General features: G+C 45.9%; 1 protein-coding gene across 1 annotated transcript; it reads right to left on the bottom strand.

The window, feature by feature from the left end:
• Positions 1 to 23,015: 23,015 nt before the first annotated feature.
• Positions 23,016 to 30,214, bottom strand: LOC119456663 (uncharacterized). The gene is made up of 6 exons (XM_037718489.2): positions 29,650 to 30,214; positions 28,141 to 28,304; positions 27,277 to 27,406; positions 25,825 to 25,968; positions 24,109 to 24,419; positions 23,016 to 23,439 (listed from the first exon to the last, which is right to left on the bottom strand). Exons 1-6 carry the CDS (start codon positions 29,806 to 29,808, stop codon positions 23,016 to 23,018), a joined length of 1,332 nt encoding a protein of 443 aa, XP_037574417.2. The 5' UTR covers positions 29,809 to 30,214.
• Positions 30,215 to 63,259: the final 33,045 nt, after the last annotated feature.

The following is a 63,259-nucleotide window of genomic DNA, read 5'->3' as shown; positions in this document are numbered from 1 at the left end:
GTTTCGGCCGTTGTGATTCATGCAATCTGGCTGGTAATGTATAGGATTCTACATACCAGGTGTGCTATGCAGGATGCGCCGAGTTTGGCGAAACTCGGGATCTTCATGAACTATGGCGACGCCCCAAGATGAAAGAACTAATCGTAGCAAAACGAAGTCTGTCCGGCGGCGCGCCTCCAGTTTCATTGGTTTATCTAGATTTAGTCTGGGTGGCTTTGATCGTTTGTCCGTTGCCATAAGGGCAGTCGACAAAGTGGGGCTCACGCGATGATATCGTCGGTGCATGGTCGTGCCTTCTCTCACTTGTTTGACGTTTCACCGAGTGCATTACAGGCAGAAGTAAGTTATAAAATTAAAGAACTTAGTACGATAATATTGTCCGTGCCTCAAAACGTGCCGGAGTCGAGGGGATGTGAAAGGACTGCTGGAGCCGATGGCGCGGGCTGCTATGATGGCGTACTGTCTTCGGCCATGGAGGCGGGAGAAACGTGGCGTCCGCTCCGAAGATCGAGGGCCGGATGGAATAGAGCCCGTAACCGCCGCCAAAAAGCGGTTGTGGGGAGCATTTACGCTACAGTAAATAACGAGCACTTGGCTAGTCAAGACTGCACAGAGCGCACAGGGTTCAGTCGGTTTTCAGTCCCACAGGAGAGCCGCTGACCGAGCCCCACTACAACGTCTTTGTCTTCGCCATTGCGCGTGACAATATTAGTCACATTAACGTGGGTTATAAGCATTTTAAAGTTTACAAGATGTACACTGAATTTGCTATAGACTAATTTGTAGTTTAATAACGTTTCGAGTTACACCACGAAGGAACGCCCCTCTCCTTTTCTTTCCTCTGGATTGGATTAGCGCGGGTCGCTAGGTGCTTGCGCTCTCATTTCCGAGCACAGATTGGCGTGCGGTTGGTTTTTGCACTGGGTTTTCAACAGACGGCTCGTTTCTCCTTCGCTTTCCTCTGGATTGTATTGGTGCGGCTCGCTACGTGCTTGCGCTCCCTTTTCCGAGCACAGATTGGTGCGCGCCTGGTTTTCGCACTGGGCTTTCAACAGATCACTCGTTGCTCGCGCCTAAGTAAGGCTGCGAGACGAAGCGATCGCCGGCTAGCGCCGAAGTGGTTAGCCGCGCGCTTACCGTGTAAGCACTCCAGAATGCCGGAAAGCACTTATACAAGGGTAAGAAAACTACTTTTTATTTTCTTTTACTTTGAGATGCCCCTTCATATTGGGTAGCCCCTAGCGATCCGTGGCTTCTAACAAACACAAGAGAGGATCTTGGGAGCGGATGTAGCCGTTGACTGCCACCGCATCCATGTCAGGTGGGACTCCAGCAGCGGAGCAGTTACCCTGTACCCACCGCTGACGAGGTGGCGCTTCACTTTTTGACAATAACTTTCTATTTCATGCGTGTAAGTGCCAGTGATGGGGTCCACAAAGTTCGCGCTATGGTTGACTGTTTCCCAACGCAGATTGAGGCTCGCCCCGTTAGCATCCACTAAATTTGGGATACAGTTGCATGCTGTCCAATCTTCGCTGAGAATAATGGTCCTCAGTTGAACATTGGCTCCAATAATGGGGCGTAGCGTCGCCGCGTCTTGTGGGTCAACCTTGAAAAGTAGCAGCACCCCTGTCGTCGCACACACATGCCGCAGACCCATGTTCTATGATCTTTAACACCACCGTAATTTTGGCGGCTCGGCGGAACGTTGTCGCCCGTCACCAGGCGGCCTCGATTGTGCTTCCGCTTGCCGCTTAGAAGGCACTTGTCAATTTGCACTATCTTTGTGGGGCCGCCGAGTAGAGGTCGCGCGAGCAGTTCGTCCCTCGCGACTTCGTGGGGCTAGTTCCTCCAGTCGGCGAGGGCGTGCTCCGACAGAGGAAACAAGTCTCCGGTCATCTCCTTCATAAACCATATGTCTACGCTTTTGCTGAGGCAGAAGGTCAGCCAAATCACTTGCCGCCTGGAGAGGTGGACGTTCCGACTGCCGAGGCGATCCGTGTTGGCGCAGTAACTTCCTTCGCCTCTCTAACCACGCAGTGCAGCTGTAGACCGTGTAAGTGCGAAAACTGATTACGGCACCTGTTGCACCGGAAGGCAGCCCGGCGTCATTCTGAGTCTTCTTGTATAATGTGACCACTTCGCCTTCGCAGGTTGGTTGGTCCAGTTTGAACCCCAGGTGCTTGCAAGTACCCCAGTACTCCGATGACGCCGCCAGACCTGGCCTCGGACTGGGGCGCGGTGGACGAACAGCGCTTGAAGCCGGAGAAAGCCGAAGCGATCGCAGGAACTCTTCCTCCGCAGCCTAGTCACACCAATCTGCGCTCGGAATCATAATTTCACCACCACGCTGTATCCGCAGACGGGGGCCTTCGCCTAACTCGTCACACAGCCAGCGCACGGACGTTTTGGAGAGGCAAAAATGACGCTGAAACTCTACGTATGCCAAGTAGGTGAATGGGTCCAGACGGTCATATTGACGCTTGCTGCCGTTGGATGCCATGACACACACAGCTGCTGCCGCCGCCATGTTCCCGAGTTCACTCGAGGGGGGTTCATGATGTACGAGTTCGGCACGAGTTCGTCTGTCAATCAATACCATAGGTCACACCCCGCGCAATAATGCACCTCTTGTGCGCACACCCACCACGGTTGGGCCACGCCCAACTTATTTTTCGGCAACAGTGACGCGGTGATGATCTGAGAGGCATCAACAATCTTGTTTGCCGAAATAAGACACGCACAACGCGCTGTCATCGGCGGTGTACTGAGCAACACTATCAAAAGCAAAACGTCGACCTTCCCAGGCTTATGCATATATCTTCTTGGGCTGTGATGGCCCTACAACACGGTTCATTGCCTGGGTTGTGGCGACGTAGCGCACAGCAAATAATTATCTGCACGTCACTGTAGCTGCTTGCAAGGCGTCGATGCGCCGTGGCGGACGACGATGCTGAGCAGTGCGTAGTGTTTTCCAACGACAACGTATCGCAGCTATCGTTTGAGATAGCTGCTCTGTCATCAGTGATGTATCACATGCAGCCGCAGTGTCGCAAACACGGTCGACGTCGAGAATCGCTCGCTTTTGCAGACCCAGTTTGATGACATTTCTTCACCACAAGCACGACACACTAAACAGTTGCAACACCTTCCAGCGCTCGAAGTATATATTTCATCACTGCATACAGGAGCCCTCACCCGCCAAAGTTCGATTGCTGCGCTGTCCATGTGCGATCACTGTTAGCTCAGCAGCAGAGGCAATTCGCAAGCACATTGGTGTGCACAACACTCAAGTTCTTCGTACATACGCACGAAGGCACATTCCCCTAGCAACGATGACAAGCGATGAATTGTGTCGCTGCCTACGCAGATAAACAGGTACATTTGCACTGTGCTGTGTCACTATGGACCATAAAACACCATACAGCCATTTTGCAGGGACAGCTGTTACTCCCGTCTCTATGGCTTGAGTGTCGTTTCAGTTGGTAAAGTGGCGGTCTTATCCGCCTCAGTGAAGCACCTGCAGTGAACAGCCATGCCGCTGACCTGCGTTTCTATTCCCCTAATAGAAAGGGAACGGACAGACTATCGCCATGACTGACTCTATCGAGACTAGCACTGCAGTGCCCTTGGCAACTGCTCACCGTATGAGCTACCACGTGCGTGCGACCCTCAAGAATGCGTCCGCTTGTAAGCTTTCGCCTCACTGTGGCCACTCGCGGAAAAAAAGTGCACTATTTAATCATTCGCTCGATCTCCGTTTGTCATCAGAAATTTATAGAATTCAAAACGAAACACCGATATTTCATAAAATGAAATGTTTGTCATTTTATTGGTTGAATTTTAACGTATTCGAGTGAGGGAAAGTTCCGGAGCGAATGGGGGCTGTTCTCGAAAAGAAGTTGGCGCTTCTTTTGTTTGAGCAAAGTTGACCGAAAGCGCATCCACCACTACAAAAAGCAAGTTGTACCAGCCGGGTGACCGGAATTTCACCGGATAAAGCATTGCCGTTCTCACAAGCTTACGGTGAGAGATCGTCCGAGCGATCAGAGTAGGAGCACATCGCCCTGAAAAAAACATGCAGAGCCAGTGCACATATTTCAATACATGTGAGGTGAAACCTAAGAAAGCGGTTCACTAAATGCTTTAGAACTAAGGGCAATGAGTACATTTTTTTTACTTTCATTCTGTTGAAAGTATAATCTCAAAGAATATTTATGCTTATTCGCCACAAATGTCACAACTGTATTATCATGCACTTTCCTTTCGCACATCATCTTTCGCAAGCTAAGCCGAAACGCAAAGACCAAATCAGGCGGATGCACAGTGTGAGACGTATGCGCAGCCATGGGACACATTCTGCGACGATTACTTTCGGCGATATTATCGTATCGGCCGTCAGGCGCGCATTCCTTGGTTGGTGAAGAAAACCGCGTGAGCTGATTGATTGGTTGAGCAATACGTCACGCGAAGGCGATAGTATCGTCAAAGTAATCGTCCCAGAATACGTCCGCAAGTGACAAGGACGAAGGCAGCTATGATGGATGTTGAGGAAAGAATGGTGATGACGGGTGCATGCAGAGACATGGACGACACGTATCCAGTAACATTTAAGGATTCCATATTTCTTATGTCACAGTAGAACATGCGAATTCTGGAGGATTTCCCAAGAACGGGCATGGTTCTGATGGCGTATACTGAATGGCTAAATAATAACAAAAAAGATTTATTCAAAGAATGCGTGAAATATAATTCGCCATTCTATTAACATATCCGTGTGCTCTGAACAGACATAAATGGTAAAGTTATTATGTAGAAAGAGAAGCGAGACATGCCTATTCTGGAGAATAGGCCAAGAGCTTACACCAATGTAACATACTGAATGGCTAAATCACAGCAAATAAAGTAAATTGAGGAAGCCTCTAAATATCATTCACCATTGCAATATAAGATCGCTGTGCATTATATGTTGCCTGTGAGCCGATACTGTATGTTCAGGTTTCATTTCGAGAGGCAATATAATAACAATAGAGCAATTAAGAATTGCTCAGCATAAAAGAATTTTTATAAGCCATTTTGCTGGTAGTTTCTCATATATATATATATATATATATATATATATATATATATATTGTCACGGTACAACGCCGAGAGAGGACAGGCAGACGTTCTTCAAGAACAGCAGGACGACCTGTTTAAGCAAAACGGAACGGCGACACGTCTTCTTCGTCGTTAGCCAAAATCCCACTGACCCACTAGACGGAGTCCGTTAATGTTCCCATCGTCCTTGTCGTCTACCTAGAGCACACGCGTCATTTGTCCCTCCTTAGAAGAGCATCGTCCCGATGCTATACCAGAAATGCCACTTGCGGAAGTGAGGGTCTCTCGCAAAGTCATTCGCTCACATACGGCTTCATGCGTACAACATGCACAAGTTCAGGACGGTGCGGGCGGCGCCTCGTACAGTTAGGGCTATCGGGGACGACCTCGTAGGTGACATCACTGAGTCGCCGCAATACCCGATATGGGCCGAAGTATCGCCTTAACAGCTTTTCGGAGAGGCCTCGTTTCCGTATGGGTGTCCAAACCCACACTCTGTCGCCGACTTCATAGCTTACGGTTCTACGGTGGGCATCATAGCGGCCTGCGTCGTAGTCTTGCTGCTGGCAGATCCGCACACGCGCGAGCTGCCGAGCCTCTTCGGCACGTTGCGTGAAGACATCGGCGTCCGTTTCGGTGTCGTCAAATTCGTGTGGAAGCATTGCATCCAACATCGTTCGTACATCTCGGCCATGAACAAGGGTGAACGGAGTCATGCGCGTCGTCTCTTGTTTCGCCGTGTTGTACGCAAACGTGATATAAGGGAGGATGTCATCCCAATTTTTATGTTCGACATCCACGTACATTGAAAGCATGTCTTCAATTGTTTTGTTAAGGCGCTCTGTCAGTCCGTTGGTTTGTGGATGGTAGGCGGTCGACTTCCGATGAGCTGTTCCACTTAGCAGCAAGACGTGATCTAAAAGTGCAGCCGTGAATGCGGTTCCTCTGTCGGTAATTACGACGCTTGGGGCTCCGTGTCGCAACACAACATTTTCAATGAAAAAGCGCGCCACCTCGGCCGCTGTGCCTTTCTGGATGGCCTTTGTTTCAGCGTAACGTGTCAGATAGTCGGTTGCGACGAGAACAAAGCGATTCCCTGCAGTGGAAGTAGGAAGCGGGCCCAAGATATCCATTCCAATTTGATCAAATGGTGTTCGAGGAACCTGGACAGGTTGTAGGAGGCCGGCTGGTTTCGTCGGAGGTGACTTGCGCCTCTGGCAGTCAAGACAAGAGCGAACGTGATGTTTCACGGCCGTGGTAAGTCTCGGCCAGTAGTAGCTTTGCCGCACTCTGCCCAATGTTCGCGTGTAGCCTAAGTGACCAGAAGTCATCTCGTTGTGACAGGCTTGAAGTACTTCCGAACGAAGAGCTGCAGGAATGACGAGCAGGTAGGGGGACCCGGTAGAAGAAAAGTTTCTTTTGTAAAGGACTTTGGCCCGTAAACAAAACGACGACAGTCCTCTGGCGAAAACCCTAGGTGCTTTCGCAGACCTTCCTTCTAAGTAGTTGATGAGTGCAAGCAACTCAGGGTCGTCCCGTTGTTGTTGAGCGATGGCGGCTGTGTCCAGAACACAAAGAAATGCTGTATCGTCTTCTTCGAGTGGAGAAGCCGACTCTATCGGCGATCGAGACAGGCAGTCAGCATCCGTATGTCGCTTCCCCGACTTGTACATGACCGTCATGTCAAACTCTTGCAGCCTTAGGCTCCAACGTGCCAATCGTCCGGACGGATCTTTAAGGTTCGTCAACCAACACAGTGAATGGTGGTCGCTGATAACTTTGAAAGGGCGGCCGTACAAATATGGGCGAAATTTCATAACCGCCCATACCACCGCGAGGCATTCTTTCTCAGTTGTGGAATAATTAGCCTCTGTGCGTGAGAGTGTTCGGCTTGCGTAGGCAATCACTCTTTCCATGTCCTCCTGCCGCTGTACAAGAACAGCTCCCAAGCCAACATTGCTGGCATCCGTGTGGAGCAATGTAGGAGCGGTCTCATCAAAGTGGGCAAGCACTGGAGGTGTCTGGAGACGTTGCCGCAAGATGTTAAATGCACCTTGCTCTTCATCACCCCATACAAAAGGAGCATCGTCTCTCGTGAGGCGGGTTAACGGCGACGCAATGCGAGCAAAGTCTGCAATAAACCGCCGGTAATAAGCGCAGAGGCCGAGGAACCGCCGGACAGCCTTTTTGTCGGATGGTACGGGAAACTGTGCGACGGCGGTAATTTTTGCAGGATCTGGGCGGACACCGGCGTGGCTGACGACGTGACCAAGAAACTGTAGTTCCGCAAAGCCAAAGTGGCACTTCTCCGGTTTCAGCGTGAGGCCGGCGGATCTTATGGACTGCAGAACTGCTTCAAGCCGTTCGAGGTGTTCTTTAAACGTTGCGGAAAACACGATGACGTCGTCGAGGTACACTAAGCAGGTTTTCCACTTCAGACCGGAAAGCACAGTATCCATGAGGCGTTGGAACGTAGCAGGCGCAGAGCACAAGCCGAAAGGCAAAACCTTAAATTCGTACAGGCCGTCTGGGGTCACAAAAGCAGTTTTTTCACGGTCTCTGGGGTCTACTTCGATTTGCCAATAGCCGCTTTTTAAGTCCATGGAAGAGAAGTAACGTGCGTGTCGAAGCCTGTCGAGGGAATCGTCGATACGGGGTAGCGGGTACACGTCTTTCTTCGTCACTTGATTTAGTTTTCGGTATTCCACACAGAAACGCAAGCTGCCGTCTTTTTTCTTGACTAGAACTACAGGCGATGCCCAGGGACTCGTTGATAGTTGGATCACGTCGTCTTCAAGCATTTTTGTCACCTGTTGTTGTATGGCTTCACGTTCTCTGGGTGCCACACGATAAGGATTTTGGTGAATGGGTCTCGCCGTATCCTCTGTAATTATTCGGTGCTTTGTTAGAGGCGTCCGACCAACTCTTGAAGTCGACGCAAAGCAGTCGACGAACTGGGCCAATAGTGTAAGAAGCTGTTCTCGTTCGTGCGGCGGCAAAACAGTGCTGACGTCAAGTGCGGGAGCTGGGTCTTGTGTAGGCGCTTCTTCGAGTAGCGAACAGCAGCCGCGAACATCCGCAACACCGTCAAAATAAGCCACAGCCGTGCCTTTTGGAAGGTGCCGTCTCTCTGTGCTAAAATTTGTTAGCAAGAGGTTCGTGCGCCCGTCGGTGACATTGACAATTCCTCGTGCGACCGAGATACCGTGACTAAACAACAAAACGGTTATTTGATCGGCAATTCCTTCGCAATGAAACGGTACGTCACAGGCCACCGAAACAAGAATACATGACCGAGGTGGGATTACGACGTCATCTTCTGTTAGACGAAAGGCATTGTGTTGCGGCGATAAGTAATGGATTAAACCAGGGCTCTTATAAAACGTCACCATGCGGTCTGGAATGTTAATTACGGCACCGTATTCCCTTAGGAAATCCATTCCAAGAATCAAAGCTTTACAGCTTTACAGGAAGAACGATGAAAGAGGCCACGAAAGAAGAATCTCCAATATTAATTCTTGCAGTACATCTTCCAGTAGGCATCAGGAATTGGCCGCCTGCCGTCCTTATGTGAGGTCCCGTCCATGGCGTCTTCACTTTCTTCAGGCGGAGGGCGAGTTCCTGACTTATTATAGAGAAGTCAGCACCAGTGTCGACTAATGCTGTCACTGGCTGCCCATCCACAAAAACATCAAGGTCGGCACTCACAATTTCTTCGGGGCCGGTGGTTATCGGCTGCTCGGCGTTCGGCAGCGGGCGATTTGGGGGCTTTTTATTGTCTTGCGGCGGGCCTGCAACCTTACCCCCAGAGGTCGCCGCCTTCAGTTTCCCCGGCGGGGGCTGGGCGACCTTCGGCCTTGAAAGTTAGCAAAAGTACGTCCAGCAGGCATTTGGCGTGGAGGGGTAGGAGAGCGCGACCGATGGCCGAAATCAGTCCGATCATTCGGCACGGATTCGTCATTCGGGTGCGCTATGGGAGGTCCCTGAGAAGCAGCGTCGTCGCGGCGTAGCAGGGAGTCGCCATCTGCACGTCGACCATCAGACCACGGACGAAGAGGTCGAAAGGATGTGTCGCGATGCCAGCAATGGCGCGAAATATGGCCGGCGCCCCCGCAGTTAAAACAGAGAGGGCGGTTATCGGCGGTGCGCCACGCGTCGGATCTCCGAAATTGTGGCCGTCTCGAAGGGTCGTTTTGCGGTGTGGTCCAAGGCGCGGCGAATGACGGCTGGCGGTAGGACTGCATCGGCATCACGGGTGCGCGCCGCAATGCCTCCTCTTGCGGCGGCGACCAAGGAGCGGCTCTCGGAGGCTGGTTGTACGGGGGTGTGGTTGTAACGGGTGGGGAACATCGGACAGCGGCGGCGTAACTCATGGGACGCTGGTGGTCGGGAAGATCGGCGGCCGGTAACGCCTGCCTGATTTCGTCGCGTACCACTTCGGCGATTGACGCGACGGGGCTATCCAGTGTCGATGTCAGGATCCGGTGAACTTCTTCTCTGACGATCTCTTATCATTTCACGCAAGGAGCTCTGATACTGTGGAGTCAATGCGGCGGCATTGATTGCGGTGCTGGTGGACAGACGATCGTACTGCCTGCATCGTTGATGAAGGGCCCGCTCAATAGCCGTAGCCTCCTTGATAAAATCAGCGACGGTGACGGGTGGATTGCGCACAAGCCCCGCGAACAACTGCTCTTTTACACCTCGCATGAGGTAGCGTAACTTCCTATCCTCGGTCATGTTCGGGTCGGCTCTACGAAAGAGACGGGCCATGTCTTCGGCGAACATTGTGACCGACTCATTGGGTTGTTGCACCCGTAGCTCCATCAACTGTTGGGCGCGGTCGCGTCGGTCAGCACTTGCAAACGTATCGGTGATTTTCTGCCGAAAGTCATGCCATGTCGATAGGCTAGCTTCGCGGTTCTCATACCAAGTACGGCCACTGTCGTCAAGCGCGAAATAGACGTGGGAGAGCTTTTGCTGCTCAGTCCACTGGTTAATCTGGGCGACGCGCTCGTACTTGTCGAGCCAGTCTTCAATGTCTTCGAACGCTGCACCGCGATAGCGATCGGGAACCAGCGGATGAAGAACAGTTACCTGTTGTTGACTGGGAGACTGGCTGCATTGGGGTGCTTGCGGTGGGCTCGTTTCGGCCATTGCCAGATGTGTGGAGCTCCTGGAAAGATGTGGTTGAAGAGGGGAGAACTCCAGGGCGAGGCCTAGCAGTCGACGACTGAAGCGGTGCACGGGGGTCGTAACTGGTGACAATGCGTCCGGGCTAGATGAACGACTCCCAGAAGGAGTCCGTAGCATCAGGCGTGGTCAATATACCCAGCACCTCCACCACTGTCACGGTACAACGCCGAGAGAGGACAGGCAGACGTTCTTCAAGAACAGCAGGACGACCTGTTTAAGCAAAACGGAACGGCGACACGTCTTCTTCGTCGTTAGCCAAAATTCCACTGACCCACTAGACGGAGTCCGTTAATGTTCCCATCGTCGTTGTCGTCTACCTAGAGCACACGCGTCAATATATATATATATACATATGAATCTATACGTGTATATTTATATATACGTAACGTATCCACGCATATATCCGCCGAGATTGCGACTGACAATGCGGGACACGGGACCCAGCACCTAGCTGCCAGGCAGCCACGTGAAACCTCTGAGATTTGGCTAAAAAGCTTCACCGTGAAATCAGCGGAATGCTCCTCGAATGTCACAGGTTGTGTCGCTGTATATGGGCTGCGTAGCGCATCGTCCATGGCCACGATGTGCACCGGTTTGACACGGTAATGCCACTAAACTTCATGAAGGCCGCTTATGTCGACCGTGACGCGTTTGTCACTTCGGTGCGACTGTCTGAATGGTTGAAGTTGAAGAGGCTAATGAGATTCATCGTACCATGCAAAATGGTGTGAGCAAGGGACAATATCCAAGCAGGTATGCACGGCGCGTGGGACAAGATGACCGTAGTGTGAAGGCGCAAACGTGTTTGTGGCATATTTACTTATTTTATTTTTGTATTTACAAATACTGCTGTTATTATGCAAGGCATAGCAGGAGTAGGTACGAATAAAGAATAAAGCTGTAATACAGGACACAACAAAGATAGATGTGCGATGTTTAACTGTAACCATGGCTGGGTAATAGATTAGTAAAACTATCAAATGGTAGGTTACTCAAACAACCATCTAATTTATTTCATGGTTTATTGGTTAAGCAAAAAAATAAAACAATATATGTAACAGCCAAAGTAGGACCTAAATGGCACAATATTTAGCGGATACATAAGTATAGTTTGCCGGATATAAGGGCTACAAAACTCATAAATGGTAAATGACCAACGTTGAGTGCGCTATATTGTGTAGCAAAGAAATCTGCTCAAAATCCCATTGGCACTTTAAGGAAGAAAGTCTTCAGCTGGAAGTTTTCACTGTCGGTGAAGAGACATGGTCATTCCTTTGGCAAACTAGTGTAATCACAATTTTTGCATTGATTAAACTTTATCAGTGTCCTGTGAAAAATTGGATGACCACACAACATAGACATATTCAAACACAAAGTGCACCAGGGATCTGTATGCCCAGATCTTGCACAAGATGGTGATATTCTTTATTGCAGTCTTTAGATAGCGAAGCACGTTCTTTTGTGCTTGCGCATATTGGATTTGGTGCACGTGGACATGAAAATGCAGAGTTATTGGCATATTTATTTCGAAATAGTTGAACTCTTTGCTGTGTTCCGTACTCGAAGGGCAAATGTCCCTTGTTGTTGGCGAACGTTATCACTACTGTCCTCTTGATATTATTTTACACGTGCTGTCGGCCCCTCCACTCAAATAAAATAGAAAATAGATTGTCCGACATACTTTTATCATGAGTCCTGGCAATGTTAGTGCATAAGGGACAATGGTAGGCATACAAAGGAATTTTGACGCGGCTGTAGGTAACTATTTTAACATATCGCGTAATCATTGTGCAAACTCCCGCTGCCTGGGTAAGCATCGTCTGCGTTCCACGTCCGGTACGCCTTAAAGCCGTTTTACATGGTGCGATTTTGCAGTGCGATTTTCGCACCGGAAGTGCGATTTCCGTCGCATGCGACGAAAATCGCAGTCGCAGGGCCGATTCTGCGATTTTCGGCTGCGACCAACTGGTTTTTCGCAGCGTCGCAACGTCGCAGCAATCTTTGCGATTTTCCGTCGAAATGGCGCCGACAGGTATTTCGCGACAGGTATTTGGAAAATGGCGGCGGTCGCTCAAGCGGCTCAACGCAACGTTTGTAGATACTTTTTTTGTCTATAAATATCGGCTCAACAAGCCTCGAACAGTGCAACTAATTGTGTGGACCCTTGGATTGCGCAATCGGTACGTAACATCAGCACCGACACGCGAACAGTGCAGATAAAAACTCGTAGGACAGATTCGGTTCTCTGATTTCTATGCGTTTGTTGACACGCAACGTTGCTAATCTGGCGACGCTGTTCTTTGCGTTGGCTTCGGGTGCTGATAGTTCGTACTTTTGCTTGATTTTCCGTTATTCACACGCGCTGCGAGTTGGTAAATACTACGAGGTGTCCGTCACGGGAAGCGTGCATGCATGGCCTTCGGATGTCGTCCTAATTTTCTGGTTCTGGAGACAACTCGCGACATACGAAAATGCCACAGTTATATCGTGGTATGCTTTTACGGACGTAAAATTTTAAAGAATATGCAACTACGAACAAATGCTACGGTCAATAGGTCACGCTATACGCGCGACCGTTTAGTTGCAGTAGGTTGGTTTGGGCTTTCATGCGCATTTCCCCAATTAATTATTTCATTTCAAAGTTCTGTTACTTCCGCTGCTAGACGCGTCTGCTTATCAAGCTTGCAAAGCGAAGGTGCAAACTATATATCGTAATGACTGTTCTACAATAGCATATTTAACGCTTTGACTGGGAATAAACAGTATTGCCAATTTGTTTTCGAGGCAATATTTAAACAGTTTTATTCCCTCATTTTTCTGATGCATCATTTTTCTCCTGAATAAAAAAACCCAATAAACCTTCAGTGTGTTGCAGACTTTGTATCCTTACTGCATCTGTATTAACCCTCGCATTAAAAGGTAATTGCACATTTCGCTTACTTCAGTGCATCGAATTACTTTTGTTTATGCTGGTTGTAACATATCACAGTACTCTAAGAAACTACTTAGCCATAAACACCCTTGCCTTTTCTTGCTTCTCTGTCTCTACTTCCTGTAAAACACATGCAATAGTGCGAAAAGCCGGCAGACATCTGGTTTTTATAAGTAGAAGATAACACATTAAACAAAATCAGATCAAAATTATGCAGTGAAGTCAGCCGGTTGCATTCTTTCGTGTGAATGATAGTATCTTTTCAAGTGTGGGTGGGTCTTGCATGTCCACAGCTCATAAAGTGTGCAGACTCATCGCGAGGCGTAGGTATTGCCCATCAAGATGGAGGCAATGTTGCTAATGAGTCTGCCCTTACATGTATTACTGCATAAACTCTTATAACCATATCCCATCATTACTCAGTCGAGCTTGCTCAGAGTCATATTCACCAAAATTCTACTTATCCGAGCTTGCTCTGACTCATATTCACCAAAATTATACTCGGCCGAGCTTGATCTGACTAATATTCACAAAGATTTTACTCAGGCATGCTTGCACCGAGTCATATTCACCAAATATCTACTTAGCCAAGCTTGCTCTGACTTATATTCATCAAAATTCTACTCAGGTAAGCTTACACTGAGTCATACTAACCAAAACTCTACCTGCCGAGCTTGCTTTGACTCATATTCACTAAAATTATACTCGGATGAGCTTTCCCTGACTACCACATAACAATATTCACTAAAATTTTACTCAACTGAGCTTGCTCCTTACTCGTATTCACCAAAATGCTACTAAGTCAGGCTCAAACGAACTCAGACTCATGGTTAGTTCAAAGTCTTAGTGAGCCGACGTTTGAGTGAGTTCACCGGGCTATGTATACATTACATTATGTGACCTGTGCGGTGAATAAGCAAACATTGCCTATGAGTACGTGTTGCATCGGGTGAAATAAGGACAACTGTAAACACTGCAGTTAGTTTTCTAGAGTTTAACTCACCGTTGCATGAAAGGTTCGCCTTATGTCGATTCAAGCAAGTGCATTGGATCTGCATCATATTTTTTGCCAATCCTGCAGGCTGTCCTGGCCATAACTGGGTACATTTGTACATTTCAACACAAAGTTGAATAAATGACTGTAGTGCAATATATTAAAAAAAAGATGCTTGCATCACTCCACGTATAACAATCAGAACATGATACAAACACATGCACATAAGATGCACACAAATGATAAATACATAAACAGATGGAATCAGCTAGCCACCATCTATTGAAAAAAAAAGAAACAGCACAAAACTACGTATAACCATTCCCCTTGCCAGGTACATGGGCTATAGGTGCAGCCTAGCAGTTACCTCGAGTAGCAGCTATGGACGCTTTTGCATTCGCAGCTCGCCACTAAATCACTCAAGTGTGTTCAGTGTGCACTTGTACTTAGGCACACTTTTTATTGTCTATATCTCAAAAATTTAATGTGGCTCCTCAAAATTTGGCAATGTTTGGATTCTGACGCTTGTAAAGGTAAATATTTTTATTCCATTTTCGTTCAAGGTGAAGGCTCATACAAAAGATTAGAGGTATTGTCAGTGCCCCTCACTTTCTCTGAGAACATGAGTAGTCTGTTATTGAGATTCTAGCAGCTTTTCAACAGCAATAAAGGGAATCAGCTTCCCCTGTTTTTTGAGCATTGGGTTAATGGAGGCAATTCAGGGAGGCATAAAGTTTTGCTAATACAATCGGTTCGGGAATACCAGATTAGACTGTACCTTGACACTTTCTTTGCACTTTCTTATTTTGGTCAAATAACGTAGTTTGAAATGGCTCCAGTTAGCATGCTCTAACATTAAGTACATGACAAGCTTAACAGACTGGGATGCTGGCTTTCATTTCCAGGAAAGGAACCATAGTACCTGCTCCAGTTGCGTATGTTTTGGTTATCTGGGGTTTGCAGCATCTTTTAAGATAATGTGCTCAAGCAGACAGAAGCACATGTATCCTATTAGCGGATAGTTTCGATAGCTCCTTACTTTACACTTGCCACTATGAATACAAATTTTAGCGCTCGATTTTGTTATTAAACAAACAAACGTACTCCTAACAACGTATTTTATTGTTAGCCGTGGGGCTACGCGGCTGCGCTACGTACTGCAGCATATTAATTTAAGCTTCTTGATGCAGATTCAGAGCACACTAACAGCGCAAGAAACATGACGAGAAAATAGACGACGCCCATGTCTGTCAGAATGATACGATACTACGTACACAAGTGACTGCAGCTCCTAAAAAAATGTGGTGTCGGCTTTTACGCCTTTCCAAATATTCAGAGTGCACTTCTATGAATAATTACAGCCCACGCGCCGAGACGGACGAACCAGGCTGGTGCTAAGATAAACGTTCACAACACAAATTCCATTGCACGTTCAGTAATTACACACAGATCATTTGCGGCTTCCTTCAGGGGCAGACGTGAGCTTTTAGGTTGGTGCTTGCTGCTAAGTTTGGTGCAAGAATATTGCTAGGAGCAGGAACCGCTTATGCGCAATCACGAGCAATACACACACATCCGTTTTTCAGAAGCTGAGGTTAAGCACGGGTAGCGCGAGGGTCTCTGCGTTGACATGACGACTTCGCTGCAGCCGAATTCCGAATACTGTATATGCGATGATAACAGATATAGTGGCTTGTTGAAAGGTCCTGTTGTAGTTTGTTTAACCGCAGGAAGAACGACACACGCATAAAACACACACGAGACAGCACACAACGCTGAACGACCACTTGCGAAGAGCTGTTTACGTCCGTCATTTCTCCTCGTATGGAACTTCACAAACCGCTGTTGCGCACTCCAAAACAAACTAAACTTTGAAGCGTTTTAAATTACAAAACGCACATATTACTTGGTCCTAATAAAGAGAGGTCAATTATATTATAACTTCCATGTCTTTTTCATTACATTAAACGAATTTATGCGGCGTGTGCGACAAAATCTGGCAGCAAGCAACTCTGGCTGATAAATGAAGATACCGTACTCACGGCGTGCACTTCTACGTCAGCGGTGTCTACAACATCCGTGCCCCGACTGCTTGGTGCTCGAGACAGCATATCCGCGAGCACGAGCTGTTTTCCTGGAACGAATTGCAGGTCGAAATCATATCTGAGCAATCGCATAAAAAAACGCTGTAGTCTGGGTGGCATGTCACCGATCGCTTTCTTACAGATAGCAATCAAAGGGTGATGGTCGGTCTCAATGATGACCTTTCGACCGTAAACAAAGTGGTCGAATTTTTCGCAGCCGTATGTAATGGCCAGTGTCTCTTTTTCTATTTGTGAATAGCGCCTTTCCGCTTCCGAGAGTGTTCTTGATCCATACGCGACTGGTTTCCATGTGCCATTGTAGTTCTGCAAGAGTGCGGCGCCTACGCCACTGCGTGACGCGTCACACGAGACCTTCGTTTCTCTTGCTGGATCGAACACCGACAGCAACGGTTGGCTACTTAAACTGTGGCATATCTGACGCCATTCTTCCGCGTGGTTCGGCGTCCATTCAAACACCGCGTCTTTCTTGATTATGCTTCGCAAAAGCTTCGTCCTTTCTGCCAGTGTTGGAATAAACTTGCCAAAATAATTTACAACACCGAGCATTCTCTGCGCTGCTTGTTTGTCACGTGGCTCGGGAATCTGCAGCATAGACTGAATGAGGGCAGGACTCGGCTTGATGCCTTCTGCAGAAATTACGTCCCCTAGAAAGTCTATTTCGTTGACTCCAACAACGCATTTGTCAGGGTTGAATGTTAGCCCTGCTTTTTCTGCAGTCTTTAGCACCAACCTCAGTCGTTCGTCATGCTCTTGCCTTGATGAGCCCCACACTAATATGTCATCGACATATACTTTCGTACCTGGTAGAGTCTGAAAAAGTCGTTTAGGGCCTTTTGAAAGACTTCCGATGCCGATGATATGCCGAAAGGCAATCGGAGAAAACGGTAGCGACCGAAAGGCGTCGCGAAGGTGCATATTCGGGAAGTTTCGTCATGCAGCGGAATCTGGTAGAACCCTGAATTGGCATCTAGGCGCGTGAACACTTTAGCTCCTGTGAGTTCGGATTCAATGTCCTCTCGTCTCGGCATTGCGAAATGTTCACGTTTAATGGCCTCGTTTATCTTACGTGGGTCCATGCACACGCGTAGTTTACCGTTTTTCTTGCGCACAATGACAAGAGGGCTCACCCATTCAGTAGGATCCGTCACTTTCGTGATTATGCCTTCTCGCTCCATGCGCTCCAGCTCGTCTCGAAGCTGCTCCTTCAAAGCCAGTGGTACTCGACGCGCCGGCTGGACGACTGGGACAGCTCCGTCGCGCAGGACCATGTGATAGTGGCGCTGGATACAGCCTATGCCAGAAAAAAGGTGGCGAAATTCGTTCACAACTTTTTTCTGAACTGTTTTGCGATACGCTGTGTACTTGCCGAGATACTAGCCCCAGGGTCTCGCACGCCTGCAGACCGATAATTGCTTGGCCTCGTTTGCGCACAATGAAAAAATCTTGAGTGGAAGTGCGATCGTGCAGCGTCACTTCTTGCCTTACGGTTCCCAAATGCTTGATTTCGCTTCCACCGTAGGATCGCAACACCGCACTGCTTGGCTTCAATTGTGGCTTCGGGTCCATCCTTGCGTACAGCGCTATTGGTAGCAGATTAGCCTGCGACCCAGTATCTATTTTAAAGTCAACGAGTTTTCCTCCAACCTTCGCTTTCACCGTCCAGTCTAATCGGCTGGTTTTATTCCCGATAGCGAGAATTTCGAAATCATCTTCGCTACCCTGCAACTCGCCTACTTGCGGCTTTGCTTTGCAACATGCAGCGAAGTGGTTTTTTTCCTTGGCATGCACGACATGTTCGTCCGTACGCTGGACATTTTCGTGGCGCGTGCGCCCTTCCACACTTTCGACATTTATAGCTTTTGCGCTGCTTTACGTCCGCCGTAACACTTGTCTTGTGCATTGCGTCGACTTGCTTTAGTTCTCGCGTCCAAATTGCCTGGTTGGCTGCTGCTACTTCAACTGCCTTGCATAGCTCCTCTGCCTTTTGCAGCGTTAACTGGTTGTTAGAAAGAAGCTTCTCTCGAGTATTAGCGTCGTTTGTGCCAAAAACAATTTGGTCTCTGATCATTGACTCTGCTAGCCCACCGAAGTTACACGCTCGTGCCTTCGTCTTCAGATCTCTTAAGAAGTGTTCGAAAGGCTCACCTGGCTCTTGCATTCGGCTACGGAACAGGTAGCGCTGATGAACCTCATTTACTTGTGAAGCGAAGTATTCGTCGAACTTCTTGATTACTGCGTCGTAATCATCCTTTGACTCGTCTTCCGTGAAGCTGAAGGTGTTGTATACCTCGATGGCTTCTTCTCCAGCGACGCTCAGTAGCAACGCAGTTTTCGTCGATGCTTCTCGTTTCTTACTCGCTGGTTCCGTTGCAGTCAGGAATAGTTGAAACCGTTGCTTGAACAGCTCCCAGTGCTTGCTTATGTCGCCTTCCAACCGCAGCGGCTTCGGTGGCTTTATGAAATCCATGCTGGCAGCTTTCATTCGATGACTGCTATCCTTCAGACGAGCGGATGTGGGCACGGGCTAGACGCTTCTGACACCATGTATCAGCATGACACCATGTTCCGGGTTGCCAAGGCAGGAGTGCCCAGGATTTATTGAGCCGTTCTTTTATACATTGAAATGGGGCAACGCCCCTCAGATAATCCTGCTACGATATACAGAGAAGTTGGGCTACGCCCCCTCAGCTTATCAACCGTAGCACACGTGTCAGACGCGATACGATACAGGGAATATAGGCGGCTGGACCAAGGGTAGTGTTGGTGTAGGTGGAAATAGATGGCAGGTATTGGTTTCATGTGGGCTCCACTTTGTTTTTTGGTTGTGTGGGCCAAGGGTGGCAAAAGTTCGGGTAAGTTCAAGCACTTTGCAAGTTGGCGCCGTAGTCAAATTGGCCAACTAGACGAGATTGGCTTTCTAATTCTCGAATTTTGTTTCGAAGACGGACGCAGAAAGGACTTGACAGTTAAAGTGCCAGTAAGCGGCCGTGAAGTTACCTTCCATGTAGACACACATTTCCAGGTCAGATTCATACCATTTTCCACGCACTGTAAACTTCAAGCTCCTAAAGCATTGCCACCTGCCAGCTCCATGCTACGAGCATATAATGGGGGTTTACTTATAAATTAAGGAACAAGCTCACAGAAAGTGTCTATAGGAGCTGCCGAGTTAAGTGTTAAGGATGGACGCCAAGCCACCCTAGGGCACGGTGCCAATGAAGTGCTTAAACAAGTGCAGCACAATGTAGACGCAGTGAACCCCTCGACGGAGTATGAACTTCTACAAAATTTCAAGCATGTCCGCTGAGGTTTCGGGCGCTTGAAGGTACCGTACAGCATGGTCCTGGAACGATGTGCTGTTCCAGTTGTTCCCCCCGCTCATTAGGATCCGCTGGTACAGCAGGAACCAGTCGAGAGATAACCTGAGCGAATGACATCAGCGTTAATAATCATCAATAAAAATGAGCCCACAGACTGGGTAATTGCACTCCTGTAGTGGCAGAAAGAAACAACTGCACTGTTAGAGTTTGCATGGACCCTAGAAAAATTTACAAGTATGTAAATATCACAGGCCAATCAAAAATGTCTCTATGACCGCCTACACCGGGAGGTGAACTTCCCTCCAAGATCGCTTGTCTTGCTGTGGTTCCCGTGACGTTGCGTTGGCCTATGTGAAAAACTCCTCTCCCGTTATGCTGGCCCTTACCGCGTCATACGCAAAGTCACTAATGCAACCTATTAGATCGTTCCATAAATCCTAAGCCAGCCTCTGCAACAATCGCGAGTGACATGGTCCATGTCTCGCGGTATAAACCGTACCACTATCGGCCCGGGTCCTAATAGCACCGGAACGGTGCTTTTGCTGTCGGCGGGTAATGTCACGATCGGCGATCCTGTGCTCGGTGCTTGGACGATGACAACGACCACGGTGTGCCTATCTGGACCGGTATTTGGTAGCGATGCCTTTCCGGGGTTATAGACTTTTTGCGCTTATCGTGCTTTCTCAGTGGTCAGAGCGACGATCCACTCGTGCTATCAATGGGATCAGCCGGCTTTGAGCCGTGGATCATACGACTAGTATAGAATAAGTCATAAGGCGTCGCTACAAAATACCGGCCCTGGTGTTCACGCGCTCGTCTTACCATTGTTGTATCGTTGTACGCCTTGCCTTGTAAATATATCCATTGTGTGGTGAAAGACGACGAAGATGGAAGCTACATATGTGAAAAGACGCGGCAAATAAGAGAGCACGAGGGTTGGTGGCAGAAAAAAAAAGAAGACACAAGCGAACGGGCAGCTGCTGCCACGAGGGCCGATCGAACGAGGGCCGAGGAAGCTTCGTGGAAGCAGTCCCGAGAGGGCTACCTGGGTGTATCGCTGGGCAGCCTCGTGAAGGGTCGCAGGCCACCGAACCGAGGCCCTTCCCGTGTCCCGTGCCTGGCCAGTTCCTGAGATTTGGCAGTTCCTGTGCTCTCCGGAGTCTGGTGCATTCGCAGTTCTAGCGTGAGAATCCGGAGCCACCAACCAAGCGGCTGTCGCCGCGTCACCGCCACTGCCTACCCAAGCCGCCTCCGACGCATTCGGCGTGTAAACGAAGGTTACGACCACACGTGAGCCACCATTGGGGGGCCGTATACCGCGACGCCCGGACTTTGCGTGTTAGTGGGCCAGTGACTGAAACTTTGCAGTCTGCCGCATCGTAAGACTAGATACGCTATCAGATAATATGTGTTAGATCATCTTACTTGTGTCTGTGTAAAAGAATAGTGTGAATTATATGCCTGTCTGTGCAACCCGTCCCAATATCGCCTACGAGTCTTTCCTCACCGCACCGCACGTCAACAAACGTGACGTTCCACGTTATTCTTTTACATTACCTGGCGTCCGCGACAGGACTAAACTCTCGTAATACCTTTGAGAGTCTCAATTTGTTCGCGTGTGGTGGTTGAGGATGGACGCCGAAAAACTGATAGGTCTCGGTAAAGAGTTGGGACTCACAGGCAAGGCACTCCAGCAGTAGATGGATCAGGAGCGTAGCAGAGAAATAGAACGCCGTTTACAAGAGCGTGAGGCTGCCAAAGAGGACCATGCACGAGAGTTGGAGCGGCAAGCTGGAGAATGCAAGTTGTTGGAACTACAGCTGCGCGTGCAAGAATTGCAACAGCCGAGTCAAGCAGTCACAGCCGACTCAAGTGATCGGGAAGCGAGTAATCAAGGCTTCCGAAGCCCGCATAAGTTGATTCCAGCGTTCAATGAAGCTCGGGATGAGCTTGACGCATACATTCATAGGTTCGAGCGAGTGGCCAGAGTGTGGCCTAGCGAAAAGTGAGCCCTATCTTTGAGTTTGTGCTTAACAGGGGAGGCACTCACTGTCGTCGGGCGCATGTCCGCTGAAGACGTGACTGATTTTGCTAAGCTTAAGGCAACATTACTCCAGAGGTTTCGATTCACGACGAGGGCTATCGAATCAATTTTTGAGAGGCCAAGCCCGGCAATGGCGAAACAGGTCGCCAATTTGCAAACAGGTTGCTTGGGTATTTTGATCACTGGCAATACTTGGACAAAACTGAAAAGACGTATGACGCCTTGAGAAACAAGGCTGTCTCCTCACAATTCTTGCGACGATGTGATCAGAAGCTTGCCATCTTTCGGAAGGACGAAGGTAGCAAAGGTCTGGACAGTTTAGCAGAAACAGCGGATCACTATCTCGAAGCGCAAGGCCTGACAAATCTGGCTAGAGGTCGAGAAGAAAAGGTGTATGTGAAGAGTGGAAGGCAAGCTAATGAGCCATCAAGCGGTCAAGCGAAGCCCTTTTGCTTCATATGCAACAAGCGAGGACACAAGCCGTCAGACTGCTGGTCTAGGACTAGCGGATCTAAAGCTGCGACCGGCTGGAAAGGGAAGAAGCCTGGGCATGGATCGGAAGGCTTTACCAAAAACCCGAAGGACCGCAACGAGGCTTCGTGTTCTCTTTCTGAACGCGGCCAACCAACCGAAGAAGATGGGCGGCAAGAAGAGAGCACACATGCTGTAAACACCGAAGACCGCAGTTCTGAAAAGATTGGTTCAGGTGCGGAAAGCACCTGAACCACGCTGGGCAGTGTTCCTTCTGAAGCAACATCATCAAGAGGGGGGAAAAGAAAAAAGAAAGATGACGGTCAATTAATATTGGAGCAATTGGGCAATGTTACATGTGCAATGAAAACATGCAAACCGCAGGACGACCTCGAAATGTTTTGTTTCTCTCTGCTCAAAGACATGAGAGAGGTCCCTGAGGACAGGCGTCTCACCATGAAAATTAAAATAATGCAAGTAGTGGAGGAATTTAAAAAAATAGTGTTTTAAAAAAATAGCATATACCAGTTCGTTAATGTACAATTTTGACTTATGCTATATTTTGTGTTTTGTTTGAATTTCATTCTTATAATTTTTTCCATTTTATGTTGTAACTGTGCATTTATTGTTTGCATTTGTCTATGTGAAGTTTTGTCGTCCATAAGTTAAATAAATTATTGTTTTCCACCGAGTACTGAAGCAATGTTTCAGCATTAAAACAAATAGTAACAACATGTATAGAAAAATATGAATGCTGCTTACTGTATTGTGGTGAAAGCAGTAAACGTATATATATATATATATATATATATGTATATATATATGCCTGCCATTGTTGCTTGCATGACTTACATCACTGGAGTGGAAGTAGCTGTATGTCATGGAGCTGCTTCACGGCTGCTTCCTTTGACACACCAGGTTGGTTCCACTGCCAGGGGACCTCACCAGCACTGCTACAGAAGTACGCCATCAGAAGATTTCTGGCATCCACAGCTCTAGCTTCAAAGTTTCTGGCACGTGTGGTGCGAAGTGGAAAGTAGCCCTGCTCCGAGCCATCCCTTGGCATGCCTTGCCGCCAGTGCCCCGGCACAACATTCCCAAAACTGTCCTCCCTGTCTGTGAAATGATGCACGTCTGGATTAAGGATGGACAGGAAGTTGTGCAAGATGCAAGCTGCTTTGACGACAAAGTCAACATTCTCAGGCTGCAAAGGCATGGTTCGGAGGAGTATGCGCCACCGGGCTGCCGTGATGCCAAAGGCATTTTCCACGCACCTCCTGGAAAAAAAAGGAAAATCATTGATTTTTATTCAGGCTGATGCAATGCAATACCTTCCTTTAAACAAAAGAAAAGTGCGGAAGGGTTGGAAGCTCTTGCTGGTGCATACTTAGGGACAGCATAATACTTTGGGATACAATAAAAAAGGTAAGCCAATACGAATGCTTGTTCCTGTGTGGTCATGTCTCATGTTTTTTTTTTCTTTCTTTTCTCTGTTCCCAAGTATTCAACAAAAGTCATTGATGTGAAGCGTGAAAGGTTAGCTAGCAACGAATGGTTATTCCATGAGCTGTCACACTAAGCATCAGCTATTATACATATTAAGCTCGTTACATATTTGTTCTATGTGTATACTGCCACTGTACATTACGGCCTTGTACCAATAGAATACTAGCTTCCATGTTTAATTTTGTGGTACGCAGCTGTATTTGTGTAAACATTGCATGTCATACAATACGACACTTACTAGTGAAATGATCTCATCTGCGAACTCGTGACACAAAGTTGAATGAAAACTTTTTGTGCAATTTTAATAGATGTCTACTTTTCATGGGTTTGCAGTACCAAAGTTCACAGAATATTTTGGTGAAATGGTCATATTTTGTATGCATTTCTGTTTCATTTTAGAATTTAACCATGCTTACTGCAAATCAGTAATTTTATCGTACCGTGCTCGGCTCAGTCGGTAGTTGAACACCCTTCGTGCATCATTCAGCTGCTTTGCTGGAAATGGACGCATAAAATCGCTGCGCAGCTGGAATGCCTCGTCCCCAATGAAGGTGAAAGGTGCAACAGTGGCCGTTGTTCCAGGAAGTCGAGCAAAAGCAGGCACAGAGAGGCGCTCCTGTCGAAGGGCTTTTCCAAATGTGGAGTTCTGGAAGACACCACCATCGCTATGTCGGCCTTCTGCTCCAACATCTATCATGATGTACTTGTAGTTGCTGTCAACAACAGCCATCAACACCACAGAAAAGGTGCCCTGAAAATTGGTGTTCAAGAATTACAGCAGAGGCACAAGTATGCCTAACATGATGAAAGGGGGACAGGCAGCTATTAATAAGCAAAGTGAAAGAGCATATTTGTAAATGTCAGGTGCATCCGCTACGTGGGTTTAAGTACCAAGGTTACATGCGACGAGGATAACAGGGGCAGCAGTTATGTCGCAGCCTTGTGAGCTCTGGCAACATGCATTGCCTGTACAGAAACCAAAATGTAGAGTTGACAAACACAAGATTGCGTGCATTTGTTTACATACAGGGTGTTTCATTTTAGCTGCACCAAATTTTAAAAAATTGCCTGTGGCAGATAGCACAATTATAATCCTTGATCTAAACTACTCGATGAGGCGGCCATTACTTCCATGCGAAATCAAAACGTCTAATCGAGTAATTAACATAATTACGCTAATTGACCTTTTAGTTATTCATTTTACGGCACATATCTTAATCTACTAATTATAGCCAGTGAGTTCGCAAGGCGTATCCACTTGGAATGAATTCTCAGGACTGAACCAGTTTCTATATGTTAATTTTCAAAATGTCTGACGAAATCCATGGGCAACTTTATTTATTCATTTATTTTCAAATACTGAAGCCCTATGCAGGGGTATTGCAGGAGTGGGGTACATAGAATACATATATGAAAGAAGTCGAACAGTAATATCAAACCAATGCTTCTACAAAATCAGATGTCGCCATTTCACGAACACAACCGGGTAAATGATTCCAGCTTTCAATGACTCGGAAAAAACGGTGTTTGAATACGTTAGTGCACGCAAAAAAGGGCTTTAAGTTAAGGCTGTGGCCACGTCTAGTCGGAAGAGCACTAGCATGCATGCTTTTATGCTTCCATGCATAAAACAGCGTTTTCTTCAGAAAGTTAACTGGGTGGGCGTTCCGCCCATGCATGTTGTCGGACACTTTGAAAATTAATATCTCAAAACTGGTTCAGTCCTGAGAATTCGCTCCACGTGAATACGCCTTGCGAACTCACCGGCTATAATTCGTAGATTAAAAGATGTGCCGTAAAAAATTATTTTAAAAGTTAATTAGCGTAATCATGTTAATTACTCAATTAGACATTTTGATTTCTCATGGAAGTAATGGCCGCCTCATCGAGTAGTTTAGATCAAGGATTATAATTGTGCTATTTGCCACAGGCAATTTTAAAAAATTTGGTGCAGCTAAAATGAAACACCCCGTATATATGTAACACAGCAACACATGTGTAGCACTGCTTGGAAAAATGCAACCTTTCAATAAATCAAACTATGAATGAAAGCATTAAGATTGGCATCACGTAGTTGGTAGCAACTGTAAATCCAATCACACACTTGCATAATTATTTCAGTGGCGTCGATACACCTTATACATGCACATATTTACCTTGTAGTTGAAGTACAAGCTGCCAGAATTCCGAGGAGCAATTATGGCAACGTGTTTTCCGTCAACTGCTCCCAAACAGTTTGGGAACTGCCACTGTGCGGCAAATCCATCGGCAATCTGCGCCCACTCAGACGTGCTTGGTACCTGGAAATATCCAAAGCAACAAGTACTGCTCCTGTAATTTCTCAATACAAGTGGCTGAAAGGAACAGTAGAAATTCAGTTGTGATTGTGCAAAATCACACGTCTCTTTTAGCTACACCAAATTTAAAAAATAGAGCAATATAATTCACAATGAAGTTATTACTATCATAGGAGTGTCCAGATTGGCAGCCTCTAGATAATGAGTAATTTGTAGAGGTGGGCGAATTTTCGAAGTTTCAAATATCACAGAAATTCCACACCAACCATTCGTATTCGAAAATGAACTATTTGTGTGTTTTTGAAATATCGAAACTAAATAAATATTTTGCAAAAAGTAACTATTAAGGTTCGTTACTGTTCTTCGTCTGCTAAACAAAGTGGTGTACCACAAATGATCAAAATTGAAACAACAACAACAAAAGTTTCGAAGCAATGCAGGCACAAACTGACTAATGCAAGCTTTGTTTTCGGTTTTGCAGCAGAAGCCTACATTACAGCCTGTGATTTTTGCTTGCGGTCTGTCATGTAGTCTTTTTTGGCAGCCTAGTCATGCATCGTTTTCTCTTTTACACTAAAATGAGTGATGCTTTTTTTGCAACGGGCCCTATTACCTATGTCTTTGGCGCAGAAGTCCTCCAGCAGATTCTTTTTCCCACAACTTCAGATCTTTATTAGGCAAACCATTTATTTAGCGTCCGTGCAAAGCTTGTCACACAGCAGCCATTCATTTGGAAATCTTGTTTCCAACCAGACCCTAAAGAGGTTCAGATTATTTGTGCAGTTTTTTTAATCCCACACGATTTTGGCCGCACTTGAATGAGGCGAAATGCAAAAATGCCCGTCTGTTTGCGTTGTAGTGCACGTTAAAGAACCCCAGGTGGTCAAAACTAATCCGGAGCCCTGCACTACGGCGTGCTTCATAATCAGAATTGGTTTTGGCGCGCAAAAACCTCAGAAAGAAGATTTTGAAATTGATCCTAATTAAGCCTGACAGCGATACTTTTTTTCAGTAGTCAGTACTAGTGTGGTGCTTAGTTATATCAAAAGAAATATTGCTGTTGTAATTATATTAGTCTGCATTTGACTCTTCGATATTCGATTCACATTTGACAAAGTTGATATTCACCTACCTCTAGTAATTTGTGCAAGTAACATGTGTAACTAAGAGTTACGTATTATAACTTTTTTATGTTGTTGTCGGAATAAAGTAGAAATTTAGGAGAACCAATGAAACAAGTGATAGGTTTACATGCAGAGCAGTACTTAAACATGTGTGCCAGCTGTGTCCCTCACAGCTGTGTGACATTACCTTCATGTAGTGGTCTTTGAGCCTTGCCCAGATTGCTCGACAGCCCACATGAATGCACACTCTAGCCGTCTCAATCCCCACACGGTAAGCCAAGGCAACGTCTTTTATGTCTTGCCCGGATGCCAAGTAGCTGGAATGGAAGTAGGAAAAAAATTAGTAGCCATTTTTCAATTGTTGTTTGCACATTAATTATGATATGACTTGACATGACAATGATTTCCATGGCTATGGGGGCATTTTTTGGGTGACATACGATCAAAATTTAATTTGGGTAGGTTAACTACCACCTTTGTTTAATACTACATGTGCAAGCATTCCTCAGGGCATGTTTTACAAGTTGCACAAGGTCAAAAGCGCTGAGGTAGCTTTTGCGTGATGGCACTCGATGGCAAAGTTTTTCGATAAAGTTAGTCATAATTGCTACACTGGTAATGCACACAGTTCAAACTTGCAGCCTCTTTGACCCCCCGATGTGGAATACTTTTTTTTTTCAAGTATTTTTTTTTCATGCGCATTGTCAGTTGCGTCGCTACTACTTTTCTTGTTTTTAATCAGCGTTTTGTGACCCATTCCTTATTTGCTTATGCGTTTTATTTAGTTGTGTGTAATGAACCAGATTATATACTGGTTTTTTTTTCATTCACGCGCATTGTCAGTTGTTTCGTTCTAATTTATTTTGTTTTGTTTCAATGTATTGTGGCCCCTCCCTGCTTTGGATGCCAAAAGACAGCTGGCAGTATGTAAACAAATAAAATCAAATAAATCACATTCAATCACAAAAAAAAGAGTTTCCTGTTTAGGCTGCACATTCCGTATTCCTCCAATTGCACATTATTTCTGTAAGGGCAACTAGCCTTTACAAACCTCAATGCTATAGCAAGTCGTTCTCCAGGCTCCAGGGGTTCTCGAATGTGGTGCTGCCGTGTGAGGTCCTCTGCGACAAAGCTCAATAGCTTGTCAAAAAGCTGCGGCGTCATGCGGAAGAACTTATAGAAAAATCCATGTTCACCCTGACGCATTCGTTGCATCTGTAAAAAATGATGCATTATAACTTGGCAGAAGGTCCGTGCGCCATACCCATATACACATGCCTGCATCAGGAGCTGTACACTTTTCAATGACACAAACATATAGCCACTAGTCATGATTAATTTTACCCCCTGCATTGTTTATATGCTTGAATACAAACAGTGTGTCGGCAAAACATAACAGCCAGTGAATGTTAGATTATAAAAAAATTCAGCGGCCACTGCCCAGAAACTTCCGAAAGCATTCGCACAGCATTTTAACCTGCCATGTCACTATTTAGGTACATTACACCTCATATTGTAGTCACACTTCCGAGAGACAAAAAGTATAGGGAATCATATCTCATCCACAAGTTTATTAAATGACAACCAACACGTATGAATGTTTCAAACGGTGCTCTTGAATTCATTTGCTACACTAATGGCACACATATAACTAGCAGTCCTTAACTCTTTTTGTAGGGGTGTGCAAATACTGAATAGTAGATTTAGAATAAAATTTCGAATCAAATAAAGAAACAAAAAACAGGATATTGAATGAAATATCGAATAGCAGAAAATGTATTACAAAACATAATGCTTACAAACTTTGTGCAAGAAAGGAGGGTGCTGCACAGGCTCTGTATATACGGTATGGTGTACTGTTAATGAAGGGGACTCCAAATTAGCATTCCAGCACTGGTTACAGCTCAGTTCTACTATATGAAGGTCTGGAAAATACTTGTTTTATTAATAGATTGTCTGTTGAATAGAATCAAGAACTTTTTTCTTTCTGAAGCTGAAGAATTAGTTACGGTGTGTTGTACTTCATACGCCTACACGGGTTATACTGACGGCTGTGGAAGCGGCGTTAAGTATCGTCACCGCATATCTAATATACGATCTGCGTGCCATCCCGGTGGCTAATCAGCGCCCGACCTTCGCCCATGCCTCTTTTTTTGTGTGTGTGTGCTTTCCGAAATACGCCCTGATCTTGTCGTTCCCTCCGTTCGCGTACGTCGCGTTATCGTTTCGATCGGTGCTGTCAACCTGGACGAGCCTTGTACCGACGAGGCGGTGCCACTAAATTGCGGCGTTCGCGCGCTGTGTGTGCGATTGATCCCCGCATTACTATTTTAACACTAGACAAGGCCGGCTGTAAAAAAGGGCGAATTGCCCGTTTTACAGCATACGCAATGGTACAGTGCTCGCTAAACTAAAACTGTCTACTTTCACTTACGTCCCCTATGCGCGCACACAAAAACGCTGATATGGAAAGCAATTTCTGTCCCGACGAAGACAAATCCCCATGTGGAATAGTGGCTCCTTGTTCTACTACTGTAGATCATGGAAAGAGGTTACTTACAGCCGTATAGTAAAGTCCTTCTTCTTTACGCCGTTGAAAGACGGGCCGGACCCACCAACGTCGCTGCAGACGCTTTCTGCGTTCCCGCCGCCTTTGCAAGAGCAGCAGCAGCAAGAACTTCTGTGCAAGAAGCAAAAGCTTCAATCTCATGTAGTACATGGCGGGCGGCGAACGCTGAAGCTGGCGAAGCAAGCGGATTAACAAAATCTAGATAGCAACGTCGTGCGGTCGCGCGCAGATGTCAACTCCAGTCGTGGGCAAGCAGACGCTATCGCGCGCACGGGTAGATCAGTGATGATGTTGATGATCGATGTAGTTTTGTTTAATAACAATGTGTAGATACAAATGGCGTGCATTTCTCCATTTAAAAACAATGTAGTAGATGTAACATTGATAAATTAAATAGAAAGGACCAGCCATAATGAATTAAAGCTTTTCTCAAACCGAAACGTTTCCGCCGTCACTGGTCTGTCAGCCCTGTGCTACGCGCAGTGAAGCGCGCACGTTTGCGCGTATCGTGTGGCTGGTCGCCCTTCCCTTCGTCACCCGCGTACGCACTCGGAGACGCGTACGCGTAGCGAGACGCGTATCCCGTGCCACGTGTGGTTGGGCCTTTACATGTTTGCGCCGGTACAGGCTGCCGGTGTTGCCGCGCTCGCCGTATCTTGCAAGCGATCTCCACACGGCTCTGACCTTTGTATGCGCTGTGCATTTGCCGCTCAGTTTCCGTTGAAGTGACAGACCGCACGAACCTTCGCCCGTTGCGGCGGCTGCGCTTGCTGCCAGCGTTTTGACAGTCGTTGTCGGCGGTCATTCAGTGGGATCTATTCATGTTTGCTTGTGCGCGCTGACACCACGCTTGTTAATTCAGTTAGTAAGCGAATGTGTCTAAGTTTGTGCAGCCGATAAAACTACTATCCCTACTCCGAATAGCTCTCTACTAATTTGCTATCGCAATTGATGCTTCGCCTCTTGGGCGAAACTGCGACATTTTTTTTTCAGGATACAACGCCCACGATCTTACAGCACCACGCTCACAGAAAGAAACATTTTCATTATAGCTTTAGTAACTGAATAATGCAATAAATATGTGATGGCAATCTTCGCAAAGCTTCCAATTTGTCAGACCTTTATTTTCAGTAGCTCCTTTCGCAGCCTGTGGCTTCAGATGCACAGCGCGTCAAGAGCTTAGATAATTTATCAATACTCCAGTAAGATCGCTTAAACATATACATAATGCGACAGACGTTAATGGCGCCCAATAAATAAAATAAATAGTTGCAGCTCTGAGCATAATATGGTGGTGTGCTGGTATACTGGGTGATCTAAAGTTATAAATTTTCAGGTTAGCCCACATTTATAAGCAGCGTTGAACATGTTTTTATTCAAATAATTTGACTAACTGTGGGCATGTGTCTAGAATGTCTAAAGGGAAAATGCTGGTAGGAAGTTTGAAATAATTGGTAAAGTCATGATGCGGCCTAAAAACTGTTAGTAGAAAGCTGCTAAGATATTGACAAAGTCTACAAACATGTTTCTATTCAATGTAGCTAGCCAATTGTTAGAACAATGTCATTAGCGTGTCTAAAGAAAGCGCTCGTAAATTGTTAATAGGACGTTTACAGACAGCCTACGAACATGCTTAAATTTAATGAACGATATAGGAGGTCTAATGAAACGTGCTTCTAGGCAGTTAGTAGGAAGTTTAGAGATAACCTATGAACATATTTATAAATAACGTTGGTGGCCAATTGTTTCTAGTGTCTTATTAGCCAGTTGTTAGGAAGCCTAAATGCCGTTCGAAGGATTTCTATTGATTGTTGGTAGGTTCTAGGATCATTAGTCTAAAGACGGTCCAAAAGTGTGGATAGAAAGTTTTATAAAGCTTATCTCATATTTTTAATTATGCAATAGGATGATCTAGTTCTTATTTCTGCGCCAAATGATTGCCTTACTTTTTATTGAGTGCCAAATATATTTATTTAATTCCGTCGAACCTATCTAGCAAGGTGGATTTACGCCATCAGAAGAAGCAATCAAAACCAAAGGAAAGCGCCACGTCATGGCAAAGTAAAAGCGTTACCGTAATGAAATACCACCCAAAAGGTGTGGTTGACACCCAGAAGTAGTTCAACTAAACCTTATAAAATATTTTTCTTAAATACTTACGAAGGCAGCAAGACAATGGGAAAAGATTTATCCACAGCCACGTCATGCATTAAAAAAAGTAATGTTCATAAAGTAGAAAAGGGAGTCGACATTTAAGTCCAAATCAAGTTTCTTTAAAGCTTGTGTGAGTTTGTCGAAGCTTTAAGGATGAACGATCACATTTCACGCACTCTTACCAAGGCAAGTCGACATCCTGTCGACATTTTTTACAGGGTAATGCGTGAGCAGGCCTTTGAGCACCTGGTTAGAATGTATAATAAAGTTTTCGTCGTTGCGGCTACAGGAATGTTCATTATAATGAGATCGTAGTGTTGAGAGTAAGAGCTGTGTCTGTTAACTGTGTTAAGGTGGTAGGCCAACAAAAAAAATTTTAAAAAGTTAGGGCTGAAATATTTTTACCTGAATTAGCATGTCTTATTTTACTTCATCAACTATTTAAACTGCAGAAATTGAACTGCAGAAACTGCAGAAAATGAGTCAGAGTGTGCTCCCGTTAAAGCTGTCGCCCTATACGCCGAGGAATGCCGTCTATTAGCCCGACATTTCACCTCCGACCGCCAACAACGACAAAAACCCAATCGTGATGGCGATGCTACGAATCCAAACTTCGCTCCCGGCACACTTGTCTTATTGTCCGTGCCTTGTACCACGCCTGGACTTTCGACAAAACTTCTCTCGAAGTATGATGAACCATACCGCATCGTCGAAAAAATTTCTCCCGAATTATGATGGACCATACTCCATCGTTCAACACACCTCTCCGGTCAGCATGTCATAGAGTCGCTTACACCGACATCCGACAAGCGCCACCGTGGACGGGATGTTGTCCACGTTCACCGCCTGAAACGATTCTATGACCCGCTCGTCTCCACGTCGTAAGCAGCCAGGATGGCCTCGCTTTTGCACCGGGGGTAATTTTAATGAAGAAGAAGAGCACAAGGACAAGGCCAGCCAGATGGTCTGTTCAATGCCTGGAACCAGTGGGCCAGGCGGTTCGCCAATGCTTAACACGCAGGTGAGCTGTTCGGGCAACCGGCTGTTCCTGCTCTGCGTCACCTACCTTCTCGGTTACGAACAGACGCTATCATCTGAACTGTTCAATGCACTCCTTTACACATTGTATTTTTTGGCAGGTACTTTTTGTCATAAAATGTGCTAAAAGTGCTAGTCGCACCTGCAGTGATAAGTAACTAATAAATCGCTCAATTGAGTAAAGCTCTGGCGTTTATGCGGCTAAGTGTAGAACCTATGCAATGAACTAGCATAAATGCAATGCAATAAATATTACGAAAGTAATGCTTGAAAAACTAAGCAAAGTGAGAAAAATTGCGAATTTGGATCAAATTTGTTTGCGAAATGAGCTGTAAGTGCAAGAAAATTGCTTCAATTATTTTGTTCTAGTTCATTGCACACATCTCTATGTGAGGAATTGGTGTACAAAATTTCATATTAGAATATTATTTCAACAAAAAGTTATCGAGATTTGCATAGCATCAGGTGCAGCACAATGTCAAAAAAAAAGAAACAAAGATGGCACAAACAACACAGAAGCCTTCAATGCACCAGCTTCATCGCTGGAGCCCCCATGAGATACACTAGAGTCCCCTATTGTTCGTGTGGCTGCTCAGCGACAACATAAAATGAAAAAGGTTATTTTGAATAATATTTTCATAAAAAATAGTAATGATTTTCGGTTTAACAATACGTGTGTATGGGTTAGAAAATTCATTACAACTCCCAAACTAATGGTGATAGGAGGATATTTGCTTTTGCAGCATGTTCCTGAATGTTAGTGCCTACATAAAATATAAAGAGCAAAAAATTAAGAAAATTGACTCTTGAAGGTGGCCTACCATCTTAATAGACTAAATAACAATGGTAATTGGGATAAAGGCAGGAAAAACACTATATGACCTAAAGGAACGGTGAAGTGGGGGTTGCGGATTGATCTGAGCCACCTGGGGCTGTGTACTTTGCGTTTCAGTAACACTTCATGGGCGTTTTTGTATTTCGCCCCCATCAAAATGCGGCTGCCATTCCACAAATAGACAAGAGGACTTCGAACGACTACACCCAGAACGTTTGCCGCATATATTTAGGGCTTAAAATGCGACATACAGTGACTTCATTATAATTGTTTGTTATGAGCAAACGACTTTTGTTATTCTAATGGTCGCTTTCACGATTCTCCCCCATGAAGGAAAGGAACTAGAGGCGTATAAATTATGTTAGCAAAACAAATGCTTCTTTGTACCATGACACCGGTCAATACCACCGAGCACCGGTAGGTGCTTGCATGCGGAAGCTTTTCTTCGTAGATCTCGACTGCTTACGTACCAGCAGGTTCATGACACTCTTCCACGTTTGTGTCTTCTTCGCAGGTACAGGGGAGCTCAGAATGTAAGAAACGTGTTTTTCAAAGCTACAAGGCGACACACATTGATGACACGCATCTTGCTTCTGAGGTGAATGTCAGATAATTTATCATGTACTGAACGAAATGTAAGCTACGTTGATACGCTAGACATTTTCAGGTTCGAGTGTAGAGGAGCGAAATAATTAGACGTGTCTTGCAGTATTTTGATGCACTTGTGGCGTACATTTGGTAAATTTACCGCGTTACGCATAATTTCAAACACCACTAATTATTCGTTATTTATGTAGATTGGAGCAATATTTCAGTTAACCATAATGGCTGCTGCAATCTTGCTTATATTCTATGGTTGAAATGATATTGCTTTAGTGCAGGAACACTTTTTCTGCTGTGATATCCAAATCGTAGTTCTTACTCGCAAGACAGACTCGTTTAGTGCCCCTGCATATGTACAGAAAATATTAGGCAACGCGTGAAATATATCAGAATATCTATCGAATGAACACTTTTATTATGTAATTCTGCTTAACAATCTTTTCACCTTTTCAAATTATTTGAAGCCTTTCATCTCATTCAAATGGCTTTAAAAAGTGGGAGGTATTTCTACTTGCTCATTATTGCTTCGCATATTTGTTCCTCTGTACGGCAAGAAATAGCGGATGACAACTATGAACAGCTGTTTGCTACCCTGGGCTCGCAAATTTCACTGCAGGATCATGTGGCGCTGGTAACGTGGAAAGACTACTGGAGTTCATGCAATCGTTCTTTGGTCCACGAGTTGCCTTGGGCAGCAACGTTGTGGACGCTTCCCAGTAGAACTATTCGTAACTACATCAGGGGAAATATGGATTCGGTTGTCAAGACACACTTACTTGCACTAAATCTTGGTCATAACGCAATGAGATATCTTAAGATATGTCCCACACGTCCTGTCAATTTTGCTTTGGTGGATTGCATACTGATTGAGGAGAGTGGTGCAGGTAAAACAACCTCGAATGATTATGTGAATGTATCAATCACGAGAACATTGGCATGTAAAATTGATATGTTCTGTAAGGGAAATGAAAGCACAACAGGGTGTTTACCGCTGCCACCTACACGAACTCTTTCAGTGGCTGCTAGAGAATGTCACCATTTTGCTCTGAAAGATGATCCTAAATATTTACGGCAAAGTATGCTCAGAAATGAAGTAGTATATGTAGGCTGCGTAAAGCAGGAGAATGTAGATTTCGGTTGCCACTCATATCCCACTGGATTCATCTTGGATGCACTGAGTTTTTACAATGTCACTTTGAAATGGTTCTTTGGCACCCGCACATCCACTGTGTCAAATGCGCTCATAAATGGAGGGGTCGACATCTTGGGACACCATGTAATCTTTTACTATAATAATGCCCAATTGTTTGGCATTGATCAGGTTCTTTCTCACGCCACTGAGGTGTTCTACGTCAAAAAGGCGAACTTTGTCTCGACGTCTTTTGCGAACATTGTCGTCGAGTCAAAACTTGGCATGTGTCTCCTTCTGTCCTGCCTCGTGTGCATGTTACTTGTGCTAACCATGGTTGACTGCACAGAAAGAAAACCCTGGCGGCTCAGCTCTGTAATGGACTCCTTTCTGTTTCTTCTGGCTTCATTTTACGCAACCTCATCACCCATTCCCCGCGGAAGAAATTCGTCATTGGTACGCATGGTTCTACGCAGCGTCTGGCTTATCGCCATCCTTCCACTCTCAAATTATTTCCGCAGTGAACTTGTTTCCCGCCTCAGTGTACAATCAGTCCGCGAAAGTTATGGACACATTGGACGAAATTGACGATGCGCTTAGCCGCAAAGCTATCACTCCCTGCCTCCGAATTGGCTCTATGACGCATGACATCGTTGTACGGAACATGAGCTACAGGGACCTTCACGCCAAGCTCAGCTTAGCATTCTATGCGGCGAAAGAGAGAAAGTACTTAGAGGAAATAGACACTGTCGGCTGCCTGTCATGTGCAAAACAGAAGGGCCATGTTTGTTTTACAGACAGGTTGCGAGAGTGTTGGAAACACAAGCTTCACGGATTCGTTGAATCTAGAGATAATCTAAATCTCGCAATAGGGGGCATTCCAGTTCGGAAAAATTTCATGCTTCGTAAAGGCTTTCGCGATATGGTGCGCAGAATAAGTGAGGCAGGATTTTTCGGGGACAAAATGTGGTGCAGTGTCGAGCCTGCCATTGGCGAGAGCGGAGTTAAAGCATACCAGTCAGTCCAGATGAATGAGCTTAGCAGCTTTCTACTTCTTTTTCTTCTGTTCATAGCAACATCTAGTGCAGTTTTTATGCTTGAGCTCATAATTGGGAAGCTGTAGTTATCACTTATTGCATTCATTTTTTATTTGACAAGAATTTTTTGTTGAGCCATTAACTAACCTTAAATTTTCTTCAAGGTCACCGAGGAAGTTCTGGTTTTGACAAACATGGAGCAAATGGAGACGTCTCAAGTTTGGTGTTCTTTTCCGCTATTATTCCGCTATTATTTTATTCGCTTAGTTTTTGAAGATACCGTGGAAAAGCACCGCAGGACTATGAAGTCATACAGAATGACTGGCGGAATTCTAGTGAAGCAATTTCTATTGAACGGTTCCATTATGAATTTCAATTGTCAGTAATTAAACCACGCACATAAAGCATTTATCGCTTATGAGTGATTATATGTACATTATTTCTTGCTCAATTTAACTGCACGTCCATTTTTTTCTTTATGACATGGAGAAAACACACGTAATACACTTGTGCAATGCCCTCCTACGTTCACACAATAAACATAATTTCATTGCTGTTTTGAAAAATCTAAAGGGAAATATACATTGATCTGGCCGTGAATTGAGGTAATTAAAATTCGGCGGAACTCATGTCACGACGCCAGTCTATGGTAATGCGTTTAGGTTTGAATCTGTATAGCAATACAAAGTACTGCCGCTGTCGAAACGAGTTAAGTATAAAGTGTGCACTGCAGCGGAACTGCTCTCTCCCGCTTCCCTAATAATACTCGGCATCATCTAGCGCCGCCGGCGCGAAGCTTACGCGTGATTTCCGAAATGCATGGCTCGCCGGTGCGTACCAATGCTGAAAAATGCGTCACGTGACAACCAGGCGCCCCTCTCCCGTTTCTTTCTGCACACACTACGTCACCTGGTGGCAATGGCGAAAAGTACGTACGTGGCCTCCGACACAACAAGTGTGGCGCTCGGGTGGCGGCGAACGCTGAGAATTGTTCCTTCGCTTCGCTGGGCTTACATCCAGTGGCACATATTCCGTGAGCCAAGTCGGCGTCAAAGTGTTTCATTGAGCAGCGGTACCTACCCATTCCCGAATCTACTGTGACCCATTTGTCGTGAAAGAGGTTCGTTGATGAACAGCACATATGTAAACGTTGCCACATACTCAGTGGCCCAACTTTGTCCGACGGTAGGTTTCGAACCCTGTAAACTCAGTACGGCATCCCGATACACTACGCATTAGACCATGGACTAAAGGTTACCCAGCTAAGCGGGAAAACGATTTCACACAAGCATATATAGATAGATAGGCCACGGAAATTCGAGGACCCTTAAGCTTCGCTTTTAAGAGTGGAACGCGATAGCATTCAAAGATCACTGACTGCTTCTCACGCTTCGCGAAAAGCGCAGCTTAAGCAACCATAATGGTTACCGGGAAGCACTGGGGGGGCGAACGCTATGCACGAACACGAGCTGTCTGGTAGAAATGCGGCCTTCTGCGTGGAGCGATTTCGGAGATATTGCACAGCCGCTGCAAAAAAAATTGCATATTTTGAGGTTTCCGTTTTTGTTTCGTACTTTTATTATTTCAGTCTGAGAAGATTTAACTTAACATATAAATCATGCGCTGTGGGTGTTTTGTTTCATGACATTTCTTTGTGGATTATCATTCTCAAAATTCCGAGGTATAGCTTTGCCAAGAATGCAAGACAAGGTATGAGCAACATTATTGAAAGAATGGTGTGGCAATATAACCCGCATATACCACGTGTCATATAAGAAGGCGTGGCATATACATGTACCTAAATATATTCGGAGGGCCTGCGTGTTTGGGGATGATTTTCTCCACAACGCGCCGACATCGCACGCCGACGTCGGTTGCCGACGCCGGATTTTCTGTGACACGGGGCCCTTAACGCTATCGCGTTAGAATGTGCTTGGAGTGAATGGTAACGTAACTAAGGGGCTTGGTGAAATACTCAGGCATGGTGAAATAACATAGCCCACGGGTAGCATACACTGCTATGAACATCTCAGCCAAGTTTTGTTGTCGTACGCGGTGCGTGGAGCTCGCAAGCGCAGCGCGACGTCACCTTTCTGTTAAACGCTCTCTTTTATAGCTTAAGCTGTTATGGGCGCATTCTAATTGCCGCTTCTGTTCACGTTGTTGTCCGCCGCCGCGTAACCGCTATCGCTCGAAATGCGAAAAAAGTACCCGGTCACCACCGGGATCAAACCCACGCCTGCTGCGTGGGAGTCGGGAACTTGACCATTGAGCGACGCAAGCGCTGGCTATCAGCGTCAGAAAAAGGCCCTATAAACGCGCTCTAGGCAGGCGCGCACGCGCAGACAACCCGTGCATCCGCCAGTATGGTGGCGCTATCTAGTTAAGGCGCCTGCAAAAGCCGCGTCCACAGGCGTAGACGAAGAGATGCGATTCAGACGAGGATGGCAATAAACGCTATCCCATTGTGAGATGTGCTCAACGTATTCTCGGTCCTTCTTCGTTACACGTTATGGCGTCTCCTCGCAAGGTACGAACCGCTGCTGAATAAGCGAATCGTAGAGCAACTTGAGCGGCTACCACGAAGCATCATCGGGCTCAGCAGACTGCTGTGCAGAAAGCATTACAAAGTGCAGCTAGCCGTCGACGCCGGGCACACAGTTGAGTTCACTCTCGTCAAAATGAGGCGTAGAAACTTTGCCGCGAAGACCCTGTTGTGCGCTGTGCGGAAATTGCTACTCTTAAGCCGCTCGCTCCACCAGTTTACGCGGTGACTGTGCTGCGTGTGCCACGCAGGCCTGTAACTTTTTAACGGCAGCCATATTCCTCAAACGTTTCTGGAAGCTTTTTTTGTAAGAATGCGGATTCCCAAACGCGGGTGCTATTTGTAGTTTCGTCTACGTACCGTAGATACCGCTGCCGCCGCGGGGTTGCACCACGAGTCCACTGGCTAAGCGCACTTTGGCTTGCTGTGGAATTGCGTTTGGCGGAAGTTTAGCGCATCGTAGGCGCCAAAATCATAAATCGCCGCGTCTACGTTACCATGCAAAATTCAATTTTGGCTGCGCGCCATGCTGACATTAAAACGGCGGAGCATTGTGGCGACACCCCACTACACCACAGCCTTCGCAGTGTAAGGCACTGAAGAAGCAACGGGAGTCAGCGTAGGTTGTGTTTGATTGCCAATAATTCCACTTCTGGTGAATGTGTTGAAGTGCTTTTTGTGGCAAAGTATTTCTGAAATAGCCTATGTTCACTTCAAATGCCTTTCTCCACTTGGATAAAAAGTGGTTCCGGGCCCCTTTAAAAGGGGCATTATTAAAAGGGTATTATTCGTATTAATAATCGCTCTCTCTATTGAGCCACGAGGGAGTATGCGCTTTTATTCGACGACCTCATTGTTGCATCGTTCAAGCCGCACGCATTTTGTAGTGCCGTTGTTGTAGTGATGTGGTCTCTGTTCCCTACATGTTTCTGATATAGTTTTTCCACACATTTGAAGCAGTTTGAGCGAGGTTACGGTTGTGTTGAAAATCAGGTTTTGTGCGATTAGACGACTCAGTGGAGTAGCGCTGCTGCTCTGGTGCATTTTCTTTTCTCTGAACACTTCCTTTCATGGCATATTTTGTCTGTGTGCTTTAATGACACTCACTGGTACAATAATCCAGATAGTGGGACTCGAAGCGCTTGAAATGGTATATTTGTGTTTACTTTACTTCATTGATGATCCGTGCGGAAATTTTTCCCCTGTAACACTGTGCACTTATCAATGGAGACTGTAACTGCTCCGCTAACGTGCAGCTTCGGCGCTGGCCAAGTTCAGCGGGGTGTTGTGTGCTGTACTATGTCTTTGAGAGTGCTGCCCCCTTTTGCACGTATTTCGAAATGATGACCATGCGGCCCTCAAGTCGATGGGGACGAAAAACGGCGGATCGTGACGAAGAAGTGTTTCTTTGTAAGAAGTGCTGTGAACTGTGACATATGGGTTCGGTCGCAATAAGTGATGCCCGAGACGGATTATTCGCTGCAGCCTGATGATTTTCTTCACAGCAATCCGCTATTGCTTGTATGTACGTTAGTGGTCATTACTTAACCTTATGCAACATTGCAACGGTGTGACAAATGGCGTGCACGCGGGTCCCTCCCAAGATGACCACCACCACCGCAGCAACCTTGGCGTCTGGTACACAACTGTGGGGGAGCACTGTTCTTATTCTCCTGCCTCACCCGACCTGCGCTACACATGATCTCCGGCGCACGGCGAGTGGGCCTCGCGGTATAGCTACAGCGAGCAGGCAGATGGATTTCGAAATTGTGCCGGCATGATGGTGCATCTGGAGACAGCTTAAGTATGGATTCGGCAGGCTAAGCCCCCATGATGCAGGAGCCTTCGGCTGTAGACCGACAGACGGTACGAGTCCGGAAGGATCTTCGGCCATGAAGAACCAGCAGCCTAACGCTTCTCCAGACTGCAATCTCGACGAGCACGCCTCAGACACGCCCACGTGTTCAAGCCTCCGCTCAGAACTCCCCTGCGGACTATGGTTTCCTGATTTCGCTTATTTCTTCGTTTACATCATAATCGGGTGCAATTTTTTTCCTATTCTTAGGCAGTTGGAGTTGCCGCGTGCATTGTTGCGTGTACTTTTTTTTTAATTTCATCGAAGAACCTGCTTCTGTATATACATCTCTCGTTATGGTTACCGCATTACTGACATCAATAAACAGATTCTGATCCTATTTTTTGTTATTCATCGTCAATCGCAAAATGCCACGTGGAAGACTTTTGGGAGTCTCATGAGAGGTTTTTTAGTTGTTTGTTACCCGCACGCCTTCAGCTCAGCCTTGCACGTTTCACTATAGCTTGTCTACACGGTTTCTTGATGGGCCTTCAGGCGATTTTCATTTTATAAACTCCTACCCAGGCAGCACAACCAGGCTGGCCCCAGCACGGCAATATCACGGAAAACACCGGCACGAATATAGGCTCGAAACTGGCAGCGCTACCCGCGTCAGAAACGGCCCACTGCGGCCATGTCACTAAAGGGCCTATATCGGCCATTGTGTGGCAGGGCCAATAGAGGCAGATAGACGGTTCTGCCGTTCATTGCCATTCTAGTGTCCCACCTTGCCTACTGGCAGCGCCGGTATTCGTCAATAGGCGGCTCTGCCACTTTTAGTCAATTTATTGTCCCGCATTACCCACTAGCATGGCCATATTGGCAGATTGTGATGTATGTGGGCGATGCCGTTATTACCTACGATTTTATATTGTGCAAATGTTGTACGGTAACTCGATGCAACATGCCATGACCTACTATAAAATCACCAAATAATGATACATAATTTCTTTATTGATCTTAAAATAGGTTGATACAAATTGTCGCTAGTATCCCCAATCCTGCGGGCTACCTACGAAAGCTTTGTTTATGACGCTACGGGGGGTTGAGCCTGGCTCGCGAATGGGGCACTTGAAGTTGCTGAACGGTTTGAGCCGCTTCCGCGTAACGACACCTTCTGCTATTAGCACAGTCTACGGCGCCTGGCAGCCAGATCCTTATGAAGTCTTGCGCGTGATTGATGTCGATCTCTGTGTCTCACAGGCGCCATCTGCATACAATGCATATACATATATTATCCCCACACTGCCAGCAGTGCATAATATAAGCGCCTGTATCACCCGTTCCCACTCTGCATAGCCGCATGTTAAACAGTCTCTTGCTTTTCTTCCCATGCAAGATGTACGGCAGTTGAACTGCATGGCCCATGATGGCGTTCGTTATATTGAAGGCAACCTCCCACAGACTGTTCTTATTCTCCTGCCTCACCCGACCTGCGCTACACATGATCTCCGGCGCACGGCGAGTGGGCCTCGCGGTATAGCTACAGCGAGCAGGCAGATGGATTTCGAAATTGTGCCGGCATGATGGTGCATCTGGAGACAGCTTAAGGTTTGAGGTGACGCTGAAGTGGTGCAGCATCGTCTACGTACGTAGTAAAAAGTGGCCGTACATTATCTCTGTAAAAAAGATACACGTATTAGGCAATGCACTTATTTCAAACACTATACTTAAGATTCCTCCATTCAAACAAGTTGTTGAAGCTGAAAAAAGAAGCAGAAATACGCAAAAATTAGGTAGGAAATGCCACTGCATCAAAATATGCGATTTTTGTTCTAACTAGCCAATTATGATGAATAATGCCTTCATCACAAGCTTTCTCGTAAGTGCTTATGGGTAGCTGTACTTAGCCTTTGGCAATGCGTAAGCTTTTAGAATAGAGATAGCAAAGAAAGGGTGCATTATTTCATGATAAACACCTAAGCAAGCTACAACATAACAGATTATAGTTTTGCAGAAAGTTCTGAAAACCAGTCAGCTCGCAGAATGTACTTCCTGAGTAAGGAATTATGACAACCCGACTTTGGTCTTCTTGAGTGTAGCAGCCGAAATTTGCAGTGCTGCGTGTTTTCCAACAGACAGTGCGTTTGAGGTGACGCTGAAGTGGTGCAGCATCGTCTACGTACGTAGTAAAAAGTGGCCGTACATTATCTCTGTAAAAAAGATACACGTATTAGGCAATGCACTTATTTCAAACACTATACTTAAGAATAAAAACAAGACAATTTTACACACCTTGCGATAATGGAGTTTATATTTCACAGTAAATGCACTTTTCCGACGTTTGGCTAGTTGTTGACGTTTCATCCGATAGCAGTGTGGAACCAAGCTTGTAGTAGCGAAGGTCAAGCTGCTAGTACTGAACACGTTGCGGGTCAAGTTGATGCATGCTTCGCAAGCAAAACATGGTGCAAGCAATGTGGGCAACGACAGCTCACAGGCAGAGCAGAATGTGTACGGGTCCCTCGTCCTCCGAGAGACCGAGAGTCACCACGTTTTTTTTTTTTTTTTTTTTTTTTGGGGGGGGGGGGGGGGGCAGCGGGCGAGGTCCGCGCAGGGAGCAACAAATTTGACAGGGCATCATTCACGCTTCTTCGTGCACTCATCCGGTTCTGAGTAGCGCGCAGGCTCGGCTGTGCGCATAATAGACCGTGCATACCTTCGAAACTGCAAAACGAGGGGACGCAGGGAAAACGTGGTGAGAGTGAAACGCATTCTTGGTGTTTTGACGTCACTTCGCCTGATAGTAGCGAAGAACGACACGCGCACGTTTTTTTATTCTTTTATTAATTTTTTCATTTTGCAGAAGCTGCTGCGGCTGAACGAGCAGTATCACGTGTGCTGATGTTATATAGTATAGCTGATATGTAAAACATGACAAATGGACCTGTAGAACAACTCAAAGTGATCAATGAATGACCTTTTATGATTTTCTTGCGCTGCTTATCCCTGGAGAAGAGTAGAGCAAGACAACGTTTGCGCAAGGGGGTAGTCCGGCGCACAGCATCCCTTGCTAACGTGCCCCCATGCATTTCTTGCTTCAAGCTAAATAATACAACCTCCCCCTTAGGAAAAAAGTGAATGGACACAAAGCAGTGGTAGCGGTATCTAAGAAACCTCGCGACAATACCTTACGCGGCGGATAACATATAAGTGAAGCCCAAAAAGCGATCTCGTTCATGTTCGCCATATTAATTTACTTAATTGTTTTAGTATAGTGTCAAAGCCCGAAGGCTTGACATAAAAAGGCGGGCAGTTCTTTTCTTCTTTTCATAAGCAAGAAAGCGTCATTGATGATGATGATGATTGCATTTTTATTGGCGCAAGGGAATCTAAGGCCAAAGAGCGCCAGGACATGCGTCTTGATTTAGCAAAATTATGAGTTAAAAACTGATTTAAAATAGAGGCTGTATAGGGGCCTACGCATTATATATATATATATATATATATATATTTAGGTATTAGTGCATCAATTGTAATGTAAATACTAAAATAAATGTAACGCTTTAAGTGCATTGGCTACAGATACAAAAGGTAAATTATTGTGCATAGTCCGAGTCCCTTGCTGTACAATTCTTGCGTGCGCAAGAAGTGCGAGGGCTCAGACAAACATTTGTGTATCAGACCGTACCTCACCTGTGAGGCACAATCTGACGGTTAGGATGGAATGAGATGACGTCTAGAAAATTAATTTGCGCAAGATAATTAAGCACTCTTTTAAAGTTAAAAAGTGCGTCATCTCATAAGAACATCGAGGAATGGGGTGGTATTTGGTATTTGTAAAGTTCCTTAAAATGAGCCGCTCTATCTCGGTCAAGTTCAGGACATTTAATGAGGACATGTAGGAGTGTTAGGCTCTCACGGCAGCGTGTGCACGTCGGAGGGTCAGTTGCAATCAAGAGGTATTTATGTGTCCCATAAGTGTGTCCTATTCTGAGTCGTGCCAAGGTGACTTCGGTGTGTCTATCAAGCTTCAGTGGGAAAGATTTGGTTAGTTGCGGTTTAAGCAGGTGCAGCTTATTTTCAACTTCTTTGTCCCATTCAGCTTGCCAATGGTTACGGAGCGCCTTTCGTACTGCAGGTTTCAGGTCTACACCAGGTACACAGCCTACATCAATTGTGTCCCGATGAGCTACTTCTTCAGCATTTTTGTCCGCCATTTCATTGCCTGCGATCCCAGAGTGGCCTGGCACCCAGCATACAACAAGAGCAAGGTTTAGTTTATCCGCTACTTGTATGTGTTTAAGGAGCTTGTTATTACAGGGTTTCGGCTTGCTTTGCCACATGACAGGGCTGTAACAACGCTTAAGGAATCTGTGTATATTATAGACGTTTGTATCTTGTGCTGTACTATGTACTCAACAGTGATCAGTATACCGTACGCTTCCGCTGTAAAGATGCTGCTATGGCTATGCAAGGTTTCAGAGTTAGAGAAGTTTGGGCCATGGGCTGCACATGATACTGAAATTGCAGACTTTGAAGCATCAGTGAAAAATGCCACAGATCTATAGTTGTCTTCAAGGGCCAAGAAATGTTGCTGGATAAGGGCGATTAGACAACTCTTTTTGTTAAGCTCTTTAAACGACAAGTCACAGATGACTGGACATTGCTCCCAAGGTGGGACGAGTTCAGCGTAGTCAGTTTCCTGCAGATCTGTGAAAACTATTGCAAGTTTTTCCGCAACAGACTTCACTGCTAGCGGGAATTGCGGGGCGTGTGAAGGCCGGTTGAAATACAACTGATTTGTGGACTGATCATTTTTGAGTGCTTTGCATGGATGTTGTTTTAACGACATTGTTCTTGCATTTTAGCGACATGTACGCTGATAATCCAGTGGCCACTGATCCGACCCTGCATAGAGGCTTTGGACGGGGCTGGTACGAAAGGCACCAAGTGCTAGGCGGATACCCAAGTGATAGACAGGGTCGAGTAGCTTAAGTGTTGTCTTTGAAGCTGACTGGTAAACAATACATCCATAGTCTATGCGGGACAACACAAGGCTTTTAAAAAGCGATAAGAGACAATACCTATCTCTTCCCCACGAAAGGTAAGATAGAATCTTTAAAAGGTTCATAGTTTTAAGGCATTTCCGCGTCAACTGTTTTATATGTTGGATAAAAGTAAGCTTAGCATCAAAGATTACACCCAAAAATTTTTGTTGTTTTACAACAATCAGGCTTTTCCCATTCATCAAAACGCATGGGTCAGGACATACCCCTCTTCGTCTGGAGTAAAGGACACAAGTAGTCTTTTCTGCATTGAATCGGAACCCATTTTCATCTGCCCTTTTGGCGAGCCGATTAACACTTAACTGTATCTTTCGTTCACATATGGACAGATTTCAAAATTTGAAACTGATTTGGATGTCGTCCACATAGACAGAGTAAGATATCGTAGGTGGTATAAAAGAGTGGAGAGAGTTCGTTTTAATTATAAAAAGTGTGCAGCTTAGCACTCCTCCCTGTGGTACAGCGTTTTCTTGAACAAAAGTGCGCGATAGTACAGTGCCAATTCTTGCACGGAACTTCCTTTCAGATAGGTAATTTTGCAGAATGTTCAGCATACTACCACAAATTCCGTAGGACGACAGGTCCAGCAGAATACCGTATCGCCAGGCAGTATCATATGCCTTCTCAAGATCAAAGAATACAGATAGACAGTATTGGTTGTGTACAAATGCATCACGTATATATGACTCAAGGAGAACAAGATTATCGGCTCTAGACCTCGTTCTTCGAAAGCCCGATTGGTGAGGGTCCAATATACCATTATATTCCAAAAAGTAAACAAGGCGGCGGGTAATAATTTTTTCAAATACCTTAAGGAAACAACTAGTGAGTTCAATTTGTCTGTAACTGTTAACTAAGGAAGCGTGTTTGCTGTGTTTGAGTATTGGTAAGACTATTGCCTCTTTCCAAGATGAAGGTATACGACCAGCTGCAAAAATCTTATTGTAAAGACCTAAGATACAGTTTAGGGTCTCATCAGGCAGATTGTTGATTATTTCATATGTTATTGTGTCATAACCTGGAACCGAGCCGCCACAAGAGCCTAGGGCAAGCTTGAGTTCATAGAATGTTAGTGGTTTGTTGTATCCTTTAGATGAAGACTTGTTTGAACGAAGAGGAATATTTTCAGCGAATCTTTTATGGTGTAAGAACTTTTCGGAATAATTTTCTGAGCTAGATACCCACTCGAAGTGCTCCCCGAGAGTGTTTGCTTGATCTTCTATCGTATCACCAGAGCCAGCGATGAGAGGAAAAGAATTTGGGCGTTGTCCTTTTAGTTTACGCACCCTATTATATACTTTGCTCACATTCGTGTATGAGTTTATTGAGGATACGTAACGAGTGAAGCTTTCTCTTTTGGATATTCGGCGGATACGGCGGCCATTCGCTTTGCACTGCTTAAAGTTTATTAGATTTTCTGTTGTTGGGTAGCGTGAAAATCTGCTCCATGCTTTGTTCTGGCGTTTCTTTGCAATTTCACAGTCTTTGTTCCCCCACGGATTCGGATTGACTTTATCTGTGTAGGATTTAGGTATGCAGTTTTGAGCAGAACAGACGATATGTTCAGTAATGTAGCAGGTCAGTTCCTCAACACGTAGGTGCGCCCATCTTCCAGGCACAGTGTAGAGTGTTCTAAATTTTGACCAGTCTGCACTATGAAGCCTCCACTTTTTGTGATAAGCTGGTCCATCGTGACACTTTGTTGTTTCTGAGAGAGTTGGGAAGTGATCGCTCCAATATGGATTACTAATAACTCTCCATTCCAGGTATGGAAGAAGTGATGATGACCCTATGGCTAAATCTATACATGAATACGTGTTGTGTGTGGGACTGTAGAAAGTTGGCTCTGTCTTGTTAAACATACAGGCTCCAGATGAAAGAAGGAACTTTTCTATTGCCCGTCCTCTCGCGTCACATTTTGAGTCACCCCAGAATGTGCTGTGAGCATTAAAATCTCCGTTTACTATATACGGTTCAGGAAGCTAGTCAGTCAGCTTTTGAAATTCTGCTGTATCAAACCGTTCATCAGACGACATATATATGGAGGAAACAGTTATAAGTTTATTGAACAATATAGCCCGAACAGCCACTGCCTCGAATGAAGTCTGAAGTGATACATGCTGGCATGCTACTGACTTTTGGGCTATAATTGCCACACCACCGGAAGAAGAATTACCATTATTTCGATCTTTACGGAAAACTATGTATTGTCTTAAGAAGTTCTTGTGTGCGGACTTTAAATGTGTTTCTTGAACACAGAACAGTCGTGGCTAATATTCCTTTAGTAGATCGTTCACATCATCTAGATTGTGAAAGAGGCCTCTGGCATTCCACTGAATTATTTGTGTAGCCATATTTAGGAAGAGTTGTGTTGTCTGTGTTCAAGAGCACGTGGTAAGGATAGATAAATATGTATATAAGGACAGTAACCATTTAGGTTACCGGTCCCTTTCTCGGCGCAGTTACAGGAAGTTTATCATTCTTAGCGCGCTCAAGAGAGCGCTGTTCTTTTGGCGTCGATGACGCCGGGGTTCTTGGATCGACCTCCATAACCTCTGAGGAGCTGGAGGATCAGAACTAGGCGCTGAAACTGGCGTCTCAAGCCGTGGAGTTCGGTTAAGCTTTGGGACTTGCAGAACGGAGGTCTGCAGGCCCACCTTTGATGATGATGGAGCAGCACTTGCTGCTGCCATCAGGGGAGCGGGTGGAGTGATTACCGGACCACTGACTGTGACCGCCGTAGACTCCCGAGGCATTTTTGACGCTGCCCGCCTTCGCGCCACCTCGGAAAAACTGGTGTGATCTAAGTATGAAAGGCGTTTCCTTCCTTCGTGAAATGTTATATTTTCTTTGACCTTCAATGCAATGATTTCTTTTTCTTTCTTCCATTTAGGGCATCTCCTAGAGTAGGCTGGATGGCTTCCATCACAGTTCACACAATATGGAGATGAGTCGCAAGTGTCTGATGGATGATTATTCGAGCTGCATTTCACGCAAGTCTGCTTTCCTCGGCATGTCTTAGATCCGTGCCCATACCTCTGGCACTTAAAGCACCGTCGAGGACTTGGAATGTATGGCCTCACACGGACTTTAATGTAGCTTGCTTCTAGTGTACTAGGGAGCACACTAGTTCCAAAGGTTAATACATTGTGCTTTGTTCGAAGTTGCTCATTATTCCTGCGGATATGAATTCTCTGTACTTTGATGACATTTTGGTCCTGAAAACCTTCAAGCAGCTCTTCGTCACTGAGGTCCAAGAAGTCGTCTTCTGAAATTACTCCGCGGCTCGTGTTCATGGTTCGATGTTCCGACACAGTGACTGCTACATCGCCAATGCATTTCAAGTAATTCAATTTCTCAAATTGTGTTTTGTCTTTTAGTTCAAGGAGCAGGTCTCTATTGGTCATCTTTGTGGCTTTGTAGCCAGGTCGTATCGTGTTTGCGAGGCATTTCGCCACCATGAAAGGTGGAAATTTACGCACGCTCGTGTTGCTTTCACTGTGGATGACATGGTACTTAGGAAAGTGTTCTTCGTTGTTTTTCAAAAAGAATTGAAAAGTTGCATCGGTGCGCCCTCTTTTCTGAGAGCGATTAAGAGAAAGTGGTTTATGGGAAGCCATAATATAGGGATCATGAGTTCGGCAGCAGCGCCATCCGCCCACCACCGAGCCCAACATGGGGACGGAGCAAATTTTGCAAGCAAGACAAGCCCTCGCCAGTTGTATGGTGCTACTATAACCCAATCTGGAATACCCAAGGCTGGCCACCCACACAAGGTTAACCCTCGCTGCCTGGAAAGTCAGAAAAAAATAGAAGCGAGGAGAAGACAGGAAAGATTGAAAGGAAGAGAGAAAGACGCAGATTGGAGAGGGGGACAGGAAAAGGCAACTACCGATTTCCACCTGGCGGGTCAGTCCGTGGGTGCCCTCTACGTGAAGCAGAGGCCAAAGGGCACGGCCAAAGGGGCGTGTTGCCTCCACCGAGGGGCCTTAAAGGTCCAAACACTCGGCATTGGCTCAACCCCCAGGATCCCCTTTTCCCCGGACACGGCTAAGCCGCGCACGTTTACACGCTGGAGGATCCAACCCCCGTGTCCTCGGGTCCATGGTATCGCAACCCACCAAACTCCTGCTTACGCAGACACCCCTGCGGGGATCAAGAAAGCTTCAAACGTTGCCGCTACGAGAAGAAACGTAGGTGGGAGGTAGAAAAATATGTCATTTAAGCAGTGGGGGTAATAAGATAAATCCTTAAAAAAACTCAAGCGAGATAAGGCGACAAGGTAAAGCAAGCGATGATTTTATAGAAGACGCACTGGCTACACAGGAGTAATTGTATGAAACAAAACACGGACGACAAGGTTTTGGACACTTTCGAGAACTTCCGATCAGGAATTGCAGTTGCTGGATTCCAGACAGAACTGGTGTAGTCGGACATTGACCCCACCATGGATTTGTAAACTAAAAGCTTCCCATGAAGAAAATTTCGGAGCTAAATATCAAACATGTGGTTGGCATTGGTAAATTGAAAACTCAACATACATATTCCAAAAATTTTGTGTGTGATATGTATCCCGAGATACAAGAGGAAGAAGTTACCAGAGGTGTGTCATTGAGGGTGTAAGCGGGAGTCAAAATTTAATAAGGAATAAGGAAGCTTATGTATGCCTCTTTGCAAAGTCAAAACAACGATAGGTTTATTGATTAGCTGATATAAGATGCAAACGTCAGCGAACAATTTATTCAAATCTGTGTTGCTCTCACAAAGAGAGTTCGCCTACTAGAAAATTGTATATATATTTTAGTATTTGTTTATTTATGCTTGTTTCACTCTTTAATCGGAAATTAACTTTATTCAGTAGCTTACATTTTTATCCAGTAGCATTCATTTTCTTTTTTCCCCATTCTATTTTCCTGTATTCTGTATAATCTTAGCCTCGCTCTTCGTTCTCAGTCCTAGGTCTGTAACAAAACTCTTTCAGCCATCCGTCAAGGTTCGGAATGGCGCGTCGGGCCATGAACATTCCTGTTCTTTTTTATTTTTCTTCATTTTCTGTTCCCCTCAAACGGAGAGCGCCTTGTGTAGTCGCCTTGGTCGTCTGTCCAAACCTTTTCTCTTCACTCCGCCCCCTTCCCACCCCGTCTATCTGTTGTGGCGTTGTCTCTGTTCTCTGCTTTCACTCTTCTCTTCAGCGCAGATAAATTTGGCGTCGTGCAACATAAGCATTTCATTGTAAGTTAGCGTTGGGCTTGTGAACTCACATTCTTGTCCCTTCTATTGGCTGTTTATTGTTTTAGAAGTATGCACCAATAGCCCAGCAGAAACCTCTTCTTCAACATGGCGCGACTTCTTTTTTTCCCCGATTCTATCTGCGTGAAGGAATTTACGCCTACTGTGCCAGTTGGTCGTAAAAAAATCATCTGGCATAAAAAAAAGACAGGCACCAGAGCTTTACGCGAAAGGCACCCAAGATTATAATGAAGCTGGCCGCAGGAGACACTACTACACGATTCGATATGCTCTTTATGCAGACAAATAATATAGGAAGCAGTCATCCAAAATAACTTGTGTTGTACTAGCAATAAAATTTACAGCCGCTACAGAAGTTTAGCTAGCAACGGCATTACTGGCAAGTGGTACAGATGATTGCACCATAAAGTTATGCAGTATTTTGAAATTCACTACCCGCAACACTATTTAAAGGGCGCACATGTAAGCGCACAGGCTTTCATTTAATAACCCCCTTGAATTTGTTATTGCTCCTATCGAGGATGCACACGGCAAGCGCGCATTGCTGCGTTATAATGGAGTGCCCTTGTGCCACTTGTAAACAATCTCCGATCGAATAATTCAACACAATAAATACAATTACGCGAAAGTTAACAGCCTTTGTAATAAAACGAAAAAAATATGCAGAACATTCGTAATAATTTAATAAGAAGCAAAAGAACAATACCACAGTGATCTCGTTGCAGTTGGCGTGGCGGTGAAAAATACAAATAAATATTGCGTGCTCTAAAAAAATATAATCGAGAATGGCCAGCGAATGCTGCGTGAAAAGTAATATTGAAATCCTGTTCTGCTTGACAGGCCAATATTTACGGGTCTATCAGAACTGCTAAACAATGTGGCTATGCCTATAGCTTTGAACGGACGCTGTTAGCCAATGTTTAGAGCTGCACAGCCAATGACGGCACTCTAACGGCAGAACAGGCACGGGATAGTCAGTTGCGTCGCCCGGCCTAGCCATTACCGGGCATTCATCGGCAAGGCAGGGCCAGCGCTGGATGTCTGTTACAGTGGCTTTGCCAGCAAGCAACGGTGGGCCATCGCGGCCCAGCCAGTGCCGGCTGAAAACCATCATCGGTCCTAGTTGGCCCCATGTAATGCACGGCCTGGGTATGCCTGTGGTCCACGGTTGGCCAGGCGTGGGGCCTGATTGTCAGTCTGCCGATGAAACATCCTAAAAGGGCCCCTAACAGCTTTGGCCATTTATAAGAAACCCGTGTAGCTTATACATGACGCTCTGACGATAGTGTCTGCAAAATAGAACGGCACTGCGCGTCCCCTGCGAAAACAGCTGAAAATTCAAACCTATAGGCATGCAGTGCCGCCAACACTGAGAGTCATAGCAATACGCACAAGTTCGTCTTCATGGCGTGTGTTTCCCCCGCAGGGGCGTCTGCGTAAGCAGGCGTTTGGTGTGTGGCGACACCACGGACCCGAGCACATGGGGGTTGGACCCTCCCGCGTCTAACCGTGCGCGGCTTAGCCGTGTCCGGGGAAAAGGGGATCCTGGAGGTTGAGCCGAAGCCGGGTGTTTGGACCTTTATGGCCCCCGGCGGAGGCAACACACCTCTTTGGCCTCTGCTTCACGTAGACGGCACCCCCGGACTGCCCCCCCCCCCCCGGGGAAATCGGTACTTGCCTTTTCCTGTCTCTCTCTCTCCCTCCAACCTTCGTCTTTCTCTCTCACTTTCCTTCTCTCCTGTCTTCTATTGACTTCGTTTTGCTTCCAATTTTCCAGGCAGCAAGGGTTAACCTGGTGTAGTTTATCCATCCTTGGAACTATTATATTATGTTATAGTGGCTATGTACAGCGGGCGTCTGCATCTACTTCGGGTCTTGTAGCGTCCCCTTGTTGGGCTCGGTGGTGGGCGGCTGGCATAGTTACCGAAATTATTGTTACCCTATGGCTTTCTAGTCATTCCAACCGACTCCCTGATCGCTCTCACAAACGAGGGCGCACCGAAGATATTTATCAATTCCAAGGCAACAGATTGCAAAACTTCCCCGATTTCATGTCATCCACTCTGATAAGCCTGAAAAGACAGTGAAAATGATCTCACCCTTCCTTGTCTCGAAGTCTCTGACTGATGTTCTTGGCCAAGGTTACAAAGCATCGAAAATGGCAAGCGGTGATCTGCTTCTGGAGCTCCGCGATCAGATACAATACGAAAAACTGCCGAAATTAGTGTCATTTGGGGACATCCCAATAACACTGACCCCACACCGTACTATGAACACCACTCGCGGCGTTGTTTCAGATGATGATTTAATGGAGCTAACCGAGGCTGAACTCTTGGAGGGCTTCAGTGAGCAGAATGTTATAAACGTTAAAAGAATTAAGATGAGGCGCGACGGGAAAGAAATCAAGACTAAGCACCTGGTGCTCACTTTCGGCTCAAGTGTCCTGCCCGAGTCCATCGAGGCCGGATACATCAAACTTCGTGTCAGGGCATACGTTCCAAATACTCTCAGATGCTTTAAATGCCAGCGATTCGGCCACAGTTCTCAGAACTGCAGAGGCCGGCAAACATGCGCGAAATGCAGTGCTCATGAACACTCATCTGAGTCTTGTGAAAACTCGCTACATTGTGTGAACTCTGATGGGGAGCACGCCGCATACTAGCGGTCGTGCCCATCCTGGAAAAAAGAAAAGGAAATTGTAACGATTAAAGTAAGGAAAATCTAACGTTCATGGAGGCACGCAGGCGGGTATCCTACCTGCCAAAGAACATCTTTGCCGAAGTGGCGCGTCAGGGGGCAGCGTCGCAATGGCTTCGGGCGGCTGTCCAGCCCACACACAGTGAGCCGGCAGTGACGCCATCCGCCCCCCCCCCCGGCGGCTGCAGCTAGCGCTGCTCCGCCAACTCACAAGGGGCCATCGACCTCCGGGCTGGTGGCCCCAAGGGCCTCGTCCCTCGAAACGAGGCCTTCCCGTCAAACCAACCGCTCGCAAGAGCGCGTGTCCAGCGCCTCGCAAGAGGCGATGGACACAACAACCGGCCAGACGGCTCCTCAAGCGCCAAAGGAGCCGCGAGAATCTCACGATCGCTCCAAAAAAGAAAAAGCCCGCATCACAGGGCCCGACAAGGGCTCTGTAAGTTAAGTTAGTCTCTTTAACACACAGCACAAAAACACTTTCAACATGAATACACAAATATTACAGTGGAATGTGCGAGGACTCCTCCACAACCTCGATGACATCAAAGAACTCCTACATAAATATAATCCAAAGCTGCTGTGTGTTCAAGAAACAAACCTGAAACACACGCAAACAAACTTCCTCCGAGAATATGCTATTTATCGTAAAGACCGCGATGACACGGCCGTGTCATCCGGTGGTGTGGCTATCCTAGTGGACAGAGTTGTTGCCTGCCGAGAACTAAAACTCCGTACGTCCTTAGAGGTAGTTGCTGTTCGCGCGGTGTTATTCAATAAACTAATTACTATTAGCTGTATATACATCCCTCCGAATTATCAACTCCAGAAAACAAAATTTCAAAACTACATTGATGAACTTCCGGAGCCATACATAGTTGTCGGGGATTTAAACGCGCATAACACTTTGTGGGGAGACAGCCGTTGTGACAGAAGAGGGCGTTTAATAGAAAATTTTCTTTTTTCCTCGGATGCATGTCTACTCAATAAGAAGGAGCCGACGTACTATAGCGTTGCGCACAAACCCTACTCCTCAATAGACTTGAGCATAATATGCCGTACACTAATACCTTACCTTGATTGGAACATTATTAAGAACCCCTATGGAAGTGACCACTTCCCAATCGTCATAAATGTAACAAAACAGGCTGAATGCTCTCCACATGTTCCCAGATGGAAAGTTCAATCAGCAAACTGGGTCCTCTTCAGAGAAATAACATATTTAGCTCAGGATGACATTGCTGGCTTTAACATAGACGATGCTGTGGTCTACTTTACAGGTTTCATAATAGAGGCTGCCACAAAATCAATCCAACAAACTAACGGGCTAGCCAAAAAGCGTCGCATCCTATGGTGGAACGACGATTGTAGAAAGGCGCGGAAACAACAAAACAAGGCTTGTGGATTGCTTCGCGACTCTCCAACTGCCGAAAACCTCATAAATTTCAAACAGGCAAAATCCCAAGGCAGAAGAACACGTCGACGTGCTAAGAGAGATAGTTGGGAACAGTATCTTTGCAGTATAAATTCCTATACAGACGAGAGAAAAGTGTGGAACAGAGTAAACACATTAAAAGGACGTCACACAAAATCACTCCCCTTGGTAAACACAGAAGGTGATAGCCTGGAAGAGCAGGCTGACTTCCTGGGTGAACATTTTGAACACATCTCCAGTGCATCACACTACACAAAACACTTCTTGAAGTTCAAAGAACGCGCAGAACGACAGCCCCTCGAACGTAAATGTGCGCCAAATGATACATACAATCGACCATTTTCTCTCGCTGAACTTAACGCATCTCTAAACTGTTGCAATAACTCCGCACCAAGTGGCGATCGCAATCTGTACGAAATGATTAAGCACATGCACCCTGAAACCCTAAAAACACTATTAAGTCTTTTCAATGTTATGTACGCAGCTGGTTACATTCCATCTTCGTGGAAGGAAAGTGTGATCATCTCTATACATAAACAAGGCAAGGACCCATCCTTACCCAGAAGTTATAGACCAATAGCATTGACAAGCTGTATTTGCAAGTTATTTGAAAAAATGATAAACCGGCGCTTGATCTCTGTCCTTGAAAGTGGCAAAATCCTAGACCCCTTCCAATGTGGTTTCAGGGAAGGTATGTCCACAACAGACCACCTTGTTCGTATTGAGTCTTATATTAGAGATGCCTTTATACATGGGCAGTTTTGTCTCTCAGTATTCCTGGACTTAGAAAAGGCTTACGATACGACATGGCGCTACGGAATCCTCCGAGATCTTTCGGCGATGGGTGTCCGTGGCAACATGTTAAACACTATCGAAAGTTATCTCTGTAATCGTACATTCTGTGTAAGAGTGGGTAACGCTCTGTCTAGGGCCTTCACCCAAGAGACCGGTGTACCGCAAGGGGGCGTGCTTAGTTGCATACTATTTATTGTAAAAATGAACTGCCTGCATACACTCACTCCACGAACAATATTTTATTCCGTTTATGTCGACGATGTGCAAATAGCCTTCAAGTCATGCAATATTGCCATCTGCGAACGAGTGCAGCTTGTAATAAACAAATTGTCCAAATGAGCAGATGAAAATGGTTTTAAGGTAAATGCCAAGAAGAGCACTTGCGTACTCTTTACTAACAAGAGAGGCGTAACGCCAGTTCCAAGTATTGCAATCAAAGGAGATGCGCTCTCTGTGAGCAGCGAGCACAAGTTTTTAGGATTGATTTTAGATTTTAAACTTACATTTATTCCTCACCTTAAGTATCTGAGGGCAAAATGCCTGAAGACAATGAACCTTTTAGAGCTTCTGTCGCGTACGACTTGGGGTAGTGATCGAAAGTGTTTGCTTAACTTGTATAAAAGTCTTATCCTCTCACGCCTTGATTACGGATCTATAATTTACAATTCAGCAACGCCCAGTGCATTAAAAATCCTAGACCACGTCCACCACCTGGGTATCCGTCTCGCGACCGGTGCTTTCAGGACAAGTCCAATCCAGAGCCTGTACGTAGAGTCGAATCAGTGGTCGCTTCATCTCCAGCGGTCATACAACAGTTTCACGTATTTTCTGAAAGTACAAGCAAACATTAAACATCCTTCTTACTCAACTATAAATGACATGACCGCTACCACACTCTTCCATAATCGACCTGCAGCGAGAAAGCCGTTCTCTTTGCGTGTGAGGAATCTTAGTGAGGAAATGGGTGTTCCGCTGCTTGAACAATGTCCTATGGCTCAAGCGAAACTGTTGCCGCCGTGGCACTGGCAACTCATAGAGTGTGACACATCGTTCGTAGAGGTCACTAAACACGCGCCAGAGGCACACATTAAAATGCATTTCTTAGAACTCCAATCTAAATACTCGTGTACACAGTTTTACACAGATGCTTCCAAGACACATGCCGGGGTATCTTATGCAGCCGTCGGCCCACCCTTTTCGGAATCCGGTGTACTCCACCCGGAAACGAGTATCTTTCTTTACGGCTGAGGCCTATGCACTATTGTCGGCTGTGAATCATATAAGGGCATCAAAACTTCAAAAAGCAATTATATTTACAGACTCCCTAAGCGTGGTGAAAGCTCTGATGTCACTCTGCAAAAACAAAAATCCTGTACTTACTGAGTTCTATTCCATTTTATGCAGAGCGTATATATCTAACCAGCATGTGACTATATGCTGGGTGCCTGGCCATTGAGGCATTGAGGGTAATGTGCTTGCAGACCAGTTGGCCACATCAACTACATCGCAAGCTATTAATCCTGCGGCTACTATTCCTCCCGCAGATCTGAAGCCTTTTCTGCGAAGAAAACTGCGAAACCACTGGCAGCGCTTGTGGGACGCTGAAACAAATAATAAGTTTCACTTAATTAGCCACAGTTAGGTTTCTGGTCACCCGCAACGAAAACACGACGAACTGATGTCCTGTTCTGTCGTCTAAGAATAGGACACACATATGGTACTCACAATTTTCTATTGAATGGAAATGATCCTCCAACCTGTGGTAGATGTAGTGAGAGGCTGACCATCCTTCATGTCCTCGTGGAGTGCCGGGAAGTCGAAACTGAAAGAAAGAAATATTTTCCACAAGCGTACGGATACTATGTCCCGCTTCACCCCATTATGTTTCTTGGCGAAGAACCGATTTTGAATGCCAAAGCAGTCGTCGATTTTTTGAACGATGTGGTGCTGCATGTTATTAGCCCAACTAGTTCGTAGCGCATCCTCTCTCCAGAGGATGCCGCTGTAATAGTTTTTTATAGCACATGCCTCCAGGCCCTTGTGGTTCAAGGGCTCTGTTTAGGCAGTAGTGCTTCTTGCCAATTACTGCATCTTAAATATTTTAAATATCGTGTCATTCCCTCTCAATGCATTCTTCATTTCATAGTAAACCTCATGTCATTGCCATGATTTTAGTACATGTGTATTTTACGCACTTTGCAGCGATTATTTTTAGGCCCTTTTACAGCCACGCTTCATCTACTTCTCAGAATTCATCGCTCCACTGCACACTCACAAACATTGCCATGGCGCTCTTTGGCCATAACTGGCCCTTGCGCCATAAAACACCACACATCATCATAATCATGGCGTGTGTTTCGTCTCTAGCCATGACTAATCATCCACTGAGTAAGTGGAAACTGCGCGAAAACGGGAGAGAAGAAAATATAGGGGCCTCGGTTACGGTGTAACATAAGGCACCGAAGGAACACGGTTTGCGAATGTAATGTCGAGGCAGACGGACAAAGTGTCTCCACTGGCAGCGACACTCACCTCCTACCGGCATATTATCAGGACAGTTGATTTCTTCTATGTCCTGCATTAATGCACCAATATGAATAAATATTTCGGTAAAACGCTCCTTAGATGGCGTTTTACATCTTCCAGTGTATAACCGAAATTAGAAGTTGGGCCTGGTGAGGGGCCCTTTAAACCCACGCGTCCTGGGCCCGTTTGTCGCCCCATTCTCTCCGTTCCGGATGGTGCACATAACCTAATCACTTAATTTTGATGAACGGTGAGTCAGGGCATTCCTCTGCACGACGCCTTGGTCTGGTTCTAGTAACTAGCAAGGAGGACGCAACAGCATGATGGCCAGGACAAGAAGACTACTTACCCTACCCTCGACGGCAGTGATAGACAAGAGACACTGCCAGCTGAAAAAGTGGCAAGACCTGTGGCTGCATTACCAATACCAAATGGCTGACGTGAGCATCGCGCACAATTGTTTAATAAAGCAACTTGATTTCAGTGTTTGTAATGATATCTACAAGAAAACACCAAAGAAATCAGGCAGGTTTGCACTCGGTCGCGCAAAGCTTAGGCACAGCGAAGCTTACTGGCTACTACTGTTAGGTATGAACTGGGTTGCTGCTAGTTCTTAACTTGGTTTAACATAACTACGCATGTAGGAAGGTATTCTCGAGCGATCATTTTCGCAGGAACCATCCCTTTCGCGACATTCCGCGTGAATAGGGCTGGACGCGTGGGCGCCTACGAGCGACAGCGCTGATGGCATGCCACAAAGGCAGGCAGGCCACAAAGGCGGGCAGGCAGTTTGGTACAGTGCCAAGAACGCTGCTGCTTGCCGACGCCGAACGCGTTGGAGGCTAGCCGCTCGATATCAATCGGCTAGCTTCGCTGTGGCTTGAGCTTTGCGCGGCCTAGTGCAAGCTTGCGCCTTTTTTTTTTCTCTGGGCTCAGCTCGTCGCGGAGAGAAGAGAGGCAGGGGTCGGGAAGGTAGGGAGCAGGCGAGGAGGAGACCACGTGCATGCGCACGAGGTCTCTCCTCCACTGCCTTTTCTGTGTTGCCGTGGCTACCACAGCTACGCACCACAAATTACGGCTGGCTTAAACAGCTTCGCTGTTAAAAATGTATTCGTCGCTTGGTACAGATTACAGGGTCAAAGAAACGAACACAGTAAAACAGTTTAGCCCAAGAGAAATAACTTTATTTACCATTTGCGCTAATTATAAGCACAGATCATTAATGGTTGAACATGGTAAATTTCGCAACGTACATACCACCAGGACAGAAAACGAGGAACCACATTACAGGGTTCCACCGTAGCTAAATGATTTCGTGTGTCCTATCCTATCCTATCCCTGCAAGTCCTATCACTGCAAGTTTTTCCTGTAATTATCTTGATGTAGAAGTTGACAGAAATCTCAAGTTTATTGAACACATATCTAATGTAAAACATAAGATTACCTACGGGATTAGGGTGCTTCTAAAGAATGTCACAGTTTTGCCCTAAGGGCGAAGCAATGAATGCGATAGCAACACAGCAATGCCATACGAAGTAAGGTGAGCGATTTTGGTAGCAATATGAATTGTAGTAAACATGAGCTGATTAAGTAAGCAGGTGTGCTGCGCCGTAAGTAGACCGACATGAAGAGAGACTCGATGACCACGAGAAGGCGCCTGTGAAACGGTGGTGTTGATGAGAAGCGCTTCCCGTGGGCAGCGCGTGCGAAGGGACACACCTGTAGCGCTGCACTGCCGATCCGGGCAGCATTGCATGTGTAGCGTGCGTTGGAAAATGTGGCCCGACTATTACTAACTGAATGAACAAGCGTGGTGTGAGCGCGCACAAACAAGCATGAATAGATCACACTGAATGACTGCAGACAACGACTGTCAAAACGCTGGCAGCAAGCAGCGGGCGAAGGTACGTGCGGTCTATCGCTTCAACGGAAACAGCGGCGAATGCACGGCGCATAAAGGTCAGAGCCGTGTGGAGATAAGCGACGGTGCGATCGAGCGACGAGCGCGGATGCTGGCAAAGTAGAAGTGCCCCCCCCCCCCCCCACCTCCCTCCGGCGCTGGCTTCCCGGTTCCTTGCTTGCGCGTGGGAGATTGAGTGAGTTCGCTCTCCGTGATAGCGCGCGTCACCGCACGCTTCCGCTCGGGCATACGGCGCGCGGCGAAGATTTTATCTATAGGGAACCTGACGGCGACGGCGACGGCGACGCCGACGGCCGAAATCCGGTTGAAGTGTCCATATAATTGCTATCGCAATAAAACACGACACATAATTAACCATCAAATATTACTATCCTTATACTTTTCATTTATTCATTCACATATTAACTACTGCGTTACTTCGTGGGGAAACACATACGTAACCCATTTAAACTCATTGCAAATACTACAGAATCAGGCTATTAGGATAATTACATTAGGCCCTTTGACCATAACGCGGTATATTTTTACGAACTAACCGCATTCTCTCAGTCTCAAAATTAGTTAAATTAAACCTCGGCACCTTTTTCTTCCAAGAGATCAATTACTCACGATGCGATAGTCCGATACCACAATCTTCTCTAATGAATACCAATATAACCAGGTTTGCAATAAACAGCAACTTCGTTTTGCCCAAAATACATACTAATTATGGCAAACAAAGCATCAATTTTTCATCCGTCGGATTCTAGAACACACTACCATTAGATATAAAACACTTAAAATTCATGAATTCCAGAAACACCTAAAAGAATACATTTTGTCCGATACTGATGATTAGTTTAAACTCATAGCCATTCTTTGAATGTGCCTTCATTTAATTTTCATAGTAGTGCAATTTGATTCATGTCTGATGTCCTTGTCATGCACTTGTATTTGAGTTTGACAATTATATTATATACGTCCAGTCATTTATACTCAACACTCTTAGTTTTCGACAAATTATACTACAGTGCTTTATATATATATATATATATATATATATATATATATATGCCTCCTATCTATGACCGTTTAATTCTTTAACTAACCTATTTATGCAAAATCTGTAAGTAGTTCTTGTTCACGATGTGCTACAACTCCTGTAGTCTGTACCTTATTATGTTTAAATTGCAAATATTATTGCGATAGCAATTATATGGACACTCCAAAGCATATTTCTGCCGTCGGCGTCGCCGTCGCCGTTGCCGTCGCCGTCGCCGTGAGGTTCCGTATGACGTCAATGAAGATGAAATCGTCGCCGCGCGCCGCCGAACGCTGTATGTGCGAGTGAAAGGGCGCGAGGGACGCGCGCTTTCACGGGGAGTGAACGCACGGCGGAGAACAAACATAGAGAAAGAAAAAAAAGTTAAGAGAGGACACTCCGCGAAATCTGGCCTCAGGAAGTACGTCACGACCACGTAACAAACTAGTGCTCTCACCAAACGCCAGAGGACGCAAGTGCGAAAAACAAAAAGTTATCATCAATTAAACAGAATGTTTTTTACAAAATAATAAGTATGCGCCTATATTTGACATGTTATTTATACATAAAAACAATTTATTCAACGCACCTTACGTGGTTATTTTTGTTCAGCCGCACTGCCATAAGCAGCATCTACGATTTCGCGCCGAGAGTACTCGCCATACCAGCATGCGACAAGCCCAGGCATGACCATAGGCATGACAGCGGGAAGGATTCGTCAACGTCGGCTGCTTCGGTGTTTTCGTGTGTGAGACAGCAGGTGAGGTACGTTTTCAAGCGAAGCTTGTTGAATTACATGTTGTTGGGCTAGTTGGGTCATTGAATCAGAAAAAGGTTACAACTGCGCGAATAAGACGCCATGTAAGAAACATAAACACGCCCACACGCGTTGCGCTTCGTGTGGGTGGGCGTTTCTGTGTTTCTTACGTGGTGTCTTATTCGCGCAGTTGTAATCTTTTTCTGGAGCTTGTGAGGACGGCGAGGTTTGCTAAAAAACAGTTTGCGGCTGTATGCGGCTGAATGCAGTGCGTCATTCTTCACCAGCTTGTCGGCTACTGCCAACTCTAGCGATGTGTGCGTTGTCTGTGTTCTCACTCTATTTGTTAGAATTTATTTGTAAGTCTAGATGCATTTGTTGTCTACTTTGCATTTCTCTGCGATGTTCTTCTCATTTTGTGCTTTTTATATGCTCAGCCTCTACCTTGCCTTGGAATAAAAACATTGCGGGTACTCTGTCTCTTTGATTGATATATAGATTGACCGCTTGTTCCAAAAGAAAAGCGCGATGAATAAAGCCGTAGTGAATTATGATTACCTGCATATCTTTCTATTATAACTTAGTCGAAATAAAGATTACGTCATGACCTCAATTCGCACGCACAGTTTTGAGCTAAAAAAATAGGGAATCGCTAAATCAAAACGACAAACAATAGCATTGCTATTTGGGCGGAGAAAAGTGGTCTGAAATCATTAACTTTCGCCATAACCAAACGTCGGTTGCGCATAGTAATCCAAAATTCGCGCCAGTGAAACCGAAACGGGAAGCGCAGGCCAGTTGCTCTCACCAACCACCAGGTGCGCTAGAGTCGATTGGGCCGCCGGGGTCTATGGGAGTGTCCACTCTTTAACTTTTTTTTTCTTTCTCTATGCGCGCTCTTTCACGGGGAGTGAACGCACGGCGGAGAACAAACGCGCGTTCTGCGCCGTGCTTCCTTAAGGGCTGCAGAAGTAGGCGTCTCTTTCCTCCTTTACAG

The sequence above is a fragment of the Dermacentor silvarum genome, chromosome 6 (genome assembly GCF_013339745.2).
Source record: "Dermacentor silvarum isolate Dsil-2018 chromosome 6, BIME_Dsil_1.4, whole genome shotgun sequence".
NCBI classification, from domain to species: Eukaryota; Metazoa; Arthropoda; class Arachnida; order Ixodida; family Ixodidae; genus Dermacentor; species Dermacentor silvarum.
This window is presented reverse-complemented; position numbering and strand designations above follow the sequence as displayed.

Excerpts from the sequence above, each read along its gene's own strand:
- LOC119456663 (XM_037718489.2), bottom strand. The coding sequence starts at position 29,808 with ATGTACTACATGAGATTGAAGCTTTTGCTTCTTGCACAGAAGTTCTTG. Across the intron at positions 27,407-28,140 it reads CGACTTGCTATAGCATTGAG|CTACTTGGCATCCGGGCAAG; the intron begins GTTTGTAAAGGC and ends CTTCCATTCCAG. Across the intron at positions 24,420-25,824 it reads GCTTGTACTTCAACTACAAG|GGCACCTTTTCTGTGGTGTT; the intron begins GTAAATATGTGC and ends ACCAATTTTCAG.